This window comes from Protopterus annectens, chromosome 10.part0, assembly GCF_019279795.1.
Source record: "Protopterus annectens isolate FY-2018-M chromosome 10.part0, PAN1.0, whole genome shotgun sequence".
NCBI lineage: Eukaryota > Metazoa > Chordata > Ceratodontiformes > Protopteridae > Protopterus > Protopterus annectens.
The window spans coordinates 1,636,993,203-1,637,065,291 of record NC_056744.1 but is presented as its reverse complement, the minus strand read 5'-3'; positions in this window follow the sequence as shown (position 1 = coordinate 1,637,065,291).

Genomic DNA, 72,089 nt, shown 5'->3' with positions numbered 1-72,089 from the left:
ATAGCCGACAATGCACCAACAAAGCAATGGCAGTGACAGCAATAACAGCCAACAAAGCACCAATAAAACAACACCAGTAACAGTAATAACAACAACAATGAACCAATGAAACACTGGCAGTGACAGGACTAACAGCCAGCAAAGCAGTAACAAAGCAATGCCCATGACAGTAAAAGCAGTAGACATAGCACCAACAAAACAATGCCAATGACAGTAATAACAGCTAACAAAGAAGCAACAAAGTGATACCAGTGACAGTAATAACAGTGAACAAATCACCAACAAAACAGTGCCAGTGACAGTTATACCAACCAACAAAGTACCAACAAGGCAATGCCAGTGACAGTAATAGCCAACAATACACCAAGAAAGCACTGCGGTGGCAGTAATAGCCAACACAGCATCAATAAAGTGATGTCAGTGACAGAAGTAACAGCCAACAAAGCACCAACAAATCAATTACAGTGACAGTAATATCAGTCAAAAATGCACCAACAAAACACTGCCAATGACAGGAATAACAGCCAACAAAGTACCAACAAAACAATGCCAGTGACAGTAATAAAAGCAAATAATGCACCAACAAATATCTGCCAATGACAGAAATAACAGCCAACAAAGCACCAACAAAGCAATGCCAGTGACAAAAATAAAAGCCAACAATGCACCAACAAAGCACTGCCAATGACAGGAATAACAGCTAAAAAATCAAAATAAAACAACGCCAGTGACAGTAATAGCCAATAATGCACCAACAAAGCACTGCTGGTGACAGTAATAACAGCCAACAAAGCACCAATAAAGCAATGCCAGTGACAGCAATAACAGCCAACAAAGCAATTCCCATGACACTAATAACAGCCAACAAAGCACCAACAAAGCAATGTCAGTGACAGTAATATGAGCCAAAAATGTACCAACAAAACACTGCCAATGACAAGAATAACAGCCAACAATGTACCAATAAAGCAATACCCATGACATTAATAACAACATACAAAGCACCAGCAAAACATTGCCAATGACAGGAATAACAGCCAACAAAGCACCAACAAAGCAATGCCAGTGACAGTAATAAAAGCAAACAATGCACCAACAAAACACTGCCAATGTCAGGAATAACAGCCAACAAAGCACCAACAAAGCAATGCCAGTGAGAGTAATAGCCAACAATGTACTAAAAAAACAACACCAGTGACATTAATAACAGCCAACAAAGCACCAACAAAACAATGACAGTGACAGTAATAAAACCTAACAATACACCAACAAAGCACTGCCAATGACAGGAATAACAGCTAAGAAATCAAAACAAAACAATGCCAGAGACAGTAATAACACCCAACAATGCACCAACAAAGCACTGCAGGTGACAGTAATAACAGCCAACAATGCCCCAATAAAGTGATGTCAGGGACAGGAATACCAGACAACAAAGCACCAGCAAAGCAATGCCAATGACGACAATAACAGCAAACAATGCTGCAACAATACAATGCCAGTGACCTTAATAACAGCAAACAAAGCAGCAACAAAACAAAGCCACTGACAGTAATGACAGCAAACAATGTAGCAACAAAACACTGCCAGTGACAGGAATAATAGCCAAATAAGCACCCACAAAGCAATGCAAGTGACAGGAATAACAGCCAACAAACCAGCGACAAAACAACGCCAGTGACAGCAATATCAGCCAACAAAGCACTGTCAGTGACTGTAATAACAACCAACAAAGCACCAACAAAACACTGCCAATGACAGTAATAACAACCAATAATGCACCAACAAAACAACACCAGTGGCAGTAATAACAGCCAACAAAGCACCACCAAAACACTGCCAATGACAGTAATAACAATCAATAATGCACCAACAAAAATGCCAGTGACAGAAATAACAGCCAACAATGTGCTAATATTACAGCACCAGTGACAGTAATATCAGCCAACAATTCAATGCTAGTGACAGTAATAACAACCAGCAAAGCAATGGCAGTGACAGTAATAACAGGCAAAAAAGCACCAACAAAACAATGCCAGTGACTGTAATAGCCAAAAAAGCACCAACAAAACAACACTAGTGACAGTAACAACAGCTAACAAAGCAGCAACAAAGCACTGCCACTGACAGTAATAATCACCAACAAAGCATCTGTGAAAGTAATAACAGCCAACACAGCACCAAAAAGACAACAACAATTACAGTAATAGCCAACAATGAACTAACAAAGCAATGCCAGTGACAGCTATAATAGCCGACAATGCACCAACAAAGCAATGGCAGTGACAGCAATAACAGCCAACAAAGCACCAATAAAACAACACCAGTAACAGTAATAACAACAACGATGAACCAATGAAACACTGGCAGTGACAGGACTAACAGCCAGCAAAGCAGTAACAAAGCAATGCCCATGACAGTAAAAGCAGTAGACATAGCACCAACAAAACAATGCCAATGACAGTAATAACAGCTAACAAAGAAGCAACAAAGTGATACCAGTGACAGTAATAACAGTGAACAAATCACCAACAAAACAGTGCCAGTGACAGTTATACCAACCAACAAAGTACCAACAAGGCAATGCCAGTGACAGTAATAGCCAACAATACACCAAGAAAGCACTGCCGGTGGCAGTAATAGCCAACACAGCATCAATAAAGTGATGTCAGTGACAGAAGTAACAGCCAACAAAGCACCAACAAATCAATTACAGTGACAGTAATATCAGTCAAAAATGCACCAACAAAACACTGCCAATGACAGGAATAACAGCCAACAAAGTACCAACAAAACAATGCCAGTGACAGTAATAAAAGCAAATAATGCACCAACAAATATCTGCCAATGACAGAAATAACAGCCAACAAAGCACCAACAAAGCAATGCCAGTGACAAAAATAAAAGCCAACAATGCACCAACAAAGCACTGCCAATGACAGGAATAACAGCTAAAAAATCAAAATAAAACAACGCCAGTGACAGTAATAGCCAATAATGCACCAACAAAGCACTGCTGGTGACAGTAATAACAGCCAACAAAGCACCAATAAAGCAATGCCAGTGACAGCAATAACAGCCAACAAAGCAATTCCCATGACACTAATAACAGCCAACAAAGCACCAACAAAGCAATGTCAGTGACAGTAATATGAGCCAAAAATGTACCAACAAAACACTGCCAATGACAAGAATAACAGCCAACAATGTACCAATAAAGCAATACCCATGACATTAATAACAACATACAAAGCACCAGCAAAACACTGCCAATGACAGGAATAACAGCCAACAAAGCACCAACAAAGCAATGCCAGTGACAGTAATAAAAGCAAACAATGCACCAACAAAACACTGCCAATGTCAGGAATAACAGCCAACAAAGCACCAACAAAGCAATGCCAGTGACAGTAATAGCCAACAATGTACTAAAAAAACAACACCAGTGACATTAATAACAGCCAACAAAGCACCAACAAAACAATGACAGTGACAGTAATAAAACCTAACAATACCCCAACAAAGCACTGCCAATGACAGGAATAACAGCTAAGAAATCAAAACAAACCAATGCCACTGACAGTAATAATAGCCAACAATGTACCAACAAAGCACTGCCGGTGACAGGAATAACAGCCAACAAAGCACCAACAAAACAATGACAGTGACAGTAATAAAACCTAACAATACACCAACAAAGCACTGCCAATGACAGGAATAACAGCTAAGAAATCAAAACAAACCAATGCCACTGACAGTAATAATAGCCAACAATGTACCAACAAAGCACTGCCGGTGACAGGAATAACAGCCAACAAAGCACCAACAAAGCAATTCCAGTGACAGAAATAATAGACAACAAAGCATCAACAAAACAATGCCAGTAACAGTCATAGCCAAAAATGCAACAACAAAACAATGCCAAAGACAAAAATAACAGCCAACAAAGTACCAACAAGGCAATTCCCATGACAGTAATAACAGCAAACAAAGCACCAACAAAACAATGCCAGTGACAATAACAAAAGCAAACAATCCATCAGTAAAACAGTACCAATGACAGGAATAAGAGCCAACAAAGCACCACAACTGATGCAGAATAAGGTGAATTCCCAAGACTGGAAAAACTCCCTTATCAGCCTCAACAAAAAGTTGAGATCCCATATCAAATCCTCTAAAGCTAGCTATGAAAACAGAATTGCAGCAGACAGTAAAGACAACCACAAGGCCTTCTATAGTGAAGTAAGTAATCTCCACAGCAATACCCAGATTTGCTCTGAGCTACTGCACAATGGTACCTCCTACACCAAGCCAACAGATATTGCCAGTATATTGACTGACAGATTCATTGCCAACTTTACACCTCTCTCCCCCCGAAAGGACCAATTACAATACCAGTAGATTGCCAGGCACCCAATATTACTGCTGCACAGGTTAAAACAGCACTGTCCAAGGCCAAGAATACAGCTTCTATGGGACCAGATGATATCCGTGGTCATGTTCTACATGAGCTACAAAGTGAACTGGCACCTCACCTGTGTGCCCTATTCAATCACAGCCTCACTTCTGGTTTTGTCCCTACCAAGTGGTGTACTGCTACAGTTATCCCTCTCCACAAAGGAGTAGCAACTACAGATGCTAGGAACTATCGCCCCATTAGCCTGACAAGTCTGATATGCAAAGCTATGGAACGCATCATCATGGACCTAATAAACAAGGATATAGGGAATCTCCAAACTCTGGATCCCACACAGTTTGGTTTTGTGAAGGGTAGATCATTCCTGCTCAACTTGGTCAACTTCTTTGAGTCAGTCACCCGAGCTGTGGATGAAGGCAAGGTGGTTCATAGAGCCTACCTTGATCTGACCAAGGCTTTTGATACCATTCCCCACTCAGGAACCATAGAAAAACTCACTAAGCTTTGCATCAATCCCTATATCATTAGGTGGCATGTAAATTGGCTCACAGAGCCCACAGTGTGAAAGTAGCTGATTCCAAGTCAGACTGCCGATTAGTCGCAAGTGGAGTCCCACAGGATTTGGTCCTGGGTCCTCTCCTGTTTAGTATCTACTTCTCTGAATTTCAGGCCAACATGAAGGGACTCTGGCTGACAAAGTTCACAGACAATTGCAAGTTGGGAGCTATTATTAACTCCCCAAGTGATGTTGACATTCTACAGAATGGCCTTACTGAGACCAACGCCTGGTGTCAGAACCATGGCCTTAAGCTCAATGCCAAAAAATGTGTCATCATCCCATTTGGGGAAAAACCCAGTTCCCGTGAATTACAACACTGATGGTAGTCCACTGAACACAAAAGGTGTTATGAGATCTGAGAACACAGGTTGACAGCAACCTCTCTTTTGATCACCACATTGCCACTGTGGTCAGAAAGTCCTTCTATGTGGCACATCTCATTACTAAGGGTTTTGCATCCAGAAAGGAAGAGGTCATTGTCTCCCTCTACTCTTCCCTCATTAGGCCAGTCACAGAGTACAATGCCCCATTTGGCATGGACCTCACTAGACACCTGCAACAACTGGAGAGGCTGCAAAAGACCCCACAAAGAGGATCCTAGACCTTAAACATTTGTCCTATATGGACAGACTCAAAAAACACCAACTATTCTCTGTATCATATTGCCTAATTGTAGGCAATCTCTGCTTGACTTACAAAGCCATGTCTGACCCAGCTCTGTTAGAAATACTACATCTAAAGAAATCCCAATCACTCCACACCACACGCTCCAGAGACCTCAAACGCATTAGCACAATTAACAGAACATGCTTGAAGGACAGGTTCAGAACCCAGAGACTGCCCATGCTATGGAGCAGACTTCCCATACATGTCAAGCAGAGCACCTCACTGACCCTCTTCAAGAGAAATCTTGATGAGTGGATGGAAAACAGAAAATTCACCCCGGGGATAACTCCAGTGGCTCTACACAACAGAGGCACTGGGAACTAAGGTGGGATGGCACTATGCCAGGATAATCCTATGGCTAGGCTTGTATATCCCCAGGGCCAATAGCCTAGTATAAACCTATGAACTTATGAACAAAGCAATGCCAGTGACAGTAATAGGCAACAAAGTACTAACAAAACAACATCAGTAAGATTAATAACAGCCAACAAAACACCAACAAAACAATGCCAGTGACAGTAATATGAGCCAAAAATGCACCAACAAAACACTGCCAATGACAACAATAACAGCTAAGACATCAAAACAATGCCACTGGCAATAATAACAGCCAACAATGCACCAACAAAGCACTGGTGGTGAAAGTAAAAACAGCCAACAAAGCACCAATAAAGTAATGTCAGTGACAGGAATAATAGCCAACAAAGCACCAACAAGTCAATTCCAGTGACAGTAATAACAGCCAACAGTGCACCAAAAAAAACACTGCCAATGACAGGAATAACAGGAATAACAGATAAGAAATAAAAAAAAAACAATGCCAGTGACAGCAATAGCAGCCAGCAATGCACCAACAAAGCACTGACGGTGACAGTAATAACAGCCAACAAAGCACCATTAAAGCAATGTCAGTGACAGGAATAACAGTCAATAAAGCACCAACAAAGCAAAGCCAGTGACAATAATAACAGCCAACAAAGCACCAACAAAACAATGCCAGAGACAGTATTAACAGCCAACAAAGCACCAACAAACCAATTCCAGTGACAGTAATAACAGCCAACAGTGCACCAACAAAACACTGCCAATGACAGGAATAACAGGAATAACAGCTAAGAAATCAAAACAAAACAATGCCAGTGACATTAATAGCCAACAATACACCAACAAAGCACTGCTGATGACAGTAATAACAGCCAACAAAGCACCAATAAAACAATGTCAGTGACAGGAATAACAGCCAACAAAGCCCCAACAAAACAATGACAGTGACAGTAATAACAGCCGACAAAGCACCAACAAAACAACAATTACAGTAATACCAGCCAACAAAACACCAACAAAACAATGCCAGTGACAGTAATATGAGCCAAAAATGCACCAACAAAACACTGCCAATGACAAGAATAGCAGCTAAGACATCAAAACAATGCCACTGGCAGTAATAACAGCCAACAATACACCAACAAAGCAATGCCAGTGACAGCCATAACAGCCAACAAAGCACCAACAAAACAATGTCAGGGACAGTTATACCAGCCAACAAAGCAGCAACAAAGCAATGCCAGTGACAGCAATAACAGCCAACAAAGCACCAATAAAGTAATGTCAGTGACAGGAATAATAGCCAACAAAGCACCAAATAAGAAATCAAAACAAAACAATGCCAGTGACATTAATAGCCAACAATACACCAACAAAGCACTGCTGATGACAGTAATAACAGCCAACAAAGCACCAGTAAAGCAATGTCAGTGACAGGAATAACATCCAACAATGCACCAACAAAGCAATCTCCATGACAGCAATAACAGCCAACAAAAGTAACACCAGTGACAGTAATACCAGCCAACAATGCATCAACAAAACCCTGCCAGTAACAGGAATAAGAGCAAGCAAAGCACCAACAAAGCAATGTCCATGACAGTAATAACAGCTAACAAAGCACCAACAAAACAACACCAATGACAGTAATAACAGCAAACAATGCACCAACAAACTACTGACAATAACAAGAATAACAGCCAACAAAGCATAAAAAAACAACAACAGTAACAGTAATAGTCAACAAAGCACAGTAAAAACATCAAACAATGCACCAACAAAGCAATGCCAGTGATAGAAATAACAGCCAAAAAAGCACCAACAAAATATCACAGTGACAGCAATAACAGCCAGCAAACCACTAACAAAACAATACCAGTGACATTAATAACAGCCAACAAAGCAATGCCAGTGATAGTAATAACAGCCAACAAAGCACCAACAAAACAATGCCAGTGATTGTAACAACAGTCAAAAAATCACAAACAAAATGACAGTTACAGTAATAACAGCTAAGAAAGCAAAAGCAAAGCACTACCAGTGACAGTAATAGCCACAACACCAACAAAACAACACCAGTTACACTAATAACAGCTAACAAAACAACAACAAAACAATGACAGTGACAGTAATAACAGCCGACAAAGCACCAACAAAACAACAATTACAGTAATACCAGCCAACAAAACACCAACAAAACAATGCCAGTGACAGTAATATGAGCCAAAAATGCACCAACAAAACACTGCCAATGACAAGAATAGCAGCTAAGACATCAAAACAATGCCACTGGCAGTAATAACAGCCAACAATGCACCAACAAAGCACTGGTGGTGAAAGTAAAAACAGCCAGCAAAGCACCAATAAAGTAATGTCAGTGACAGGAATAATAGCCAACAAAGCACCAACAAGTCAATTCCAGTGACAGTAATAACAGCCAACAGTGCACCAAAAAAACACTGCCAATGACAGGAATAACAGGAATAACAGATAAGAAATCAAAACAAAACAATGCCAGTGACAGCAATAGCAGTCAACAATGCACCAACGAAGCACTGATGGTGACAGTAATAACAGCCAACAAAGCACCATTAAAGCAATGTCAGTGACAGGAATAACAGCCAATAAAGCACCAACAAAGCAAAGCCAGTGACAATAATAACAGCCAACAAAACACCAACAAAACAATGCCAGAGACAGTATTAACAGCCAGCAAAGCACCAACAAACCAATTCCAGTGACAGTAATAACAGCCAACAGTGCACCAACAAAACACTGCCAATGACAGGAATAACAGGAATAACAGCTAAGAAATCAAAACAAAACAATGCCAGTGACATTAATAGCCAACAATACACCAACAAAGCACTGCTGATGACAGTAATAACAGCCAACAAAGCACCAATAAAACAATGCCAGTGACAGTAATAATAGCCAACAAAGCACCAACAAAACAATGCCAGTGACAGTAATATCAGCCTAAAAATGCACACATAAAATGCTGCCAATGACAGAAAAACAGCCAACAAAGCACCAGTAAAGCAATGGCAGAGACAGTGTTAACAGCCAACAAAGCACCAGTAAAGCAATGTCAGTGACAGGAATAACATCCAACAATGCACCAACAAAGCAATCTCCATGACAGCAATAACAGCCAACAAAAGTAACACCAGTGACAGTAATACCAGCCAACAATGCATCAACAAAACCCTGCCAGTAACAGGAATAAGAGCAAGCAAAGCACCAACAAAGCAATGTCCATGACAGTAATAACAGCAAACAATGCACCAACAAACTACTGACAATAACAAGAATAACAGCCAACAAAGCATAAAAAAACAGTAACAGTAATAGTCAACAAAGCACAGTAAAAACAGCAAACAATGCACCAACAAAGCAATGCCAGTGATAGAAATAACAGCCAACAAAGCACCAACAAAACATCACAGTGACAGCAATAACAGCCAGCAAACCACTAACAAAACAATACCAGTGACATTAATAACAGCCAACAAAGCAATGCCAGTGATAGTAATAACAGCCAACAAAGCACCAACAAAACAATGCCAGTGACTGTAAGTCAAAAAATCACAAACAAAATGACAGTAACAGTAATAACAGCTAAGAAAGCAAAAGCAAAGCACTACCAGTGACAGTAATAGCCACCACAACACCAACAAAACAACACCAGTTACACTAACAGCTAACAAAACAGCAACAAAACAATGACAGTGACAGTAATAACAGCCGACAAAGCACCAACAAAACAATTACAGTAATACCAGCCAACAATGCACTAACAAAGCAATGCCAGTGACAGCCATAACAGCCAACAAAGCACCAACAAAACAATGCCAGGGACAGTTATACCAACCAACAAAGCAGCAACAAAGAAATGCCAGTGACAGTAATAACAGCCGACAAAGCACCAACAAACAACAATTACAGTAATAACAGCCAACAATGCACCAACAAAGCAATGCCAGTGACAGCAATAACAGCCAACAAAGCACCAACAAAACAATGCCAGGGACAGTTATACCAGCCAACAAAGCACCAAAAAAGCAATGCCAGTGACAGCAATAACAGCCAACAAAGCACCAACAAAACAACACCAATGACAGTAATAACAGCAAACAATGCACCAACAAACCACTGACAATAACAAGAACAGCCAACAAAGCATAAAAAAACAACAACAGTAACAGTAATAACAGTCAACAAAGCATAGTAAAAACAGCAAACAACGCACCAACAAAGCAATGGCAGTGATAGAAATAACAGCCAACAAAGCACCAACAAAACATCACAGTGACAGCAATAACAGCCAGCAAACCACTAACAAAACAATACCAGTGACATTAATAACAGCCAACAAAGCAATGCCAGTGATAGTAATAACAGCCAACAAAGCACCAACAAAACAATGCCAGTGACTGTAACAGTCAAAAAATCACAAACAAAATGACAGTAACAGTAATAACAGCTAAGAAAGCAAAAGCAAAGCACTACCAGTGACAGTAATAGCCACCACAACACCAACAAAACAACACCAGTTACACTAATAACAGCTAACAAAACAGCAACAAAACAATGACAGCGACAGTAATAACAGCTGTCAAAGCACCAACAAAACAACAATTACAGTAATACCAGCCAACAATGCACCAACAAAGCAATGCCAGTGACAGCCATAACAGCCAACAAAGCGCCAACAAAACAATGTCAGGGACAGTTATACCAGCCAACAAAGCAGCAACAAAGCAATGCCAGTGACAGTAATAACAGCCAACAAAGCACCAACAAACAACAATTACAGTAATAACAGCCAACAATGCACCAACAAAGCAATGCCAGTGACAGCAATAACAGCCAACAAAGCACCAACAAAACAATGCCAGGGACAGTTATACCAGCCAACAAAGCACCAAAAAAGCAATGCCAGTAACAGCAATAACAGCCAACAAAGCACCAACAAAGCAATGCCAGTGACAGCAATAACAGCCAACAAAGCACCAACAAAATAATGCCAGGGACAGTTATACCAGCCAACAAAGCAATGCCAGTGACAGGAATAACAGCCAACAATGCACCAACAAAGCAATGCCAGAGACCGTAACAAAAGCCAACAAAGCACTAACAAAACATCAGTGACAGTAATAGTAGCCAACAAAGCACCAACAAAGCACTGTCAATGACATGAATAACAGCTAAGAAAGAAAAACAAAGCAATGCCAGAGACAGAAATAACACCCAACAATGCACCAACAAAGCACTGCAGGTAACAGTAATAACAGCTAACAAAGCACCAATAAAGTGATATCAGGGACAGGAATAACAGACAACAAACACCAGCAAAGCAATGCCAGTTATGATAAAAACAGCTGACAAAGCAGCAACAACACAATGCCAGTGACAATAATAATTGCAAACAAAGCACCAACAAAACAACGAGACTGACAGTAATGACAGCAAGCAATGTAGCAACAAAACACTGCCAGTGACAGGAATAACAGCCAAATAAGCACACACAAAGCAATGCAAGTGACAGTAATAACAACCAACAAAGCACCAACAAAACACTGCCAGTGACAGTAATAACAACCAATAATGCACCAACAAAACAACACCAGTAACAGTAATAACAGCCAACAAAGCACCACCAAAACACTGCCAATGACAGTAATAACAACCAATAATGCACCAACTAAAAAAATGCCAGAGACAGAAATAACAGCCAACAAAGTACTAATAAAACAGCACCAGTGACAGTAATAACAGGCAAAAAAGCACCAACAAAACAATGCCAGTGACTGTAATAAAAGCCAAAAAGCACCAACAAAATAATGCCAGTTACAGTAACAACAGTTAATAAAGCAGCAACAAAGCACTGCCAGTGACAGTAATAACCACCAACAAAGCACCAACAAAACATCTGTGACAGTAATAGTCAACAAAGCACCAAGACAACAATTACAGTAATAACAGCCAACAATGAATTAACAAAGTAATGGCAGTGACAGCAATAACAGCCAACAAAACACCAATAAAACAACACCAGTGACAGTAATAACAGCAACAATACACCAACGAAACACTGGCAATGACAGGACTAACAACCAGCAAAGCACTAACAAAGCAATGCCCATGACAGTAATAGCAGTAAGCAAAGCACCAACAAAACAATGCCAATGACAGTAATAACAGCTAACAAATAAGCAACAAAGTGATACCAGTGACAGTAATAACAGTGAACAAATCACCAACAAAACAATGCAAGTGACAGTTATACTAACCAACAAAGTACCAACAAGGCAATGCCAGTGACAGTAATAGCCAACAATGCCCCAACAAAGCACTGCCGGTGGCAGTAATAACAGCCAACAAAGCATCAATAAAGTGATGTCAGTGACAGGAATAATAGCCAACAAAGCACCAACAAAGCAATGCCAGTGACAATAATATCCAACAAAGCACTAAAAAAATTGTCAATAACAGTAATATCAACCATTAATTCACCAACAAAACACTGCCAATGACAAGAATAACAGCCAACAAAGCACCAGAAAAGCAATGCCAGTAACAGTAATAGCCAACAAAGCAATGCCACTGACAATAACAGTGAACAAAGCATGAACAATACAATGCCAGTGACAGTAATGCAAGCCAACAAAGCACCAACAAAACAATGTCAGTGACAGTAATAGCCAACAATTCACCCACAAAACACTGTCAAAGCACCGCCAAAGCTATGCCAGAAACAGTAATAACAGCCAACAAACCACCAACAAAACAATGTTAGCGACAACAACATCCAACAAAGCACCAAGAAAGCACTGCCAGTGACAGTAAAAATAACCAACAAAGCACTGCCAGTGACAGTAATAAAAGCCAACAACGAACCAACAAAACAACAGTTGTAATAACAGCCAACAAAGCACCAACAAAACGCTGCCAATGACAGTAATAACAGTCAACAATGCACCAACAAAACAATGCCAGTGACAGTAATAGCATACAAAGCAATGCCAGTGACAGTATTAACAGCCAACAAAGCATTAACAAAGCAATGGCAGTGACAGTAATAGCCAAAAAAGCATCAACAAAACAACGCCAGTGAATGTAATAACAGACAATAAAGCACCAACAAAACAACACCACTAACAGCAATAACAGCTAACAAAGCAGCAACAAAGCACAGCTAGTAACAGTAATAACATCCAGCAAAGCACCAACAAAACAATGCATGTTACAGTAATAACAGCTAACAAAGCAGCAAAAATCCAATGCCAGTGACAGTAATGACAAAGCACCAACAAAACAACATCAGTGACAGTAATAACAGCCAACAAAGAATTAAAAAAACACTGATAGTAGTAACAGTCATCAATGCACCAACAAACCACTACCGGTGACAGTAATAACAGACAACAAAGCACCAATAAAGCAATGTCAGTGAAAGGAATACCAGCCAACAAAGCACCAACAAAGCAGTTCTAGTGATAATAATAACAGCCAACATACACCAACAAAGCAATTCCAGTGACAGTAATATCAGCCAACAAAGCACTAACAAAGCAATGCCAGTGACAGTAATAGGCAACAAAGTACTAAGAAAACAACATCAGTGACATTAATAACAGCAAACAAAGCATGAACAAAACAATGACAGTGACAGTAATAACAGTCAACAAAGCACCAATAAAGCAATGTCAGTGAAAGGAATACCAGCCAACAAAGCACCAGCAAAGCAGTTCTAGTGACAATAATAACAGCCAACAAAACACCAACAAAGCAATTCCGGTGACAGCAATAACAGCCAGCAAAGTAGCAACAAAGCAATTCCAGTGACAGTAATAACAGCCAACAAAGCAATGCCAGTGACAGTAATAAAAGCCAACAAAGCCAACAAATTACCAACAAAACAACACCAGTCACAGTAATAACAGCCAAAGAAGCACCAAAGAACATTGTCAATGACAGTAATAACAGTCAGCAATGCACCAACAAAGCAATGCCAGTGACAGCAATAACAGTGAACAAAGCACTAACAAAACAAAACCAGTGACAGTAATAACAGCACATAAAGCAATGGTGGTGACAGTAATAGCCACAAAAGCACCAACAAAACAATGCCACTGACTGTAATAACAGCCAAATACGCATCAACAAAACAACACCAGTAACATTAATAACATCTAACAAAGCAGCAACAACGCACTGCCAGTGACAGTAATAAGAGCCACCAAAGCACCAAGAAAACAACATCAGTGACAATAATAACCAACAAAGAACAAAAAAACAGTAACACTGCCAGTAATAACAGCCATCAATGCAACGACAAAGCTATGCCAGTAACAGCAATAACAGCCAACAAAGCACCAGCAAAACAATGCCAGTGACAGAAATAACAACCAACAATGTATCAACAAAACACTGCCAATGATAGGACTAACAACCAGCACAACACCAACAAAGCAATGCCCATGACAGAAATAACAACCAACAAAGAACCAACAAAGCAATGCCAGTGAGAGTTATACCAGCCAACAAAGCAACAACAAAGCAATGCCAGTGACAGCCATAACAGCCAACAATGCATCAACAAAGCTATGCCAGTAACAGCAATAACGGTCAACAAAGCACCAGCAAAACAATGCCAGTGACAGAAATAACAACCAACAATGTATCAACAAAACACTGCCAATGATAGGACTAACAACCAGCACAGCACCAACAAAGCAATGCCCATGACAGAAATAACAACCAACAAAGAACCAACAAAGCAACACCAGTGAAAGTTATACCAGCCAACAAAGCAACAACAAAGCAATGTCAGTGACAGTAATAACAGCCAACTATGCACCAACAAAGCAATGCCAATGACAGCAATAACAGCCAACACAACACCAACAAAACAACCCCAGTGACAGTAATAACAGCCAACAAAGCACCAACAAAACACTGCCAGTGACAAGAATAGCCAACAAACTACCAACAAAGCAATACCCATGACAGTAATAACAGCCAACAAAGCACCAACAAAACAATGTCAGTGACAGTAATAACAGCATATAAAGCAATGCCAGTGACAGTATTAACAGCCAACAAAGCACCAACAAAGCAATGGCGGTGACAGTAATAACAGCCAAAAAAGCATCAACAAAACAATGCCAGTGACTGTAATAGACAAAAAAGCACCAACAAAACAACACCACTAACAGCAATAACAGCTAACAAAGCAGCAACAAAGCACATCTAGTGACAGTAATAACAGCCAGCAAAGCACCAACAAAACAATGCATGTTACAGTGATAACAGCTAACAAAGCAGCAAAAATCCAATGCCAGTGACAGTAATAACATCCAACAAAGCACCAACAAAACAACATCAGTGACAGTAATAACAGCCAACAAAGAATTAAAAAAACAACAACACTGACAGTAGTAACAGTCATCAATGCACCAACAAACCACTACCGGTGACAGTAATAACAGCCAACAAAGCACCAATAAAGCAATATCAGTGAAAGGAATACCAGCCAACAAAGCACCAACAAAGCAGTTCTAGTGACAATAACAACAGCCAACAAAAGACCAACAAAGCAATTCCAGTGACAGTAATAACAGCCAACAAAGTAGCAACAAAGCAATTCCAGTGACAGTAATAACAGCCAACAAAGTAATGCCAGTGACAGTAATAACAGCCAACAAAGCCAACAAATTACCAACAAAACACCAGTCACAGTAATAACAGCCAAAGAAGCACCAAAGAACATTGTCAATGACAGTAATAACAGTCAGCAATGCACCAACAAAGCAACGCCAGTGACAGCAATAACAGTGAACAAAGCACTAACAAAACAAAACCAGTGGCAGTAATAACAGCACATAAAGCAATGGTGGTGACAGTAATAGCCAAAAAAGCACCAACAAAACAATGCCACTGACTGTACTAGCCAAATAAGCATCAACAAAACAACACCAGTAACATTAATAACATCTAACAAAGCAGCAACAAGGCACTGCCATAGACAGTAATAAGAGCCACCAAAGCACCAACAAAACAACATCAGTGACAGTAATAACCAACAAAGAACTAAAAAAGCAACACTGCCAGTAATAACAGCCATCAATGCAACAACAAAGCAATGCCAGTGACAGCCATAACAGCCAGCAATGCATCAACAAAGTTATGCCAGTAACAGCAATAATAGCCAACAAAGCACCAGCAAAACAATGACAGTGACAGAAATAACAAGCAACAATGTACCAACAAAACACTGCCAATGACAGGACTAACAACCAGCAAAACACCAACAAAGCAATGCCCATGACAGAAATAACAGCCAACAAAGAACCAACAAAGCAACGCCAGTGAGAGTTATACCAGCCAACAAAGTAAGAACAAAGCAGTACCAGTGACAGTAATAACAGCCAACTATGCACCAACAAAGCAATGCCAATGACAGCAATAACAGCCAACACAACACCAACAAAACACCCCCCAGTGACAGTAATAACAGCCAACAAAGCACCAACAAAACACTGCCAGTGACAAGAATAACAGCCAACAAAGTACCAGCAAAGCAATGCCCATGACAGTAATAACAGCCAACAAACTACCAACAAAGCAATAGCCATGACAGTAATAACAGCCAACAAAGCACCAACAAAACAATGTCAGTGACAGTAATAGCCAACAAACCACAAACAAAACAACACCAGTGACTATAATAACAGCCAACAATGCACCAACAAATCACTGCCAATAACAAGAATAACACCCAACAAAGCGCCAACAAAACAACACCAGTGACAGTAAAAACAGCCAACAAAGCACTAACAAAACAATGTCAGTGAGAGTAATAACAGCAAACAATGCACCAACAAAGTACTGTCAATTACAGGAATACCAGCCAACAAAGCACCAACAAAACAATGCCAGTGACAGTAATAACAGCCAACAACGCAGCAAGAAAGCACTGCCGATGACAGTAATACCAGCCAACAAAGCACCAACAAAACATTGCCAATGACAGGAATAACAGCTAACAAAGCAGCAACAAAGCAATGTCAGTGACAATAATAGCCAACAAAGCACCAGAAAAGCAATGCCAGTGACAATAATAACAGGCAAAAAAACACCAATAATACAATGCAAGTGACAGTAATACCAGCCAACAAAGCACCAACAAAACATTACCAGTGACAGTAACAGCCAACATTGCAACCACAAATCACTCCCAATGACTGGAAATAGCCAACAAATCACCAACAAAGCTATACCAATGACATTCATAACAGCCAACAAACCACCAAGCCAGTGACAGCAATATCAGCCAACAATGCACCAATAAAACACTGCCAATGATAGGAATAAAAGCAAACAAAGCACCAACAAAGCACTGCCTGTGACAGTAATAATAACCAACAAAGTAAAAACAAAACAATGCCAGTGAGAGTAATAAAAGCTAACAAAGCACCAACAAAACAACACCAGTAACAGTAATAACAGCTAACAAAGCAGCAACAAAGCACTGCCACTGACAGTAATAAAACTCACCAAAGCATCAACAAAACAATGCATGTAACAGTAATAACAGCTAACAAAGCAGGAAGAAACCAATGCCAGTGACAGTAATAACAGTCAATAAAGCACCAACAAAGCTATGCCAGTGACAGCCATAACAGCCAATAATGACTAAACAAAGCAATGCCAGTAACAGCATTAACAACCAACAAAGCACCAGCAAAACAATGCCAGTGACAGCACTAACAGCCAGCAAAGCACCAACAAAGCAATACATGTGACAGTAATAACAGTCAAGAAAGAACCAACAAAGCAATGCCAATGAGAGTTATACCAGCCAACAAAGCAACAACAAAACAACCACAGTGACAGTAATAACAGACAACAAAGCACCAACAAAACGCTGCCAATGACAAGAATAACAGCCAACAAAGTATGACCAAAGTAATACCCATGACAGAAATAACAGCCAGCAAACTACCAACAAAGCAATGCCTGTGACAGTAATAACTGCCAACAAAGCACAAACAAAACACCAGTGACAGTAATAGCCAACAATGCACCAACAAAACATTGCCAATGACAGGAATAATGGGCAACAAAGCACCAAAAATGCAATGCCAGTGACAGTCATAGCAGCCAGCAAAGCACTAAAAAACACCACCAGTGACAGTAAAACCAACCAACAAAGCACAAACAAAACAATGACAGTGACAGTAATAACAGCAAACAATGCACCAACAAAGCACTGCCAATGACAGGAATATGAGCCAATAAAGCACCAACAAAACAATGCTAGTGACAGTAATACCCAACAATGCACCAAGAAAGTACTGCCAGTGACAGTAATAACAACCAACAAACCACAAATAAAGCAATGTCAGTGACAGGAATGACAGCCAACAAAACATCGACAAAGCAGCACCAGTGACAGTAATAACAGCAAACAATGCACTAACAAAACACTGCCAATGACAGGAATAATGGCCAACAAAGCAACAAAAATGCAATGCCAGTGACTGTTATAACAGCCAACAAAGCACTAAAAAAAACAATATCAGTGACAGTAAAAGCAGCCAACAAAGCATGAACAAAACAATGACAGTGACAGTCATAACAGTCAACAAAGCACCAATAAAGCAATGTCAGTGACAGGAATACCAGCCAACAAAGCACCAACAAAGCAATTCCAGTGACAGTAATAACAGCCAACAAAGCACCAACAAAGCAATTCCAGTGATAGGAATAACAGCCAACAAAACCCCAACAAAGTAACAGTAATAGGTAACAAAGTACTAACAAAACACCACCAGTGACATTATTAACAGCCAACAAAGCACGAACAAAATAATGACAGTGACCGTACCAATAAAGCAATTTCAGTGACAGGAATAACAGCCAACAATGTGCCAACAATGCAATGCCAGTGACAGTAATAAAAGCCAACAAATCACCAAAAAAAAACAACACCAGTCACAGTAATAGCCAAAGAAGCACCAACAAAACACAGCCAATGACAGTAATAACAGTCACCAATGAACGAACAAAGCAATGCCAGTGACAGCAATAACAGTGAACAAAGTACTAAGAAAATAACACCAGTGACAGTAATAACAGAACATAAAGCAATGGTGATGACAGTAATAGCCAAAAAAGCACCAACAAAACAATGCCACCGACTGTAATAGCCAAAAAAGTACCAACAAAACGATGCATGTTACAGTAATAACAGCTAACAAACAGCAACAAACCAATGCCAGTGACAGTAATAACAGCCAACAAAGCATCAGCAAAACAACATCAGTGACAGTAATAACAACCAACAAAGAGCTAAAAAAGCAACACTGACAGTAATAGCCATCAATGCAAAAAAACTGTGCCAGTGACAGCCATAACAGCCAACAATGCATCAACAAAGCTATGCCAGTGACAGCAATAACAGCCAACAAAGTACCAGCAAAACAATGCCAATGACAGGACTAACAACCAGCAAAGCACCAACAAAGCAATGCCCATGACAGAAATAACAGCCAACAAAGAACCAACAAAGCAATACCAGTGAGAGTTATACCAGCCAACAAGGCAACAACAAAGCAATGACAGTGACAGTAATAACAGCCAACTATGCACCAACAAAGCAATGCCAATAACAGCAATAACAGCCAACACAACACCAACAAAACAACTCCAGTGACAGTAATAACAGACAACAAAGCACCAACAAAACACTGCCAGTGACAAGAATAACAGCCAAGTACCAGCAAAGCAATGCCCATGACAGTAATAACAGCCAAAAAACTACCAACAAAGCAATACCCGTGACAGTAATAACAGACAACAAAGCACCAACAAAGCAATGCCAGTGACATTAATAACAGCCAACAAAGCACCAACAAAACAACACCAGTGACAGTAATGTCAGCCAACAATGCACCAACCTAATACTGCCAATGACAGGAATAACAGGCAACAAAGCACCAGCATAGCATTGCCAGTGACAGTAATAACAGTCAACAAAGCACCAACAAAACAATGGCACTAACAGTAATGGCAGCCAACAATGCACCAACATAGCAATGCCAGTGACAGCAATAACAGCCAACAATGCACCAACAAAGCAATGGCCGTGACAGCAATAACAGCCAAAAAAAAATGCCAGTGACAGTAATAACAGCCAACAATGCACCAACAAAACACTGCCAGTGACAGGAATAACAGCCAGCAAAGCACCAACAAAGCAATGTCCATGACAGTAATAATAGTCAACAAAACACCAACAAATCAACACCAATGACAGTAATAACAGCCAACAAAGCACCAACAAAACACTGCCAATAACAGGAATAACAGCCAACAAAGCACCAACAAAGCAATGCCGGTGACAGTAATAGCCAGCAAAACACCAACAAAACAATGCCAGTGGCAGTAATAACAGTCAACAAAGCACCAGCAAAGCATTGCAAATGATAGGAATAACAGCCAATAAAGCACCAACAAAACAACGCCAGTGACAGTAATAACTGCCAACAATGCAAAAAATGCCCCACCAGGGTTCCTGGACTCTGCACAGTTTTATTTAACACAAATTGTTAAGCGCTTTCATTAATCCAAGTTGACTTCATCAGAACAATTACTCTTAAGATGATATGGTGTAATTTCCCACTTGCGGCAAAAGGGGAAGAATGTACAATATGAAAGGTATTATAGAAAGATCCTTCTACAGTTCATATCAAGCCTCATCTACATGCATCTGAGCAAGCCCCAAGGTGGCAGCAGGTGCTGCTTTTATCCATCTCACAGGATCAGCAAATTAGTCCTCTTGCCCAGTTAAATAGCTCAGTCAATATGAGCTATTCACACTCCATTCTTGTCTCTTGTCTATTTGCACCATTGCACCACTTTTTGGGTTAACTACCAACAATGCCCCAACAAAGCACTGCCAATGTCAAGAATAACAGCCAACAAAGCACCAACAAAGCAATGCCAATGACAGCAATAACAGCCAACAAAGCACTAACAAAACAACACCAGTGACAGTAATAACAGCCAACAATGCACCAACAAAACACTACCAATAACAAAAATAACAGCCAACAAAGCATTAACAAAACAATGCCAGTGACAGTAATAGCAGCCAACAATGCACCATTAAAGTGCTGCCAATGCCAGGAATAACAGCCAACAAAGCACCAACAAAGCAATGCCAGTGACAGTAATGACAGCTGTCTAAACACTAACAAAACAATGCCAGTGACAGTAATTACAGCCAAAAAAGAGCCAACAAAGCAATGTCAGTGACAGTAATAACAGCCAACAATTCACCAACAAAGCACTGCCAATGACATGAATAACAGCCACCAAAGCAGCAACAAAACAATGCCAGTGACAGTAATAACAGCCAAAAAAGCACTAACAAAATTCCAGTGACAGTAATAACAGCCAGCAAAGCACCAACAAAACAAAGCCAGTGACAGTAATAGCCAACAATTCACCAGCAAAACACTGAAAATGACAGGAATAACAGCCAACAAAGCACCAACAAAACAATGCCAATGACATTAATAAACAATGCACCAACAAAGCAATGCCAGTGACAGCTATAACAACAAATAAAGCACCAATAAAGCAACATTAGTGACAGCAATAACTGCCAACAAAGCACTATCAAACCAACACCAATGACAATAACATCATCCAAAAAAGCACCTACAAAAATGTCAATTACATTAATAACAGCTAACAAAGCAGCAACAAATTGATGCCAGTGAAAGTAATAGCCAACAAAGCACCAACAAAACAACATCAGTGACAGGAATAACAGCCAAAAAGCACCAAAAAACAATGTCAGTGACAGTAATGACAGCCAACAAAGCACAAACAAAACAACATTAGTGACAGGAATAACAGCCAACAATACACCAATAAAGCAATGGCAATGACAGTAATAACAGCCAACAAAGCACCAACAAAACAATGCCAGTGGCAGTAAAAACAGCCAGCAAAGCACCAATAAAGCAATGTCAGTGACAGGAATAACAGCCAACAAAGCACCAACAAAGCAATGTCAGTGACAGGAATAACAGCCAACAAAACATCGACAAAGCAACACCAGTGACAGTAATAACAGCAAACAATGCACTAACAAAACACTGTCAATGACAGGAATAATGGCCAACAAAGCACCAAAAATGCAATGCCAGTGACAGTTATAACAGCCAACAAAGCACTAAAAAAACAATATCAGTGACAGTAAAAGCAGCCAACAAAGCATGAACAAAACAATGACAGTGACAGTAATAACAGTCAACAAAGCACCAATAAAGCAATGTCAGTGACAGGAATACCAGCCAACAAAGCACCAACAAAGCAATTCCAGTGACAGTAATAACAGCCAACAAAGCACTAACAAAGCAATTCCAGTGATAGGAATAACAGCCAACAAAACCCCAACAAAGTAACAGTAATAGGTAACAAAGTGCTAACAAAACACCACCAGTGACATTATTAACAGCCAACAAAGCACGAACAAAATAATTATAGTGACCGTACCAATAAAGCAATGTCAGTGACAGGAATAACAGCCAACAAATCACCAAAAAAACAACACCAGTCACAGTAATAGCCAAAGAAGCACCAACAAAACACAGCCAATGACAGTAATAGCCACCAATGAACGAACAAAGCAATGCCAGTGACAGCAATAACAGTGAACAAAGTACTAAGAAAATAACACCAGTGACAGTAATAACAGCACATAAAGCAATGGTGATGACAGTAATAGCCAACAAAGCACCAACAAAACAATGCCACTGACTGTAATAACAGCCAAAAAAGTACCAACAAAACAATGCATGTTACAGTAATAACAGCTAACAAAGCAGCAACAAACCAATGCCAGTGACAGTAATAACAGCCAACAAAGCATCAGCAAAACAACATCAGTGACAGTAATAACAACCAACAAAGAGCTAAAAAAAGCAACACTGACAGTAATAACAGCCATCAATGCAACAAAAAACTGTGCCAGTGACAGCCATAACAGCCAACAATGCATCAACAAAGCTATGACAGTAACAGCAATAGCAGCCAACAAAGTACCAGCAAAACAATGCCAATGACAGGACTAACAACCAGCAAAGCACCAACAAAGCAATGCCCATGACAGAAATAACAGCCAACAAAGAACCAACAAAGCAATACCAGTGAGAGTTATACCAGCCAACAAGGCAACAACAAAGCAATGCCAGTGACAGTAATAACAGCCAACTATGCACCAACAAAGCAATGCCAATAACAGCAATAACAGCCAACACAACACCAACAAAACAACTCCAGTGACAGTAATAACAGACAACAAAGCACCAACAAAACACTGCCAGTGACAAGAATAACAGCCAAGTACCAGCAAAGCAATGCCCATGACAGTAATAACAGCCAACAAACTACCAACAAAGCAATACCTGTGACAGTAATAACAGACAACAAAGCACTAACAAAGCAATGCCAGTGACATTAATAACAGCCAACAAAGCACCAACAAAACAACACCAGTGACAGTAATGTCAGCCAACAATGCACCAACAAAATACTGCCAATGACAGGAATAACAGGCAACAAAGCACCAGCATAGCATTGCCAGTGACAGTAATAACAGCCAACAAAGCACCAACAAAACAATGGCACTAACAGTAATAACAGCCAACAATGCACCAACAAAGCAATGGCCGTGACAGCAATAACAGCCAAAAAAACAATGCCAGTGACAGTGATAACAGCCAACAATGCACCAACAAAACACTGCCAGTGACAGGAATAACAGCCAGCAAAGCACCAACAAAGCAATGTCCATGACAGTAACAATAGTTAACAAAACACCAACAAATCAACACCAATGACAGTAATAACAGCCAACAAAGCACCAACAAATCAACACCAATGACAGTAATAACAGCCAACAAAGCACCAACAAAACACTGCCAATAACAGGAATAACAGCCAACAAAGCACCAACAAAGCAATGCCGGTGACAGTAATAGCCAGCAAAACACCAAAAAAACAATGCCAGTGGCAGTAATAGTCAACAAAGCACCAGCAAAGCATTGCAAATGATAGGAATAACAGCCAACAAAGCACCAACAAAACAACGCCAGTGACAGTAATAACTGCCAACAATGCAAAAAATGCCCCACCAGGGTTCCTGGACTCTGCACAGTTTTATTTAACACAAATTGTTAAGCGCTTTCATTAATCCAAGTTGACTTCATAAGAACAATTACTCTTAAGATGATATGGTGTAATTTCCCACTTGCGGCAAAAGGGGAAGACTGTACAATATGAAAGGTATTATAGAAAGATCCTTCTACAGTTCATGTCAAGCCTCATCTACATGCATCTGAGCAAGCCCCAAGGTGGCAGCAGGTGCTGCTTTTATCCATCTCACAGGATCAGCAAATTAGTCCTCTTGCCCAGTTGAATAGCTCAGTCAATATGAGCTATTCACACTCCGTTCTTGTCTCTATTTGCACCATTGCACCACTTTTTGGGTTAACTACCAACAATGCCCCAACAAAGCACTGCCAATGTCAAGAATAACAGCCAACAAAGCACCAACAAAGCAATGCCAATGACAGCAATAACAGCCAACAAAGCAGTAACAAAACAACACCAGTGAGAGTAATAACAGCCAACAATGCACCAACAAAACACTACCAATAACAAAAATAACAGCCAACAAAGCATTAACAAAACAATGCCAGTAACAGTAATAGCAGCCAACAATGCACCATCAAAGTGCTGCCAATGCCAGGAATAACAGCCAACAAAGCACCAACAAAGCAATGCCAGTGACAGTAATGACAGCCGTCTAAACACTAACAAAACAATGCCAGTGACAGTAATTACAGCCAAAAAAGCGCCAACAAAGCAATGTCAGTGACAATAATAACAGCCAACAAAGCACCAACAAAACTTCAGTGACAGTAATAACAGCCAACAATTCACCAACAAAGCACTGCCAATGACATGAATAACAGCCACCAAAGCACCAACATAGTGCCAGTGACAGCAATAACAGTCCACAATGCACCAGCAAAGCACTGCCAGTGACAGTGATAGCCAAAAAATCACCAAAAAATCAATGCCAGTGACAGGAATAACAGCCACCAAAGCACCAACAAAGCAATGCCAGTGACAGCAGTAACATCTAACAAAGCATTAACAAAACAGCACCAGTGACAGGAATAACAGCCAACAAAGCACCAACAAAGCAATGCCAGTGACAGTAATAACAGCCAAAAAAGCACCAACAAAACACTGCCAATGACATGAATAACAGCTAACAAAGCACTAACAAAGCAATGCCAGTGACAGTAATAACAGCCAACAAAACAATGCCAGTGACATTAAAAACAGTCAAGAAAATACCAACAAAACAATGCCAGTGACAGTAATAAGTTAGAAAAGTAATGTCCAGTCTTGAAATGAGTCAAGTCAGGGAACTGGAGAATATAAATGTAAATTTAAAACCAGCACAAGAACCCACAGCTGCAAAAGTGTAGAACACAAATGCAACTTCATAGTGGTACATTGAATTTATATATTGTCCATGCCAGGTATTGCACAGGATTGTCTCTAAACCTTTGCCTTTGAACCTCAGGTTATTTGTCATAACAAAGATATAATTCATCTGGGATTGTCATTATAATAATTTTAAGACTGATGGATTAGGTCAGTATTCATTCACTGTGTATTTAATCAATATTTATTTACTTATTCTTTCTTTCTCTGACACTCATTCTGAGTCACTTGGGAGTAACAGCCTGTCCTGCCACTCCATGGGAGCACACACACATGCATACGCACACGTGCACATGCACACACACACGCACACACACACGTATGCACACACGCACACACACACAGACACAGATACACACACACACACGCACACACACACACACACACATTCAGGCAGACACACAAGATACACAGACACACACACCATAACTTTCAACTGTCCAGATTTTTGCAGAATGTCCAGATTTTTTTACTCATATTTTTGGTCCATTTCTCATAAAATTGTAGTTTTCTGGCAAATCACTGGCCAATCATTGAGGACTGAAGTCATAAAATAATGTCAGACATTTGATTTTCAGACTTCATCTCTGAAAGAAAATTCATCCTAATGCAAATCCTGTTATTCTGTCAAGTTTTTAAGATTGTAAGAGCAATATTTAAAAATTGTCCCTATTTTTGGGCCTTTTTCCCCCAATTATGTGTAGCTTTGTCCAGGTTTTTTATTCTAAGAGGTTGAGAAGTATGAACACACACTAACACACACACACAAAAACACACACACACACACGCACACATGCACACACACACACACACACACACACACACACACACACACACACACACACATTCAGACAGATGCACACACACAAACACACACACATACATTCAGACAAATATATGATACGCACACAAGCACACAATCACATGCACACAGACACACAAACACACACATTCAGATAGATACACAGACAGAGAAATACTGATATGCATACACACACACACACACACACACACACACACACACAGATTCAGATAGATATGCAGACACAGACACACAAAAACACACACTCACACACACCTGTGAGCATGAGTTCAGAGAAGTTAAGACAAAAGGCAATAATAATGTGACACAGAATGAACCAAAGGTTTGCCTACTGGTATCTTGCTGACATAGTATCAGATGCATTTTGTGTTTAAAAAGCTACAAATCACTTAAAATGTTTGTACATGGCACGTGTCTACTTAATGTTTGAAAAGTGCTCAGTTTGATTTTTGCATGACTGATAAAGATGACTTTCATTTCAAAATACTTATTTCCCTCTTTATTTAAGCAACTACAAGACACGTTCAATAGTTTATGTGAATTTATATTCAACATGCAACAACTGCTTTTCTTTTCTTTATATTTTCCTTACCTTTGAGAAATTCACTCTTAACTTTCATCAACATTTCAAAATTAAACTTTCCTTTTTTAATGTAACTGTGCATTGTTAACTCACTTATACTTTAATAAAAATTGCTTAATGCCTATCTCTTCTTGATAAATTTTAAAAGCATTTTTAAAAAAGTTGTCTTGTTCTACATGATCACTTTTAGCCACCTTGTTTGTTAGTACTTTTTCAAGCAACTGCCAAGTCAGCCATTTTAGTTTGTTTGTGTCTTTTGGCTTTTCCCGGTTAGGGGTCGCCACAGCGGAACCGCTAATGATTGGCAGTAGAGTTTTACGTTCTGGCTTGCCGGACCTAACATACAACCTTCAACGAAGGAACGCCTGTTCATGCATGTCGCCACATAGAAGATGCTCTTACTGAGAATCGAAGGGCAACGTCTAACTGTGAGGCGACAACGCTACCGCAGCACCACCACTGCAGTAAGTCAGCCATTTTAGTATCTCTTAGTATTATATTATATACTCATCATATACTCATCATATATTTTATAATTTTATTAAACATCTTAGGCATATACACAACAATATCAGTTGATTCATTGTATAACACACCGGAACATCTGGTAGGCTAGTCTTTTATTTCCTTTTATTTTATTTTATTATATTAGTATATTCATTATGAGCTATTAATATTTGGCTTCACTCTGATCTAATAACATAACAGATTAAATTAATGTTTCAATTTTATTTTTATTGGTATTGTTTTTCATGTTATAAGGAAGGACACAGCTTCGGTTTATATGTATTAGTTAGCACTTTCATTCAAATATATTGTAATTCAATAATGTCTCTTTAAAAGTTTTGGCGCAATTTTTTTAATTCACAAGTAACAGTTACTATATATACACAGTGTATTCATTAACACATTGTTCTGATGAAGACTGATTTCTTCAGTTGAAAGCGCTTAACCAGTAGTTTGTGTTGTCCTATGTTATATGTGGATTAAACTTTTACTACTCGCATGAGCAGCGTTCTTTCTATCTTCCAGAGTATCCTGTTGTGAGTTACATTGTCGTGGCATACAGTATATATTTGAGGTTTCAGTGGTAAGGATATGGCCGGTTGTGAGGAAGGAACGCCAGCTTCATTGTCGAGTGGTGATTTGGTCCAAATTCGAGTGGATGTTACAGCGTTGCAGACGAAGGTTCACAAATTATTTACCATGTTTACGCAGTTTTTGTCGGAATGTAAAAAACCTGCTAGTTCAACGGGAAGTATCCACAGTGTGATGGGAGTTCACCCTACACATGCTCAATCTAGCGTGGCTAGCCCCACTTCAGCAGAGATTTGTCCGAAGGGTATCGATGGTAATATTGAACCAGCGTGTACAAAGATTCATAGAACCAATACTCAACATACCAGAGTGTTGGTCCACACACCTGATTTGGATATTCCGTTTTTATTAAAGGAAAATACTGTCATTGACCAGCACAACGACACTTGCATTGATATGCCTAATCTATGCGCAGAGGATCCAAACAATGTTTTTCATTCACCCACGAGTCATCATGGACAAACCACTAATAAGAGACTTGGCTTACTTTCTCCCAACGAGGATTTAACTTTTGATTTTAGTTTTTTTATGGAACTGTAAAGAAAGGGATTATAACCACGTTAAAACGGGAGCAAGACCCAAGGAAAAGCAAGCTACTAAACAGTATTACAATGTCAAACGTAAAGACAAAAGACAAAACAAAGGTACTGTTACACATATATCTAGTCCTATTAAGGACAATAAACGAATGTTTTCACGCAAAACAAATTATGAAAGTAATTTAAATGTCAGTGTGGATGACCATATACACAATGAACTAATTGATCAATTTTTATGTGATGATTTTAATTTTGATGGTGGGTCTAATAGGGACCGGAATGTGAATATTAACATTACAGATTTTAAACAAAACAGTTTGAGAGAAATGATTTTTAATTTTGGTAAGAAATTGTTACAGTACAAAAACACTAAAATAGACATTGCTTACTTATCTAAATGTCTCAACACCAAAGTAGTCCCAAGGGTATCAGATTTTTTAAGTTACCTTTGGGTATTGATTATAATAAAGAAATGAAAAAATAATTTAATGAACTATTTGATAGTTTTGGTTTGTTGTATCTTAGGACATTAATCAAATACAACGATGAAAAGATGATTAATTTAAGTAATGAGGTAGAATATATGAATGAAATTATTATTAAGCACCATGATTTTGATAAATGGAAAGAATTATATTTTAAACAGTTTGATATTACACAAGAGAAAGTTACAAACATTTTTGAAAGAAAAAATAGAAAGTTAGTTAGAGATATAGAGGCTTATGAGTATAATAGAGCCTACATATGGCCAATGGATAGGAGAGATTACTTATATAGTGGAAAAGTACATTATAGAGATCAAAGTAGGAGTAATAATAAAGAAGAAAATTTTCGGGGAGGGAGATTTTTTCCTGCACCGAAACGCAACAACCCCTACAACAAATGGAATTAATTAATTCCATAGATACAGATTTACTTTCCACTAGGAAGTCAAGTTCTGTTTATATATTTCATCTTAATTATGAACAAACAAGTGAATCCAGTTCACATAAATGTCATAATGTAGTTGATTTTTCTACAGATGGAACTGATATCAATAGAAATCTGGATATTCAGGTTATATCAGAAGACAATAGTATCACTCACGGTCATGATCAAGTTGAAAACACACAACAGATAATGACCACCTACAACGGACTAAATGTATTTAATTATACTGATATAGTCATAGAACAAGATTTTTTTCATTTGATGAGTAAGGGAATGAAGTTCATTCCTACTGTAGGTATGAATTTAGTAGAAACTATCAAAGAGATAAAGATGTATTGCAGGAGACTTAATCTAGCCATACAATTCGATTCTACACAGGATATAGAAAATATTATTTCACCTATTAAGTTGAAGAAGAAAAGTACTTATGTACCTGTTAGTAATCAAGTAGTTAGTAATTATGAAAAGATGTTGAATAAGGACATTTACTGGTTGAATCATGATATACATAGAAATGAAAGTGGACATTATAGTCAAAAGGATAATTTAACACAGAAAGAAAGAAGGTGTTTAAACAATATCATACAGAATAAAGAAATCCGCATTATGAAACCCGATAAAGGGGGCGGAATAGTTATTAGCTATACATTGGACTATAATAACAAAATTCATAACTTACTATATGATTCAGGAAATTATGAAGTTATTTCCTTAAACGAAATTAACATAGGATACAAAAGAATTGATCTTATTTTGGAAGAATATTTGATAGATAATAGAATTACCAGTGAAATCTATACTTTTCTTAGAATAGATTATCCTGTATTGGCCAAAATAGTAGGTATACCTAAAATACATAAGTCCCTAGAAGATCCACCTTATAGACCAATAATTTCAGGTTCCAAGTCCAAAACATTTAATATTGGTGTACTCATTGACACATGGACAAAACACATATATAAAGCTGTACCCCATATTATGAAAGACTCTTGGAGTTTTTTGAATAACCTTACTACAGATAAATGGAACCAAGATTATTTTTTTATCACTATAGATGTAGTCGATCTCTACACCTGTATACCCAAAGAGACTGGATTAGAATTCTTTTCCAACAGTCTCAAAAAATATTCAGGGTATAGTTGGGATAAAATATGTGTAATTACAGAAATGATGTCTCTTGTTCTAGATTACAACTACATTACTTTTCAAGGGGAGTTTTTTAGGCAGAAAATCGGGGTGGCCATGGGAGCCTCCTGTGCACCGATTTTCGCAAATATGGTCATGTTGGAATGGGAAAATGAATGTTTATTTAAGAGTACATATTACAATCATGTAGTATTATATGCCAGATATTTGGATGATTTGTTTATTATATGGAAGGGCACTGAAGATATGATAGATGAATTCATTACATTTCTTAACAATACTACGGATTTCTTAAAATTCATCTATAGTTACAACAAGAAAGGAATATCATATCTTGATATGTTTTATAAGAAATACAGAGACAGGGTATACATCACAAATTTATAGAAAACCAACATTTTCAAATGACTACATACAATACGATAGTAACCATCCACAGTTTATGTTTAAAAATGTAGTCAAAGGACAATGTATACGGATTGCTAGAATGTCATCCACTAAGGAAGTGATGGAACAAGACATCACTATGTTATATAGCATGTTCAAAACTAGAGGCTATCCAGAAAAGTTACTCAAGAATATTACTCAATTTGTCATTTCAGAATGGGGACATAGATATAAACCCTTGTTAGGAATTCAGGAGCCTGTAAGAACTACAATAAGAGATGAAACTAACAATTTTAATAGAGTATGTGTCTTAACATACTCTCCTTTTGTACATTATATTAAAGAAATACTGTTTAGACATTGGGATATCATCACTGCAAACAATCTAGGAAGCGTCCTAGGTATAAAACCAGCTATATAAAGTGGCACCTAATTTAAAAAGAATGTTAGAACATACAGATAAACAAAATGATAAATTTAAAAGAAGTAAGAAGACAACTGTTAAATGTGGACGTTGCAATCAATGCTCTTACATCAATACCACGGAAAAATTTCGATTAAGTGACATAAATCATACTGATATCAGAAGCTTAGGTGGAAATTGTAACAGCAAACAAATAGTATATATAGCAAAATGTAAAGTTTGCACCGCTTTCTATATAGGCAAGACAGAAAGGATGCTAAAGAAGCGGATTTATGAACACCTTTACAAAATACGCAGGAAAGATAAAAATAACGCCCTATATAGACACATTTTAGACAAAGGAGAGCAACATGTTTTTTTATTTAGTATTATAGATCAAGTTAATGAAACTATATACACAGGGAACTGGAAAGCATGACTTGCACTTAAGGAAAGCATATGGCAAATAAGAACAGATGCCACTAGATATCCAGGCCTAAACGAGTATATTAGCATCAAACCCTTCCTCGAAGTAGGTTAAGAGGTTCTCTTCATGTCACACTATTATATTTTTATACATTTGATATAATTCTTTATATATATATATATATATATATATATATATATATATATATATATATATATAAAATTCTTTTCATATATTTATACATTATTTATATATAGATTTTAACATTACAGTAACATTTTATATATTTATATATTTATACATTTATATAATTATTTATATTTCATGGCTTTTTATATTCATCAAATAGCTGTATTATGTATTTTATATATATATATATATATATATATATTTTTTTTTTTTTTAAGACTATTATGTGTTTAGGGCAAGTATATATTAGGGTTTTTGCTAGTTATTTCCATCATTATTATATTATATACTCATCATATACTCATCATATATTTTATTATTTTATTTAACATCTTAGGCATATACACAACAATATCAGTTGATTCATTGTATAACACACCGGAACATCTGGTAGGCTAGTCTTTTATTTCCTTTTATTTTATTTTATTATATTAGTATATTCATTACAAGCTATTAATATTTGGCTTCACTCTGATCTAATAACATAACAGATTAAATTAATGTTTCAATTTTATTTTTATTGTTATGGTTTTTCATGTTATAAGGAAGGACATCGCTTCGGTTTATATGTATTAGTTAGCACTTTCAATCAAATATATTGTAATTCAATAATGTCTCTCTAAAAGTTTTGGCGCAATTTTTTGAATTCACAAGTAACAGTTACTATATATACACAGTGTATTCATTAACACATTGTTCTGATGAAGACTGATTTCTTCAGTTGAAAGCGCTTAACTAGTAGTTTGTGTTGTCCTATGTTATATGTGGATTAAACTTTTACTACTCGCACGAGCAGCGTTCATTCTATCTTCCAGAGTATCCTGTTGTGAGTTACATTGTCGTGGCATACAGCGTATCTTTGAGCCATTTTAGTTTGTTTACTAATTATCAAATTAGCTTTTTTTAAAGCCATTTCCATTTAAAGTTGTTTGGCTAATACTTACTTCTAAACTGCTATTCCAGACCACCGCAGTAAGTCAGCCATTTTAGTATGTTTACTAATTATCAAATTTGCTTTTTTTAAAGCCATTTCCATTTAAAGTTGTTTGGCTAATACTTACTTCTAAACTGCTATTCCAGACTCTCTTTTTCTACCTTCTAGTATAATTTCTGCTCCTTCTCAGTTGTGGATGGCCTTACATACATCATCTACCCTTATTATTACCCGCTGTATATTTTCTCTTAATGTATATTTATCGTGAATCATTAATAAATGAACAGACACCAAAGCCACAGTTCAGTGCATCTTGTGGTCACAGCAGCAATTGTTTGATTAGCAAGCCCAGTTAATACACTCCTACAGATTCTGCACTTTTATGATATTGCACATATGGAATACGAACCAACTGCATCATTTAGGTTTCTTTATGCAGAAAGAAAATACAGGTCTCCCTTTTCATTAGATTATTCTTTCCAGACAAGGTGAAATTCCTTTTAGAAAGTCTTTCCCAAAGAGTATAACTACAATGAAAACAAAAAGCACACCTTTCTTGGTTATTGCATATGCCTATTAAAAGTCTGAGGATTTTGAGTATAGTCCTCAGAACAGTGAAACTTTAAGTGCAGCTACAGGGGATATATAATTCCAAATTTCAGTAATTCACATTTTCTTTGATATATATATATATATATATATATATATAAATATATACAGATAGATAGATATAGACATATATAGACACACACATGTAGTGAGGGATGTCAGGTTAAAAACAGCAGTGAGTGCAGGGGAATTAAATTATCTTGTTAAAATATGCTTTAAAAATATAACAGCAACTTTAAGAAATTACTGCTAGTTATCAAAATCACAGTTTAGATACTGTATTGGGATTTCTAGTATAGGGTCTCTCTCACCTGATATGGTGGTGGCTATCACAGTAACCCGTTAAAAGTGCAGTCTTGCTTGAGATTTCACTTCTCAAAACAGACCATGACATGTCAATTTCCAGAGTTAAAAATCTTTTGTGTTTTATTTTTTCTTTTTTTGTAAATACTTCTTCAAAGAAATCCTTGCTGCTTCTCAGTGCCACAACTTCAGTCAACACCTAACTTCACTTGATAAATACAAAAGCTCAAACGTGAGGTCATACCTTTATTTTACCAGAAACAGATTCTGTAACAGTGGGAACAGAAGCTTTTAGGCTTGATGAACTGTTCATGTAGAGCTATTAAGATGCTAATGCAGGATATAATTCTTTATTATCCAAAGGAATGCAGGCATGGAGTACCAGATATGTAATTCCTCTCCTACTTAATAAAAGAGGTATCGCACTTGTTAAAAGAGGTATTTTAAAAAATATGGGTGGGGGGACTGAGCCAAAATACCCCATTTGGCACAATCCAAGCTTTTACAAAAAAGAAAGGCTGTACAGTAACGGTAACGGTAAAGAAAACATTAAGATTATGCAGACAGAGTCATTTAGCTAGAAAAAAAATAATAATTATCCTGCTACAATTACGTAGTACGCTTGTGAAAAAGATAATAGTAGATGTCTTGATCAGTCAATACCATATAGAAAATTATGCTGTATCTTTTTTCATGGGGACTCAATAATTAAGATAATAGAATTTGAGTTCAATCCAAGATGGCTGCCACATAGCAGCTTGTGTTAAAAATCTCCCTAGAGAAAAGTACATTGTGACAGGAAAATTTCAAAATTTCACTGAGAAATCTATACTAGGATAAAAATAATTCTAAATTCCTTCTACCTTTACTAAGAGCTGTCAATGAATAACAAATTAACATGAGTTTGATGAAGTTCCTCAGTATTAGTTGGCTGACAAATAAAACACAGAACATAAAAATGATGAAGAAGGAATACTATAAGGACTTTTGAAATAGCTGAAAAAGAATGGCAGATAACATGATAAAGTTTCTTAGTTCTTGGATATTAAAAACATTAAACCTACAAGAACGACTGTGACTTCAAATACAATGAGCTCAAAAAGATTAGATGGGAAATCTACTAAAGCCAATGCACCTCTGACATCAGTAGTTGTTGAGCTCATTTCAAATCTGGATGAATAACTAGTGCTGAAATCAGCCTGGTCATGTGATGTAAGATTTAATAATGATGATGCTTCAAAAGAAAAGAAAAAAAAGAAGAGCATGGCGGCCCTTTGCCAAAGTACTTAAGCAAAGTAACATTAAAATACAACCTTCTACCCACCTTAATATGTGCCAACTCTAAATATGCCCCTACTCCAATTCTACAGCTTACTTTAAAAAAAAATTCCATAATGCTGTCACTAAACAAGACGGGATCTCTCTCACACACACACACACACACACACACACACACACACACACACACACACACACACACACACACACACACACACACACACACACATATTCAGGCAGATACACAAGATACACAGACACACACACCATAGCTTTCAACTGTCCAGATTTTTGCAGAATGTCCAGATTTTTTTATTCATATTTCTGGTCCATTTCTCACAAAACTGTAGTTTTCTGGTAAATCACTGGCCAATCATTGAGGACTGAAGTCAGAAAATAATGTCAGACATTTTATTTTCAGACTTCATCTCTGAAAGAAAATTCATCCTAATGCAAATCCTATTATTCTGTCAAGTTTTTAAGATTGTAAGAGCAATATTTAAAAATGTCCCTATTTTTGGGCCTTTGTCCCCCAATTATGTGTAGCTTTGTCCAGGTTTTTTTTATTCTAAGAGGTTGAGAAGTATGAACACACACACACACACACACACACACACACACACACACACACACACACACACACACACACAAGCACCACCTTATAGATATGCCATTAAATCTGTCCTTTTATCTAACCTTTCTCATAATCCCAACCTGCAAAGTTCACACACACACACACACACACACACACACACACACACACACACACACAAAACCCACTTTCTTTTTATGATACAGCATACATTCAACAAAATGAACATTTGATACACTGAATATTTGAAGAAATGACCCTGAAGTTCTTTCTGCTGTTCCTATGAATGGGTGACAGAATAAATAAAATGCATATCTATATCTCTGCCTGTCTGTCTATATATGACCAAAATTAAGTAATATTAATTCTGACTGTTCTGTGAATTTTATAAGATGTTATATTAGGGATAATTTACAGTTATCAGCTTAACAATGTCATATGCAATGATAAAGCCTTCTGTAAATCTATTTAATAGCTATTTCTCCCTACAATATTTTACATGTGCAGTGTTCCAAGGATCTATACTTGGAGAGATTGCTGCTCTTTTCAATACACATGTATAACCTTCTATGTGACTTGCCACATCGACATTTACTCTGTATGCTGATGGTATTGTCTTTTTTACATATCGCTATTTCCTACAAAAGGATGTCTCATCAATTTGCAATGGGCTATCCCACAACAAACTCACTATTAACATAACAAAATCCTCAGTCACATTTTTCAGATCTGCAAAAAGACTGGTCAGCATAACTACTGTTGTTGTTTCTAGTCGTTTTGGCAATAATCCTTTACATCAACCAGCAAAAATATCTTAATGACATACTAGATGATTCTTGCTTTTCAAAATTATATCCAGTCCACCATAACCAAAGTTCTAGGGCTACTTAAAGGACAACTCCACCTCATAACTAAAACAATCTATTGTGTCACTCTGTCTTTGTTTTCTGTGATATTTTAACACCTCAAAATCACTTTGACCATTTCTTGTAATATTTTAGTATGTTTTCTGCAAAATGTCTGCCAATGGGTCTTGACATATCAATATCATCTTTTTTCTCTTCAAGCCTGTTTCTTTCCCATAATCCATTTCAAGTCTGCTTTATATGAGGCATGCTAGACATAAGGAAGTGGTGGTGCATTTCCAGCCCATTGACATATAACGAGATTAGTGTCAGTCACTGCCATCTTATATACCCTCTGTAACAGGATTGCTTATTTATTTATGTATTTATTTATTTATTCATTTATTTATTTTTCTTGAATGGCCCTCACTTGTGTGTGTCTCAGGGCTTGTTTTACAGTGTACTAAGGAGTTATACAACTGCAACCAAAAAAGGAGAAAATTGGAGAAAGACCTACTAAGATTTGAATTTAATCATTTTTCATTAGTGAACTCCTCTTTTAAAGAAACAATAAGAAAGAGGAGTAGTGATTTTATGGAAAAATAATTCTGTTATGCCAAAAATTATTAACTGTTTTAGTGGCACAAAATCAATGATTCTATAGGAACTAATTGCTTATCAGAATATAATTTATAGAAGTAACATATATTTATTTGAATATGTGACTTAGGACTAAATCTGCTAAAGCATATTTACATATCTTACCACATATCTTGAAGGCTGAAATAAACAGGAGCGGAGATTTTAAGTAAATATTGAATAAATTAGATACAAGTATGACTAGAGATCAAATTATTTCAGCTTCAACAAAAGCATTAGAAACCAGGTTCACTTATTGAACCAAAATTTGCCTGAATGAATGCTTTGCACACACCTCATATTTTTTGGGGACTCAAACTCATATTGATAACATTTATGTTTCAAATGACTTGAATCTTGAGTTTCTTATCCCTGATCTGATCACAATGCTCGTACATTTAGATTAACAACTAACAATTAAAAATAGTTACATTTAATAAAACTTTTTGGCATATGATTAACTTAAGGGACTTTAAAGAGTGTTAAATTAAAAAGCTGAAAATGTGTTAATAAATAATAATGAAGACGTAAATAAAGGTACTGCAAGTGCAATGGGCACATTGAAATCAGATCTGTGTGGAGGGTTATATCTTGGTGCATTAGTAAAATAAAGCAATGCGTTAATGATTTAAGTGCAACAGAGCCTAAATACTGTCAAATCAAATGTACAAAAATGGGATCATTTAGAGATAATTACTTCCTTAAACAAACAATAACAAATTTAAACTCACAAAGTGGCAGAAGTTTTAGTAAAAGTAAGATTGCATTCTTATTCCATTACTTTTAAAGAGGTACATAAACTGGAAATTATAAGTAAATTAAAAGCTGAAGAAAATCAGAGTGTTTTCAGAATCCAGAATCTAGAGAATAATAATATATGTCTGGTAGTAAAGATACATTAGTAGCAGTCAAGATAATATTAATGAATGAAAACTAAGTATTAGATGAAGAACTTTTAAGGCTCTTGATTAAAACTATAAAACTACTTAACTGTTGAAAATAACAGAACTTTGATAAAACCAATATCTGCTTCAGAAATGAGTTATTAAATAGAAATTATAGGAGAATAAAACTTCTGAAGCAGATCAAACAGTACCTAAAGTGTATAAATTATTCCCACTGAATGTTATTAAACTTCATAAAAAAAAAGATTGTTAGTGTTCAGCCAAAATGTATCAGTCCTTCTTTATAGAAATATACACTGACCATCCATAAATATTAAATGAGATAAAAAGCAGATTTATGGTGTTTATAGTCCCATGTTTTTGTTTAATGTTAATTACAAAACAGTTTTATGAAACAGAATACAATTTATAATGTAATTTCAAATGGTTCCTCTTCAAAATCTCAAAATGCTGAAATCTCGAATTTCAGCATCTTGAGACTGTAAAGTCGAATGCTTAAAATCCCGAAACCCCAAAACCACGAAACACAAAATCGCGAACATAAACACACCATACACCACACAACACATACACCATCCTACCCACGCTACAACAAATTAACAAACAAAACACACACAAACACAAAAATACAAATCAAGAAACCTACACTACATATAAGCTTGGAGGGGTAAGCCCCCTTGCACCCCCTCACACCCCCCTACTTGTATATACTAACTCTGAGATCGCACAAACAGAAAAAGACAGTAAACTCACACCCATTCTATAGTCCACACACACACACACACACACACACACACACACACACACACACACACATACACATCACACATACACAAACACCACCACCACCACCACCACATCCAACACTTAAACACTCATACTTTTGCCTGCCTACCCTAACCCACACGTGCAACTTATAAACACACTCACATACACTCAAACACCTACCCAAAACCCTTACAAAACACTCACTTACCTTAAATTCCACATAAATCCATACAATACACTACATGTCACGTAACGTAAAGCCATAACCGTGAATTCGACTTAGTCAGATTTGCGAATATGCACTTTTGCTATTTTAAAGATTTTACTTTATTGTCTCGAGAAACTGAAATTCGACCTTTCAGTATTTTGAGATTATAAAGTGAATCCCATTTCAAATACATTAAGATAAATAAATGGTACCAAAATCAGGGACTGAAACTAAATGAGAAAAAAATGTATGATTGTATCCTTTGTGGAGTCATCTAGCCTGGAAAACTACCACATTGACAAAATGACTCAAAGAGTTTACCCACTTTTATAGGATTAGGGAACGTATGTAGACAGTCACCTAATTTTTGACCAACATGTGTCCATTGTTGTAAGAAAGTCATTTTTTATTGCACAGTTTATAAACAAAGGGATTGTGTCTAAATCTAGGGATGGCATTGCCCACTTTACTCAGCCCTCATTGGACCAGTCATTAAATACAATGTCCCTTTTGACAAGTATCTGTCCGGACACATGCAACATCTGGAACACCCACAGAGTACCTTACTAAAAGGATAAATGGCCTAAACAACATGTCCTACATGGGCTGACTCAAACACCTGTCACTATACTTAGTATCCTACAGATTGCTAAGAGGTGACCTGTGAGTGGCATCCTCCGACCCAATACTGATGAATTTATTACACACTTCCAAGTCAGAAATACTCAGTCTAGGGACCTAAACCTTTTCTGCAACATCAATAAAATGGTTTGGATGGACAGATACACCTTGCAAAAGATACCTCTGCTCTGGAACATACTCCTCATCCACATAAAACAAATTTCATTCCAGCCCATATTCAAGAGAAACTTAGTTCGAGGGATGGGACTGCCCCATGTACTATGAATGGAAACGAACAGCTACAAAATGCTTGATCCCATGCATGGATTCTCTCAAATTGCCTATGGTATAATTCCCATTACTCTCATTAGGGGTAATATATAAATATCAACCATGGGATGGGTAAGGACAACTTCTAACCAAATGGGATAGGTTAATTCAAGCACAAAAAGAGGAATTTGCTAGGCTAACAATGGCCCACAAGGGGAACTAGCCTAACCTACCTGTGAGCCTATGAATCCATAGAATGGGGTTGTAATGGGTTTGAAACTGAAAGATAAACACTGGATAACATTAAGACTATATTAACATCAATCAAATGTATAGAATATAACAAAAGGAAAAAGAAATTATTAGTCTGGCTATAGAGAAAGCCTTCGATTCCTTTAGTTTGAAGTAGTAAAGATGTATTTCCACATTATATAATACAATTTTCAAAATGTTATGTAATAACCTATATTTTATATACATATAAGGGTTTATCACAAATTATAAATATAACAAAAGGAACTAGATAGAGATGCCTTCTCTGTCCTTTTTTAATTGCCTTAGCAATGCAACCTTTCAAAAATTTTAATAAGCCAGAATTAACTTACAGAATGTTTAAAAACTATGATGCTAATTGCAGAAGAATATTCTTAAGTTCAAAAAATATTAAATCTTATAAAAGTCACTTAAATGCCTGCTTAAAATATTTGTCTCTAATCTGGAATTTAGAGTAAATAAAACAAACTCATTTTTATTTCATCAGAATAAGGACTCTCATTAGCAAACAAATACAAATAGAATCTGTAACACTAATAATGGTTAAGAATAATTTCATTAATTTGGGGAGTATTGCACAATTTAATAAATTTAGGGGACTTACTTAAATTTAAATTGGAGCACCATGCTATTTTGTTGTGAAGATAGATTCAGCTTGATTAAAGTGACATTAATCCAAAAGTTTTACATATAATTAAAATTAATTTCTATATCTGTGTGTGTGTGTGTGTGTGTGTGTGTGTGTGTGTGTGTGTGTGGCTGCATACATACGTAGTAATTTACAGATATACATACCTGTAATATACAATATATTTAGTCATTCTCCAATTACCTGATTAACACTGTGCAGGGCTGGGCCAAGCAGTAGTGTATGTCATCATTCAGTGGGTACAAACCATAGAAGCTTATCGTAAATGAGGTATCAACCCATTGTAAGGACAAACAATACACACACACACACACACACACACACACACACACACACACACACACACACACACACACACATGCGCACGCATACTAATGCACACGTGCGCACACATATATGTATCTATGTGGATATATATATATGTGTGTGTGTGTGTGTGTGTGTAGAGATATATATATATATATATATATATATATATATATATATATATATATATATATATATAGATAGATAGATATAGGTCTGTTGGCAAAACATTGAATAGGTGAATGTTGAGCCATAATTATTGAATATCAGAATGTTAAATACATAGAAATAAAAGAGAACTCCATTATCTAAGGTCACAGAACAGCAGAGATTAGGAATTTGCACTTTCCTTACTGTAATGCAATCTGGGAGTTGGTATATCTAATTAGCAGGGTGTTGGGGTGCAGGGGTCACATAATATACATATATACTTTCTTTTTAAGAATTTTCATTCACTCAGCATCACATAAATTGCTCAGTTCCTGCCTTCTTTTAAAACTCATCCCACCTTTTCCTCCAGAGCATTATTCTCCATGTTTTGTTCTCAAAAATTCAATTTATTTCTATGAAATTTGCTCTTTTCCTTTCATAAAGTTCACAACTCCAGTTATTTTATTTCTCTTATTATATTCAAAACATATATTACTTTTAGTTTAGACTTTGATTTCTTTTATCTAGTAATCATTTTTTTTTTTGGTTACCAACAGCATTAAATGTATAAATGGTTTAGCTTGCTTTTCTGCTGCAGACATTGTCCTGAAGCATTTTCAATCAAAATGGGTTGCAAGAATATTTTTTTCTCATTCACTGGTAATGATCTTGAAGCACATGCTACTAGTTTGCCTTTTTGTAACAGAATGGCACCTAGATCATTTAATTAAATATGTATCAGCCAACCTTGAAATGCATTTCTTTACCAAGATGGTAGCATGGATGGGCTGGCTCTGGGTTTCTAGTAATGTGATATTTGATTTGCTGGAATGCGGTATTATAAACGCTGTCACTTGCATACTCTCGTCTGCATTAACATATTTTTCAGTTTTGCACTATCATTTCCTGACCGTAGTGTAAATCTGCCTAGAAAAATGGTCATATCAATGATAGTATGTGATGTTGCTTTCTATTTGAGTGTTTTCATTTCTTTAATAACTCTGACTTTCTCAGACTCAGATGTTATTCTTTTTGCCATGAGAACTTAAACAAAAAATAATAGTCTTCAGTTATATTAATTAAACCTTTCTTGTGATTCAGATCTCTGCCTTTCTCTTGACGTGTAAATAGTACTGTACAAATATTTACATGATGTCATCTTTTCTTTGATCAGACAGGACTATATCACTGGCAGTATCTAGAATAGCTTCATGGCCTTTAAAAGTCTCACCTATTTTCCTCTAAAACTCGTATTGTTATCAAACCAAATGGCACTATAAAATTAATATCTCTGAAATGTATTAAATTTGATAGGTTTGCCTTTATTCTTCATATGGCTTGATAATATAGAAGCCAAAACTGGCATTTTGCAAACAGAATGACATTTCACATACCAGCAGAAATGTGACATCATAAATTTAGGAAAAGCATAATATTGTCTAATAGCTTTGTGTAAGTCATAGCTGTGATCCAGATATATTTGGGTTTCCACAACCAGAAAAGCATTTATCTGCCCTGTTGGCTCAGAGACCCTTGCATTTAAGCTTGCATGTTTCATGCTAACTATGGCTTTAAGCAATTACACATTGAGAATGGAATATTGTCTAGGTGACTCAACAAGAGACAGAACTTTTGAATCAATGTCTACTGTATTCACTAGGAGATAGTTCAGTGCCTTGAAACACATCACTGGCTTCTTTGTATGTACCGATTTCTGTGTTTGCTTCTGCCTTACATGACATGACATGATAAACTTGATTCAGTTCAGAAATCAACATGCCTTGAGACCAAGAATACACAATTCACTTTTGCTCACTATATGAAGATCAAGAATGTTTTTATTTCTCTAAACATGTTGCAACAACACTTTCTATTTAGTATTTTACCAATGTCGTCTATTCTATCAGAGGCCTTGTACTTTTCTTCAGTGGCATCTTTGGAAAGAACGAATTATTAAACAATAACTGAGATTGTTTTAACATTTGCCCACATGTTTAGGTTAGACTAGATGTGATGTTTTTATGGATCAATGTTCAATGATGCAAAGACATGATCCGGTGACTTATGTGCTGTTTTGCTACTGAATAAGCAAACAGCCCTTTTATTGCCTTGTAGCTGTGTGTTGCTCAGTATGAGTCAGCTTTTCATTTTGTCTGATAGATCTGCACGCTTGTTCATCTTAACAGTATAAGATATTTACCAACAACCTAATTACTTTTTTTATTTATTTTATTTATTACATGTGGTGGGCTGGTCAATTGATCCTTTTCAACTGCAACCCAAGCCATAGGAGCAAAAATTATAGAATACCTAATGTTTAGTAAATATATAGAGGTCACAATCAAGAGTTAAAAAAGGCCTTCAGAATATCTGTGTGCAAACAGTAAGGATACTTGGAATGCACATTTACAAAATGAGAGGTGAACAGTTATATCATTACTGAGGCAAAAAGCTGGGATAAAAAGAAAAGAGATATATTATGCTACTTGAGCAGACATACTTGCCAAGGAGTTCTGTTTTGTATTGATGGAATCAATTTATCTATGATTATTGAAGAAGGAACTGCTTTGTTTGTATAACGCACCTTGCAGTATTAGCATGACAATTAAGTGTTCAAAATGAAAACAGATGCAACATATACTACTTAAAATAATCAAAAAGTATTTTACAGAGGGGACAAGCCAATTTACATCCTCACACCCCCCTACTTATGTAGTAACTCTGAGATCACATTCATCAGAAAAAAGAGCAAAATGCACTTTACAGTAAGTTTCTCTGTTTCATTCATTTTGTTTGTCTTTGTGATGATTATCCCAGTCCCTTAACTGGGCATAATACACTCCGGGGATTACTACCTGAGCAAAAATCAGAAGCAGCATAGCTTGATGAACGGTCTGAAAAGAGGCTAAGGGGAAGCACATCGTATCAGCTAGAGTAGAGAGGATAAGGGGTACAAATGTACTTAAGCTTGGATAATATCTGAATTCATGAGGAGAAGAGTTCCATATGGAGAGGCCAATCTGTGAAAGGCTTTTTTTAGTTGTAGTAAAAGTAAAAGGAGGGAATAGTGGAGTAAAAGATTCTCATTAGGAGTATTTTCTCAGATGGCCCTTCTACTGCCTAAGCATCTCCTTAGGTGCCACTCTTCACGTCTCTACAACCTACGAGGACAGCTGGTTACTTGGGGTACAGATTTGGTGATATATTATTATGTCCATTTTTGTATTTTCAGTTTAATACATATGATACTTGTCTGATGGTCTTACTAATGTCTTCCTAGAGCTAGCAAATGAATGTTAAGACAACTAAACTGTTAGGAACACAAGACGAAGTTTATACTTTGCTTTCAATGATGGTCATTAGATACGTGTCCAGGACAGGCCTGCCTCCTCAATGGACAGCAGGTACTGAATAGTACTGGCATGACCATATTCTGAAATGTATTTTACTTCACCATTTGGTCCGTGTTTCAATTGTCTGCAGGTGTCCCACTGTATTCTAATTATAAGCTACGGAAGGCTTGCACCATTCATTTTGCTAGACAGCTGCACACACGATTGATCATTTCCATTCTGTGATAATTTTTCCCCTCAAGCATCCCATTCCATTTTCTTACCTCAGTTATGGAAAAGATTTCACTGTTTATTCTTGCTAGCACTTCTGTCATCTCTACAGTGCTCTTTCCAGTTAGACCCCTGAGATATTGTAATGTTTTCCAGAATGAACTCTTTATCAACTTTCTCCCTTGCAATGTATAGTTTGAACTTTTACTGTCTCTCACTAAAACCTACTTATGTCCTGCACTATCTCCCAGCCTCTGCCTTATTTCCACCCTGTGTTGCATGTCTGTGTTTTTCCTCTCTATCACTCAGCATTTCTACTCAGTATGCATTCATTCATGCCACAATCATCATGTCGATTTTAATTTTTACTGAATATTCACTGTAACCCCCTCACAATATCCCACATAGATTTTTACCCCCCTGCCATACACACAAACACCTAGCTCTACTACACACAGCAGAAATGTCCCCAGGTTGTGAAATGTGTTCCACTCAGATATAAGCTCAAAGGGGCTATTATATTATGTGATTATATATATATATATATATATATATATATATATATATATATATATATATATATATTCTCACTAAGGGAAAATGGCTAGGCTTAAAATTCTCCGCAAGGGTAGCTAGCCTCGAATGAACCTATGGACTGATTGCTCCTACAATCCTGTAGTTGATATAAGCTTTTATTATAAGTAGGATTTTCATCACTAAGGCTCCTTCCCATCATAAGCCCTGTCTTATACCTCAGTCATTCATTCAGTGATTAACAACACTTGTCCTAAAATTACTCCACAATTAAAAATAAATAAATATAAAAACAAAGTCTGGATAAAGTAACAGTAAGTGAGAGGCAAGCTCTTCTTTCTACAAAACTGTTTTCAAACCCTGTAGAATTATTCAGATCAGATTAATTGCTAGAGTGACAGTATTTCTTAACTGAACACTGCCAATACTGACTTGCAGTCCAGCAGTTTTAATTAAAGTAACTCGCTATCCCTAAAATCAACTGCTAAGATTAACTTATGGTCTAGCGGTTTGAAATAAAGTAACTCCTTCTTTCTAAAATCAAAATGCGATGCACTTGTCAGTTAAGATGTGCAGCAGGCGTAACTGTCAGTCTGGGCTAGAGATGGATGTGGCAGATGAGCATGGAATGATGAAGACTGCGATAACTGATTCTGACACATGAATCAATAATAGAAAGGATTTTTATTGATTGGCTTGGGCAGGAGGTAGACTGATTACTTTAGCCCATGTGCAGATGTAATCAGGCCAAGTGTCTGATAATGATGAGAGGTGTGCAAGAAAGGTTTGGACCCTAATGGGGGTTGCATAAATGTTGTAGTCTGTGTGGAGTATAAGTGATGGCACCACTATTTCTCAAACAATTCTCAATTCAGGATGACAAAGCAGAATTTAGAGCCCAAATCTGGGCATTTGTGAGGAATGCATCCAGTACTTTTTATTTTTTAATTTGATACAAATTAGTTTGCTGGCTTGAGACTGAACCTAGTGGGAATGTGATCACATTAACCAGACATGTGCTGTCGACATAAGAGTATGGACAGTGTTTTGTACTGATCAACATTTACAATTCATGCGGCATATAGTGGGAACAACACCACTTCTAAGTAGCAGACATCAGGAACATGAGATTGAAGTCATGAGGAGAGTATACCTGGCACAAAGGTTTAAGTCCATGGTCACACTAACTATTATAAGTGCTGCAGGAAATTATGAACCATAAACAGCCCCGTCCTCTGGACACCTTGGCTAGTAAAGCTAGAGAACACAAAGTATCTTTGCACAAGTATGGAAGTTGGTGGTATAAAGTCTGACAGAACTTGGCAATCTTGTGTATCCTTTATAATCAGACCAGTGAATGGTACATCTGTTAAGAACAGTGCGCCCATATTGAAACATAACATGAGGAAACCCTGTTTCCCATATGTAGAGTACCAGATATTGGTTGTTATTGGATTTTTATGTACTGGTCCTGGTTTTGGTCCGAGTTTTACTTTGGCATCAACATTTTGTTCATTTTGAAGTAGTTACTAAAAATTCATTTGAAACATTTAATTTAAATATTAAAACATTATGTAATCAGATTCTTCTGAAGAACATAAATGGAGAATGACTTATTACAAGAATATTCAGTACATTTAACCTCACCAAAGAATAACAAGCCGAAAAGAGTAATATGAGATTAAAATGAACTTACCATGAATATTTCATATGTTTTTCATTTGAATAGAGAGTTCATATATGCAACTTTGCTATAACATAGAACTGAAGACTGAATTAAGTAAGATGCATGATTCATTTGTGGCATTAAAATGAAAGTGTAAGTTACTGTCAGGGGTCCAAGTTAACTTTGGACAAAAAGCAGTGAACATCTGTAGAGAAACAGAAATGAGTAGAATACACGTGAAACAGATAACTGAGGACTTTGATATGTACAAAATAAAAGCAATGTTAGAAGTTAATACAAACTTCTTCTTCTTTCGGCTTTTCCCAGTTAGGGGTCACCACAGCAGATCACCTGTCCACTTATGATTGGCAGTAGAGTTTTTATGGTGTCGAGTTGCCAGCCCGGCGCCCAGCCTTCCACGGAAGGCACACTCATGCCTAGGGCCAATTTAGAGTGTCCAATCTACCTACAGCATGTCTTTGGGATGTGGGAGGAAACCGGAGCACCTGGAGGAAACCCATGTGACCACAGGGAAGACATGCAGAGTCCACACAGAAGGCACCCCAGCCAAGGATCGAACCGGAGAACCTTTTGCTGTGAGGCGACAATGCTAATCGCTTCACCACTTTGGCCGCCATTTCTGTATTTTATTTAATTTAAACTTGTCTTTATGGCTATAGTAATTTTGATAAGATGAGTAGCACAACTGTTTTCTGTTGCATGTATTAATGATTTTGGGATTTCATTAGATTTTTATTGGCTTTCCCTATAGATATATATATATATAGGATTACTGTCATAAATGCTACATTCACAAGTGTGAACAGTGATGTTACCAATGCATATCCTTGACTCAAGCATATTAAATAGGTCTAATCGACACAACAACATCGACATTTTGTTGATATTAATATCAAAAGCTGCCATTGCCAACCATGCTTCATGTCCCTGCCTTGTTTATGATCTTATGAACTGACGTACAACTGTACGTCAACATTCTGACTGTTGCTCCTACCATGTTTGAGGAGATGCCTATCATTCAACTGACTTTCTGCCTTTTGATGGTATATATATATATATATATATATATATATATATATATATATATATATATGTGTGTGTCTTTTTTGTATTTGTTAATTAATGCTCAATTTAATATCACAGAAGTTATTAGCAGTATCCTGAGCAAACGTATTTGAGTCATTGAAGATACTGCCTTGATCTATTTTATTAAGTAGCTCATTTATCACACCACAGATTCTTTATTGATATAGATATATGCTTGTAGTGAGGTGCAATAGTTTTCCAGACTTAGGAGGTAAGACATTTCTCACTCATAAGGAAAAAAGAAACTGTAGCGAAACTCCATTGACACTTTAAAATAATGAAGCACTTATAACTTGTTTAGAAATCAATACTTTTTTTTTGAAAAATGAAAGAAAATAAATAGATGTGCAGTGCACCTTCAGCCAGCAAGTTCGTTGCTCACGAAGTACCAGTTTTTGTGTGGTTTTATACGAAGTACCAGTTTTCATGTGGTTTATATATATATATATATATATATATATATATATATATCATAATTCTTTAAAGTGCATGGATCTTTAGCTGCCTCATGTACTACTAGTTACAGGACATATTCTCTTTTGTACATAAAGTTAGGGACATATTATTGGCACAGACTGCAGGCAAAAACAAATCTGTTTTTAGTTCTGCCTCTGTCTTTTGCAGACCAGTACTGGCAGGTTTAACTGCCTAGTGCAATATCCAGAACTGAACAAGGTTTGTCTTTTTCATGATATCAGAGAGTAATCACTGTGCTCCATGCACTAAAATAACATTTTGGCTTTAGTAGCAATGAATATGCATTCACTTCTGTCTGATATTACTACTTTATAAGTTGGTTCATCTTACTATAATGTAGTTATATTTTTAATTGATTAAGTTGTACAAGTGTTGAATAAAAACAAGAACTAAAATTATAAAATAAGTCACTATGTTAGGGTAGAAGTAAGATATGTATGGAGTTTGACAATGAATGTAAATATACTAAGGAAAGTTATGGCTGTTCAAAAATCCAGAATATATGTTTCCATTCTGTTGTACAAGCAGGCATGTCAAAACTGTAAGCAACTAAAGAAGTGAAAGCTATACTGGTGCAATAAGAAACTTGTAGCATTAACTAATAAGAACATTTTTGTACAAGAAACCCCCCTACTTTTCAAAACAAATAGGGTTTAAGTAAAGTAACGAAGTGTTTAAAAGCATTATCAACTCTGAAAAAGCAAGGTATGAAGTACAGCTTGCATTTCAAGGCATAAATAAAAAATCTTATTAAACGTATGTCAACTCATCAGTGTGAATTTGCCAAATCATCGGTCCTTTCTTAGTTAGGAATAACTTATTAAGTAACCCAAATGAAGCTGCAGACATTTTGAATGAGTACTTTACAAATATTATTAAAACATCTACCTCCCCTAATGGTACTGTGCATTATTGTCCTAAGTTAAGAATTCTGTATGCTTATATATGCATTAGACTAGAGACATTAAAAATATATAACATCATGAGTATTAAATCTGTTTAGCTGACCTAAATGTTAGCTCAGCCATCCTTATAAAAACTCTTATGAATGAACTGAGAAAGATTTTGTGCAAGGTATTACATCCCTAAGACTGGAGTAACTCAAATGTTACTCCTTTTCATAAGGGGGGGGCATACTACTACTACATTAGGAACCATCAGCCAGTAAATATGACTTCATTACTTGGTATATGTCTAGAAGGACGTCTACTGAATTCTATACTGAGAATGGGACATCTACCCAGAGTACATATATCACAAAACATGGCTCTATGAAAAACTAAAAAGATGAACACTAATTTAATTGAACGTTAACCTGGTTATGATGGCCAATGATATGGATTTGACTGTTGAGGCAGTATATATTAATTTGGCAAAATCATTTGATGCTCTGTGTGAAGATATGTGAAGGCTGCCAGCCTAGCTAGATAGAATTTTGTAAATAATTCTATGATATTATAAATATGAATATAATTCACAGGCTTGTCCTCTTAAAATGTAAAGAAAACTGTGTTAAAAGTTGAACATCAAAAATGTAACCAAAGTGCACTCTGCTGGACGAAAGCTAATAAGTCAAGCATTGTATGGCTGATCTCAAGGCTCAGAAACAATGTCTGGACTAAGGAATTCCTTCTATTGTTTTGAGACCAGAGTTATTTGCTAGATTTTACATATATAATGTATTTTATTGCTGTAGTTTCCTGGCCAGGTGCAATATCAAAGAAATGTTAAAACTCAGTTTCTGTTAGCCTGGGAACCAGAGAAGAATGGTGTAATCTAAAATGAGTCAGCAGTGATGTATTATTTCTAAGACTTTCCCAGAGAAAGAGAATCAGAGAGCATTTTGCATTTGTCTTTAGAACTGACCACTCACCAGCACTTGCTTTTCTCTGTCTGTATGTAAGTAGGATCTTAGACTTTAGTGTTTCTCCTAGGAATAGATAGAAAATAGTAAGTTTAGTCTAGCTGTTTTCTCTGTTTATGTCAGACTATTCTACAGTATTATTTTAAGCATTTTCCTGTGATCTCTGAACTCTTGACTAGCACTGTGTTGAATTGTGGAGATTTGTGTTGTGTTTTTATTATTTATTATTAAATATTTTTTAACCTTTCAACTGTGGCTGTTTGGTATAGAGATAATGTAAGCTCTAGCGTACATTGCATGTATATAGTGATACTGTACAAAGCCACTCCAAATAAACCTTTAAAGTTCTGGTCACACTTACTAACTGGATAATAATATTGTACAGTACAAATGGACCCTTTGGGAAGGACCTTACAGTAGCTGATAAGTAGGGGTCCTGGTGGCAGTGATTTCTATGTTGTAGTCTGGAGAGAAGGAGGCATAGCTGGAGAACCTGTGCCAGCCTTCCCCAGAAGTGTCTGTGTATTTGTATACAACTCATATCTCCAAGTGTGTATGTGTCAGCTACTCAGGCAGGGACATGAAGCACTGGTTGGACAGAAAGAGTGCTAGGAGGACTTGGCTTGGGACCATGGCTAAAGACCCCACTCTATAGCTGTGCCAGTGGGGTGTCTTATTGGGGAACTGGAGAGAAAGGGAGAAACCAGCCCCAGACTGACTACGATCTCTGTGTGCTCTTAAGGGAAATTATACTTTACTGTGTGTGTATATTTGTTATCCTTCCCAATGTGGATGTCCCTCACTGGTGTTAGTGGTGAGGGTTGAGGCTCCCTGATTACTGGGCCAGTGCACGGGCATCACACTTTGCCTTGCATTGTCATTTCTCAAACCCTTTGTTATAATGACATAAATCCTTGTGTTGTAAAGTGGATCAGTAACTGGTTAACAAAATAATCCAGCAAGCAACTGTCCTTGGAGAATATTCTAGAAAGAAATATGTTTATTATGGAGTGTCTCAGGTTCTGTTATGGGCTCAGTATTGCTTAATGTAGCTTTTTCATCATTTCCACAGTATTTTTGGACACTGTTTTACTGAAGATCATAGCAGACCAGATCCAAATAAAGTAAAAGTTGTGACAGAGTTATCTGATCCAACTAATGCAAGGGAACCATGAGAAATGCTTGGCATGGTAAAATATTTGGGTGGATTCATGCCAGAGCTATCAGTCGTGCTTTAGCTACCATAAATGCTAAATAAAGGTGTAGCATGGACATTGGGTAATGCCCAACAACAGCCTTTCAAAAGACTCAATCCTACGTTAGTTTCTGCACCAGCTCTAGCCTATTATATTGTCAATAAACACACTGCACTAAGTCCAGATGCCAGTATTGAAGCAATGTCATTGTATTACCTTTACCTTTGTCTTCCAGAACAGTAATGATGCTAAAGCGAAATATTCCCACTTCAGAAAATAATGCTTAGTGGGACTACAGACAAGTGAGTGCTTTTTTCATTATCTATTAGGCCATGACAGTTCAATCGTTAAGCAGATCATAAACTGTTAGTATTGCTGATAAACTCATACAGCTCGGACAAAATTCCTCCAAGATATCAATGGCTGTTGATGAGGCACAGACAATTCCATGGAAAACCTGGACATGCTACAGGGAAATAAGTGATAGTGGCAGATGCCCTAATCATAAATATGATGACCGAGACTATCCGCAGATTGATAAAGGAGTATTAGCACAAAAGACTGAAATTTAAATTGTTGTTCCATGATACAGTTAAGGTATTCTGAAATGGGAAGGTGGTGATGGTTGATAATCCTGATGTAAAGAAAAATAAAAGAGCTTTGTGATGAAGTTACAGATGGAGCAAAAAGAAAATACATTGTTAAATTGAGATAAATTGACACAATGGGAGAAAAAAAAGTTGTGAAGAAGGAATGGTTGCATTTGACTGATAAAAACCGTGTTTATAGGAGCTGCTCCTGGAGCAAAATGATTGGATAGAGTGCAGAGCTTAGCATGAGTTGAGTCAACATATAGGTACATACTAAACAGGACTATTTAATAATGAGGAGTATTGTTAACATTTCAGCTTGGAGCGAGCAATCTAACTGCAATTTTTACACGTGTGTGTGTGTGTGTGTGTGTGTGTGTGTGTGTGTGTTTTGAAATAAATGCACTGGTAAACTTCTTTTTTGATTAACTTCTTGTTCCAGTTTGTGCAAGATAAGATGTTTCCATATAGCGGCATTTAACCAGGTGTAAGCTGGTTGCACAGTTAATTTGATGTTAAATAAAGATGAAATGAAGAGAGACCCTTGCAATGTGTCCAAAATAAAATGTTATTTTTTCTTATTTATCTTTATTTTGAATACAAGCTACAGCAGCACATTGTGAAAACACTTTATGCTTGCCATTACACAGAAGCAAAAACAATGAACCAATAATGAAAACCAAGCAGTACACAAAAAGTTATTTAGAAAAGTATAAATTAAACAGATTTATTTTTCTGATTAGGTTGGTTAATTTAGTTAATTACAGAACAAATGGTGGTATATTCCTAGAAATATTTTTTTGTCTTGTATGCTTTTATTTCAATACAACTTAGACTGGCACTTTGTGAAATGCAACTAGGTGAGTTTATAGTACCATATGGAAAATAAAATATTCAGTCTATGATGAAGATTGTGTACTAAAAGAAGATATTATTTTGAAATATTATTCAGAAAGGAGCCTTTATTCTTATGAAAAGAATTGTAACTTTTTTTCAAGGGAGGGATACAAATTGTTAGATTGGTGTAGTTTATTTATTTATTTGTTCTTTTGACCGGAAAGTCCCACTAAGCCAATAGTCTCGTTTCAGGAAGACTCAGTTATTATAATTAATTATTATTAATGTTTTAAGCCAGTAACATGTTGAAAGTGTTATTAATGATAATGAAGGGCCACATTACAAATGCCTGATAATATGATATAATATTCTGGGCAGACTGAATGTTGGTAAAACAATTTAAATAAGGGGGGCTTATATAATGAATAGAAGTCAAGTAAGTGTTTAAGGTTTATTTTTATTTTAAATAACTCCTTCTGGGGTATTACAGATTTGTGAATTAATTTTGCATGTTTGCTACAGACAATTTATGATGTAGATAATGTCCAATGAGTAGGCACAATGGGATGAAAGTGAAAGCTGGATAATAATAATTAGTTATATTGTGAGATATGAGGGAGGCATGGAAGGGAAAATATTGAACAAAGAAGAATTTGAAAGGATAGATTGACCAGATGGAACCATATAGTAATGGTGGTGATTATATGTGTCTAGATTACCTTGTCAAAAGGTATTTTCATTGAATGTCTTTTCGTTGACAGAAAGAGAAAACTCCCAAAAATCTGAAGAATGGCCACTTCAGCAAATTTTTCCCAGGGAATAAAAATGCTTGTCTGTTATCAGGAATATGCCCTTTTCTCCACTGTAGTGCAATCTTGGAGTTGGTATATTTAGTTAGGGACTTAGTAGGGTCTGACAGTTTGTTTGTTTTTTGGTTGGTCAAGAGATTGTTTTTCCGCTGGGAAAAAAATTGCTGAAGTGGCTGTTCAGAGTTTTGGGAATTCACTGTTTATGTATCGATGAAAATCATTTAATGAAAACACCTTTTGACAAGGTAATATAGACCCCTCCCGATTATATTGTAGTTGGGTTGTTTGGACATTCTGATAACATATAAATTTGTGGAAGAAGAAAGGTGAATACTGATGGTTAACCATCTGTTAAAAAAATGAAAAAGTATGACAGATTTTAAGTTGTGCTTATCATGGTTCGTTGACTGGAAAAGGGCACTAAGCATTTTATGGAAAATTATGGATACAGGACACCATTGATTCCTTTGCTCATGTTAGGATGCTGATGGGAGATGGAGGGGGGTAAGACTGGTCCAGCAGAGGCATGCAACAGGCTGGAAAATAAAGTACATAGACTATGAGAAATGATCTGTGTGTGTATGGGTGGATGAAGACCAAGTGTACTTTATATGTGGAAATTGGAATGGCACCAGTGGGTAAGTTATGAGATGGAGAATGCACAGTCAGTGGTGCGACAGAATGGTGTACAAAGAAAATGCGTCCTGGAACAGCACAGAAGGGAGTTCACTATATACTGCTCTAGGGTAATGTAAGAGCTACGTTTACATGTTTAGCGGATTGAGGGTATCTTAGGAGCAGGAATAAAGCATTGCAATTGACAATGTGATTGGTTATAATAAGTACGTGTCTATTAAAAACAATGGAGATTTCAAAGAAGTGGTGAATGGCTGCATATAAAAGAGACAGTAAAGGAACACTGAGAGACATTAATAAGATATAAGATGAATGCATAAGAGTTACCAGTATGAAGTTATCCAATTGTATTTTTATCTAATAAGGATACAGAGATGTTATGCATAAGTTTATCGTTCACTATATTATGGCATAAAAACTCACCAGAAACAAGCTGGAATACCTCTGAACAGATATTGCTGATTTGTTCTGAGAATGTACCGCTCAGGAGATAATTTGAGAAAAGCTGTTATAAAGTATATCTGACATAAACAGTTAAATGTATAATGACTGAAGATAATGCAGGGAAGCAATGTAAATACATAATATGTTTTTCTTTATGACAGCAACAAAAACTCTTTGTTATTAATACAAAAAAAGAAAGAAAAAATACTTCACAACCTATCCTGTACCCCCCATTCCTCATACATCCACTCCTCCTGCTTCTTCTTGTTTCTCTAGAAATGTGCTTACCTCAGACCTAAACTACAGTAACTTTAATCTTAAATTTTACTTCATATCATACCTGTCAACTGTCTGGATTTTTGCAGAATGCCAAGATAGTTTCTTCAAAATTTTAGTCTGTTCCTCATAAAATGTTTAGTTTTCTGGCAAATCACTGGAATGTAATTAGTAAATAATGTCAGACATTTGAATTTCAGATGCCATATACTTTAGAAATACATTTTAATGCATACTTTGTTATTCTAACAACTTTATAAGTCTCTAAAGAAGCAGCAAATACTCCAACTCCACAAGAACAAAACAAAGTAAGGCAACAGAAGCAAGGAGTAATCCTTTATTCTTCCAACGGTAAGCGCTTTCGTCTCCAATTCTTTACAACGAGACTTCTTCAGACAATAACTTTGTAAAAATGACAAACTTATATACCATCAGTAGCATGATCACATGTGTTCTGTATGAATATAGAGGAAGAGTTAGGCTGGCTGGAGTATTCTTGGCAAGTTAAATTAAATGCCTATTTTCCCCCTGGCCTTAATAATAGGGAAGAATTTGTGATATATTTAAAAAAAAGGGGGTTTAAAAATTAGCACATAGGGTATTTAATTGCTAGGCTAGATTGTGTTTATAGATTTATGTATTAACATATATATTTTTTTTATTTTACATTTGTTAACCGGGGGTGTCTGACTGAGCCAAAAAGGCCCTTTTTCAGCAGAGGCCCGGGGAGAAAAGCTCCACAAAAAAAATTACAGACACATTTAGTTATTTAGACATGATCAATATACACACAAATTACAAGAGACATGTTTTTACAGTGGTATGTGGCACAAAAATAAAAAATAAAATAAAATAAAAATTAACATATATGTATTTATATTTGTATTTATATGTATTAATGTCTTTTTAAAAATGTTTTAACAAAGTATTTACTAATTAGTCATGTGAAAAATGTGAACATGTGATTATGCTGCTGATGGTATATAAGTTTGTCATTTTTACAAAGTTATTGCCTGAAGAAGTCTCGTTGTAAAGAATTGGAGACGAAAGCGCTTACCGTTGGAAGAATAAAGGATTACTCATTGCTTCTGTTGCCTAACTTTATAAGTCTATAAGAACAATATTTAAACTCTGTCCCTATTTTGGGACTTTTGTACCCCCATTATGTCATGCTTTGCCTAAATTTCTTGGGCTAAGAGGTTTAGAGATACACTTCATACCATCTCTGCTTATTCTGTGAATTGTGTTGTCACCAAACACCCCCATTTCTAATCATTCTAGTAATCAATTTCCAGGTTTTCTGCTCCATCCCACTCATGAGTTTACTGATACATTGTTTATATTGTAGCTGGGAAAGAGAAAATAGCTTGCAAACTGAAACTGCAAAGTGGATGATATGGCTGCAGTAGGAAAAGAATCAGACATTTGGCAATAGTGTGAGGCAAGTTTATTTTGTTTGCTTGTTTTTTTTTAATTCTGGCATGTAACTAGATATGGGAAGTAAATGCCTTCCCAAACTATGTGCTTGTTTGAAACAGAGTTGAAACACATTACTGTGATGCTTATTTTATTTATGTATTTTAAATTACATTATAGTTGAACATAAAAAAAAAAATATATATATATATATATATAAACAGCAAAGTGGCTATACCTGCTGGGTATTGGGTCTGTCTGTGAATAACCTTGATTGGCACTGTTGGAATTAGTTATTCTGACTTTATAGACTGATGCAATTTGTGGATGAAAGATATAATACTATGGGTACTGTTTGCGTGAAATACCTTTCTATATCCATTATTTAATTTATCATAATAAGATTTCTGACGTTTATACAGTTAACAAAATGGTTATAAGGCCTGTGTGGAGACAGGTTGTCTGTTGACGAACGTAACTGACCTTTTTGTCAATTGCTCAGTTGAAAATAGTAATTAATCTGGCTTTGCAAGGCTAGTGTATATTTCTATGAATTAAATTGGAATACCTTACTGTAGCTGCTGTTCTTTTGTATTAAATAAAATATATCACTGTAGCCATTATTATTAATTTAACCACAACCAAACATCTCAGCTTTACATAATTTCAAAGGGGCTATAATTAATAAGTGTAGAGGCTGTCTGTAGATAAAAATAACTGATCCTTCTGCCATGATCAAGTTAAATAAATATTGATATGTCTTCACAGAAGTAAAGAGTATTTGTGTGAAAGAAGTTGGAATGCTTTACTATGGCCATTTTCTATGACAATCCAACATCTAGGCTGTGCAAGTCAATAAAGTGGCTGTAATTGATGGGTATACAGGCTGTTTGTGAATAATAGTGACTTAGCTGTTGCTGATTTATTCCTGTTAAACACCTATTGATTTTGCTTGATAGAAAGAGTTTTGAATAATGTACTATATTTGCTGAAATCAGTGTAAAAGTATCAATGCTATGGCTTAGGCTTATGATTATATGTGTTTATGGGGGATATTGCAGAGTATTTAAGAGTAACAAGTTGACAATAACTTAGTTTACTTTTCACCATAGCTAGATATTCAGCATTGTACTTAATACATTATCTTTTTTTGGCTTTGGCTGGATAGTATGAATGCAACTAATCATTGGCAAATTGGTGTAGTGAGTAGTTTTGACATCTCACATAGCTTGTTTTTATGGATGAGATCTTGCATGTGGCTCATTCTGTGTGAAGTTTGCATGTCCTCCATGTCTCTGTGTTTTTTGTTCAGATGTTCTGGTTTCCTGCAACATCATTAAGTCATACTGAGCTGTTTTTCTTCCAATTTGCCTGTAGGTATTGTGTGTGTGTGTGTGTGTGTGTGTGTGTGTGTGTGTGTGTGTGTGTGTGTGTGTGTGTGTGTGTGTGTGTGTGTGTGTGTATGTCAGTATGTTAGTGCAGTTATGAACAATCAGTGTATCTTGTGATAGACCTAGTTTGCCAGGGCAGTGTGTGTGTGTGTGTGTGTGTGTGTGTGTGTGTGCGCGTGTGTGTGTGTGTGTGTCTATGTCTATGTGTTTATATATATATATATATATATATATATATATATATATATATATATATGTGTGTGTGTGTGTGTGTGTGTGCATGTGTGCCTGTGTCTCTGTGTGTATGCGTGTGAAAATAATGTCACCAGTTTTTATCTGTGGACACATACAACCCTGGCAGATACATAAATAAATCTTCTGAAGAGATGAAAAAATAGCAGTTAGCATGCTGTTATATTTGAAAAATATGGCACAAAATCCATCACAGAACATCTTGACCTTGAAAGTTTTTGAAGGCCTGTTGTCCCCACATCCTAGGATGCATAAATAGATTTCAAACTCTAGCTTAGTAGAGCTTTTGCCCTAGGTGCCACCTAGTCTAAAACTGTCCCTGTTCAGATGTATGCAGAGAAGATAACTAGAGCTTCTTTGGGGAGCATGGGGATAGTGGACATCATTTCTTTACTGCCCCTCACAATTAAACCTCAGGACTGTGCACAAAGGGTCACCTAAGCTTGTCTAAGTGTAATGCACTAAGTAGGCACAACAAATTGCACTACATTACTGTGATCATTATTTTTCACTGTCCACACAGCAACAAGCTGAAATATGTTACTGTGCTCTGTTTGCTCTTTTACCTTCATCTTAGTCTGGCATCTGACAACAGAAAGATACATAGAAGATGTCCATCTTTAGGATTATGGGGAAGGAGGCAGCCACTTAAAATATATGATTGTGGCCATTTGTTCTTTCACCTTCAGCTTAATCTAGCAATATGACTATCCTGTCTTTTGCAGGGACAACTGTCTTCTCAGGTTATTGACAAATGCTATTTTGTCAGCTTTGAACATTGAGCTTCAGATGCAACCTATTTTTCATTGAAAGAAGAAAAATCTGTAAGACATAATTTCGTTCATGGTCATGTTTTTGTTCAGGTAATTATTAGATCAAAACATTGAAGGAAACCTCTAAAATGTACATCGAAGCACCTTAAACCTCATCACTCTAGCTCTCAACATAACATAGCTGAATAATAAGATAAAGTATAAGAAAACAAGGGGAAGTAATCTGCATAATCTGCATGGTGTGCAGAGGCCAGAATGGAGGAGGAAGAGAATCACTTGAGGAAAAAAGGTGGGTGGGAATGCCATGGAGTTCTTTGCCTACTGCTCCATTTCATCTGTGTTGTCCTGTCCCATATGTGTATAATTTAGGTGTCTAAAATACAGTAACTGGACAATGCAGTTAGAAGCTTACTTAACTACATCCTCCCAGAAAGTATCACCTTTGCATATGTCACTCCAAACCTTACTACCTAAGGTGCACAATGGCAATTCTAGGCAGTGAAGGGGGTCTATAAATTGGAGCTGACTTGTTTAGAATGCAAGACAGCTCACACTCATTTTGTGTACTTTGCAAATGTCCACGGATACCAAACTAAAATACATTTCTTTATTCATACTAGGCAACTCTCAAATGATTGCAAAGCATTCCATCTGCCACTTCACAAACCCTCTGAATGATGTCCACTTCATTCCACAATTACTTTCCTCATAACAAAAAAGGTTACCTTCCTCATCTCCTTTATTCTGCAGAGGATTAAAGATTAGGTCTCCTGTCAAAACCAACTTGTAATGTGTTCGAGAAATGGATTTCAAGAAATCCAATTCAAGAGTTAAGTAAGATAATTCTTTGTAGAACATAAATCACTAGCTCCTCTGAAGTATGAGTTTCCCAGTGAGACAGAATAAAAGTGTAGCAGTAGGAAGCAATTTACAGCTTTGAAAGATGTAACATTCCTGTTGTTGTCACCAGATATTGGAGAGAAGGGAAGCATATTTCTGATTAACAGGAGAAGTAATATTAAAACTTACCTACATTACCCCTGTAAATGAATATATTCATACTACCAGTATATGGGGTAATGTAGGTAAGAAGCAAGTAATGACACAAAAGATTAAGTAAGCTTTTTTAACAGAACACTTGACTATGTATGTTGACCATGCACTATAAAGCACAATTAGATTTCTTAAGCCTTCCATGATATCATACCTCATCAGGCTGTCTTCTTAGGACTCCGGTACGATAGGATCCCTGTTGTCCACCTTGCTATGTGTTATTATCCATGATAGAAAGATGACTAATTCCAGAGTTTAATTATTATCTTCTCACAACCAATGAAATTATGTCACCACCTGGGAAACTTTGTGACATTTGTCATTCCTGTTGAAAGATGTCTGTATTAGCTTTCAGTTTCATTGTTACTGACTTCAGTGTGGTAGTACCTGTTTGGCAAATATGAAGAATAAAGTAGTTATTATGATTTTTAAAAAGTATTTTTAAAGCAGAGATAATTTCCATACAATGTGCTGTAATGTATAATGTCACAGCCTCTGTTAAATAAATACCTTTACTTCAGGAGAAAACACTTGCACTTTGAAACATTCCTCAATGCCGCCTACATTTTCTGTAATATAATATGTACTTTTCACGTCTAATGGCTTCTGTTGTTTGCAGACTTTATCTTTTCACACTGTACTTTATTTACTACTGCTTTTGCTATCTGTGTATATTCATAGCTTGTGATATCATACAGAAGTAATGTTTGGGAAACAACTATAGCAATACTGTTTCTATCTGATAATGTGACAGAGCAGCAGAACAAAATTAAAAATAAGTTAAAAAGGCAAGACGGTGTCATATTATAATAAAATGAAGAACCTCAGCATGCAGTGATTACATATCCATTATTTTGCATATTATTCCTTTTACAACAATTCTGATTTCTTATTCTAAACTATATTCAGAAAAACATAAATGAAGATGATTTTATTGTTTGTTTAAGCCACAGTCGTGTAGAGCAATATTCTGTTTGGTTCTTTATTTTTAACAGGTTTTTACATAACAGATGTAAAGTCCTTCTGATATTTTTGGTTTGAGGATTATGCACAATAAATCTGAGGAAACATTTTAGGCATAAATCCTTTCCTTTCAGACAAAACCATAACACTATCAGCATCGTGACATTCTGTCATTCTTAATGTGTAACCATAGCACCCAGATGCAAACAACATTTCTAAAGGGGACAATTCTACATTACATTCACATTGTCTAATGAAGCTAATCTAAAATATACTTTTCATTTCAGAAAAAAAGAGACAAAAATGTGCAGGAAATAGTAATTTGATATACATAAATGCTGTATGCACGGTGAAAGCGTATTTGTATTGATATAAGCATCATAACAGGAAGTTGATATTCATAAAGTAAGTGCAACAGAGCATTATGTAGTAGCCCAGAGTTATACCATAAAAATGCAAATGTAGCAGGGAGGGATATGTGATGATGCACAAGGCAACTGCATACAAACCATGATTTAAAAAACAACCAGAAGTAACAGATGTACACTGGAGCATGTCTCATACACTTGGTGATCACATGTCCAACCACCTTTGACCTCATGCTTCTTTGTGCTGTATACCTTCCTTCCCCACAAATGTCAAAACAGAACATACCCTGAGCATGAGCATGACTCTGTTAGATGGGGTCTTTTCTTTCCACTGAGGAAAGCCCCACAGCTATAATGTTATGAAACTGTTCCATGCCCAGGGGGTGGAGCAGATACACAAAGGCATCATACTGAGGCTGGTGGGATTTTCTTTGTTTAGCCCTACCACCCTAATATGTTGAGAAATGTCATTGTGAGGAAGTGTGTAATGGGTGACACTGTTGTGAGGAATTGTGCATTGGGTGACCCTGTTTACTAACATGAAAGCTGGAATGCTTTGTTATCATAACCAGATTTGGAGATATTCCTTGTACCCTTCTGATATGTTTCAGATAAAGTAAACATTCAGTTTCTCCACTGGATATGATGTATGGCACTGGTACAACATTGCCCATATACAAAACTGCCTGCAGAATTACACTTAACATTTCTTCATTTCTAAGGGACTTTGTTACTCTCACAACATGAGAGCACTCACTGTACAGCCCCACGGTCTGCTTTGGCGCCATATGCGGTCATCTCTATTTTTGTTGAGTACGGCTGTTTAATGTGGTATGTACAATTCATGATGGTGTACATGACAATAGTTTACCCACAATACAACATAAGATCACTCCGTGGTTCTAACATTATTATAGCTTAAGTGTAGTACTTTCATTTTCCTGCAACTGAACTCAAGTTTTGTTTATTCAGGTTTTTTTGTTTTATTTTTGTATTTGTTACTCATGGTAGAGCATTGATTTTAGTCGACCATTTTCAGAATCAGCCCAAGACTATAAACACAGTATACATGGTGTAAAAACAAATTATGCCATTAATAACACTTACAGCTAGATTAGATAAAAATAAACAGTCACAGAGAAGAAGGTTATTGTGGTGTACAAATGAGGTAAAACAATTTTAATTAGCATTTACAGCAAAACAGAATAGTTTATGAGACAAAAATGTATTTTACATAGATATATGCCATATGCAGGTTGTGGAAATAATTGAACGCCTTGTTAATGTTCTTCCCATTTCATCCCATGTTCTGCTGTGCAGTACCTCTGTTTCCTTACCTACGTCATATGGCAGTATCCATGACTGACTCCCGCAGTATACTACTGTTCACTTTCCTTTTTTCCTGATTTTGTCTCTCTCACCACAACCAGATTTATTTATTTATTTATTTTACATTTGTTGACCGGGCTAGTCTGGCTGGATACATGTCCATTTTCAGCAGAGGCCCGAGGAGAAAAGCTCCACTATATACTAGTAACTTACAATAAACAAAAAATATACAAAACATATAAGCAAATAAAGGAACATTATCATGTAGTATAGTAACAATGCAGAGGCAGTTTAACAAGAACTGAACAATAGTGAGGAATCATTATCCCATAATATTTGCAAGAGTAGGACTGCTAAAAAATGAAGAAGAGAGAAAATAGTAACACATAAAGAGTCTATAAATATGTAACCAGTCACCAACAAGGATAAATAAAAACTCCAGCAAGCACACTACACTGGACTGGATACTAGTCAGTAAGAGCCCCCAGTCATATATAACAGGCTGCTTATCAGATAGCCTCAGTGATCACTCCCCAACATTCCTACTCAAAAAATACCTATACCAAGTTAAACCTGTCGTCTACCATCAAACATGTAAAAAACTAAACTTTAACCCACTCACATTCATCTCATCCCTCAAAGAATGTAACTGGCATCCCCTAAAGTACCTCAGTCTTAATGACGCAGTTGAATTTTTTAATAATACCTTCCTGAGCATCCTTAATTACCATGCCCCCATAAGACTTTCCAGAATGAAAGTACAACCCTCCCCATGGCTACAGAAAACCACTAAGTCAGAAATGAAAAACAGGGATAAAGCCTGGGAGCACTGGCGCAAAACCAAAACCTCCTCAACTAGATAGAAATTCCTAGAACTATGCAATAGAGTTAAAAAGCTAATAAAACAGGACAAATTCCAATACTAGTCTGCCATAGACTCCTCCCAACACAGCCCCAAACAATTCTGGTCCTCCATAAACTCCATCCTCCACCCAGGTAAAGTCAGTACCCCTCCTCCTAGCATCCCTCACTCCTCCAAAAATATTGCTACCTCATTCAACACACACTTCACACAAACCATACTATCACTATCTAAACAACACAACCCTCCTCCCCTCCAACCCACACCTTCCACTAGTAATCTCCCCACTGCCTTCTCTTTTTCTCCTGTACCTACCTCCAACATAAAAAACTCTTAACTAAACTTAAGCCCACAAAATTAGCAGCAGACAACCTCCCAAGTGAATACTTGCAAATCACAGCTGATGCTCTGGCCTACCCAGTATCCATCTTGATTAACCGATCTCTGTCAGAAAGTTACGTTCCCACACTGTGGAAAGTATCACATATAATGTCCCTCCACAAAGGCGGCCCCTCCACAGAACTAACCAATTACTGCCCCGTAGCTATTCTCTCTCCCCTCTCCAAAATACTAGAGAGATGCATACATTCTCAGGTCTCAGACTACCTCCTTATTAACAACCTCCTTTCCAATACTCAGCATGGTTTCCGACCAAACCATAGCACCACCACTGCCTTACTCTCCTTTACTAACACTATCCTCCAGCATAAAAACAATGGCTATCTCTCCTCTGCTACTTTCCTAGACCTATCTAAAGCATTTGACATGTTCCCACACAAACAACTCATCTCTGTCCTCAATAACCTATGCTTCTCTCAATCAGTCACCAACTGGTTTCAGAGTTACCTGTCTGACCGCCAACAATCCACTGTATGGCAGAATGACATATCTCCCCAACTACCTGTCTCCATAGGGGTTTCCCAAGGATCCATCCTTGGACCCCTACTCTTCTCTGTTTTCACCAATAATCTAGCCTCTGCCACCAAACATGGCACACTCATACAATAGAAATTCCAACCACGATAGATCACTAGTAACCAAAAAATTCAGTAACCTTGAATCCTGGAATCTTCAATAAAACGTCTTTATTCAAAAACTGGACCAAAACAAGAGAAAAATTCCTCACGTAGGCACTAAGCGCTTTCACCCTTTCGTCCTAGGGCATCATCAGAGTACAAAAATAGGCTGATCATCATCCCTTAAATACAGAACTCCTAACTGTTAATTATACAATTGTCTAGTTAAAACATTTGTCTCCTTAACTAAAGAATTAATCAGAGAGAGAGAGAAGTTAAAGCAGCAAAACCTAGCCAGAACTTAAAGCAGTACAGCAATTAACATATTAAAATATTAAAATGTTGAAATATAAAACGTCCAATGTATACAATACAAACCTTATAAACACAAAGAAAAATAATACATAATAATGAATAGTAACAATAATGATAAATAATATAAATCAAAGGACTGTTAAATGACAGTTAAATGAATCATAATGTTAAAACCTACTGTTCCAACCAAGGAATTGTGTATATCTCACCCTAATAATTAAAACTAATACGTATGAAATCTAAAAAGTTGTATAACCTTATAACAATAAATACCTAAAAATTGTTGAATAAATATTAATAAATAATAAATATTATTAAATATTTAAAATATATATATATAATCTTAACATTAAAAATATGATGATTGAATAAATAATTGTAAATAATAAATGTGAATAATAATTAGTAATAATAACCACAAAAAATATTGATACAAAATACATAAATATATTGACAATGTAAAAAATATATATATAATAGTATGTAAATTAGTATAGTTGTGCTCACATAATATGATTAAAACTAACCAACTCTTTGACTGTTTAAACAATAACTAAACTTGTATAAATAATGTGTATTGTTGAACCAATTGTTCTATACACTGAATGCTATATAAATTGTGATTTCAGCTTAAGTATGCTGGCAATAGATATTTGATCGTTAATGCCAGGCCACTTACTGGCATTTAATCTAAGTTGCCAAAGACATTCTTTTGCTTCTAATAAAGTTTTAATATCACCACCTTTTTGTGCGTTATTGTAAGGTATTCTGTCAATCAAGAAAAACAAGAATTTTTTAAAATTAACACAACTAATACTATGATTATATAAGGCACTAGTCTGTCTTTGATTCCTAATGTCACTCAAATGTTCGATAATTCTTGTTTTTAATTTTCTATTAGTTTTCCCTATGTAATATGCTTGACATCCTGTACAGGAAACTGCATATACTACCATAACCGAATCACAGTCACAAACTCCAGGACATCTAATAGTCTTCTCATAATTAGAAATTAAAAGATATGGTCCATTGTTAATGAATCTACATATGTGGCATGCACCATATTTGTTCATCTTAGATTTCCTAAACATGTCATTATTTACACATTTTTCAAACAGGCTTTTTAAGTTTTTACCCCTACTAAAAGTAACCTTAGGTTTGTTTCCTAAAATATTCACAAGTTCTGTGTTAGATTCTGTGATAATACTCCATGAATCATGTAACACTTTAACAATTTGTTGAGATTTTTCATTAAAAGGAATAACAAAAGTGTCATGTCCGACAACCTTAGAATTTGAAAAATCCTTTGGTGTTAGTCCATGCCTTATTATAGGTTTATACAGTGTCAATCTGTTCCTTATAATGCCTTGGCTAATATCAAAAACAAACTCTGCAGGGTAAGCTCTAGCTAAAAACATGTTTTGTAGTTTAACAAGCTCCTATTTAAAGACTTAATCATTACTCACAATTCTAGACAACCTCACCATCTGTCCTTTGACTAAGTTTCTCTTCTGATGGACACGGTGACAACTGTCAAAATGTAAAAATGAATTGGAGTAAGTCTTCTTCCTATAAATGTTAGATTCAAATTTATTGTCTTGTATAGATATTGTAATATCTAAAAATTCAATTGTGTTATTTGAAATGTGACTTGTAAATTTTAGAAAATCTGTTGTTTATCCTATGTAAGTAATAAAATCATTAAACTGGGCTTCAGTACCTCTCCAAAAAATCAAGATATCATCCAAGTAACGTAGGTATAATAAAACCTTACTCCAATAGTTGCTAGTAAAAACATATTCTGATTCCCAAGCGGCCAGGACTAGGTTGGCGTAAATGGGGGCACATCTTGCTCCCATAGCTACACCATTTCTTTGTCTGAAATAACTACCATTAAAGTATATAAAATTGTTTTCCAACACTAGTTCTAACATCTCTGATAACAACCGGTTCTCCGAACTCATACAATACGCAGATGACTCAACCATCATCTGCTCAGCCCAGTCCCTACCCAAACTGCAAAAAGTCACACAGGAAGCCTTTTCCTCTGTTGAAACTTGGTTATCCGATGCCCAATTAATACTCAACCCAAACAAAACTAAACTACTCATCTTCCAACCCACCAAACATACTCAAAACAACTCTCACTTTAACATCACAGCAAAAGACAACACCACTATATACCCAACTGAACACACCAAATTGCTAGGAGTGGAAATAGACAATAAACTAAAATTTGACATTCACATATCCATGACCATAAAAAAAGTCCACAAAAAAAATAGGAGCATTATACAGAAATAAGCAACTTCTCACCAAAGCAGCAAAGATTTCAATAGCAAATTCCCACCTTATGTCCACCCTACTTTATGCCTCTCCAATATATACCAACCTAAGGCAATGCAATCTAAACAAGCTAGAGACCGGCTACAACAAAATCGCCAAATTCGCCACAGGGACATCCTACCGTAGTCACCACTGTCTCTCACTTGCTGAACTGGGCTGGCTTGAACTCCCTCACCTCCTTCAATGCTATCAACTATCACTCGCCCACAAACTAGTAAACCATCCACTAAATTCCTATCCCTCCAGAATCTACTCCAACCCTATCGCACCACCAGACCACTAAGATCCAGCAACAAAAATCACTTGCAGATCACTAAAGCCAATAACTCTGCTGGTGAAACACTATTCTCTTGCGCCATAGCCAAATTATGGAACTCCCTCCCACCCACAATTACATCCGTACCATCATGCACCCACTTCAAAACTTTACTAAAAGTGCACCTAAAAACATGCTGGCTATGCCCTTACAACTCCCACTCTAATATCACCCACCCCATCCAACCACTACCTTTCTTTCCACCCCACTAACTACCTTGATTATAAGAAGCTCAGATGCTCATAAGCCTAGTACTTATTATACAGCAATAACTTCTTATTGTAACATTTGTTAATGTCTGTTATGTACTTCACAAATAAAGATTCTAGTTGTCTACTGATGTACTATGTTCTTCATCTGTAAATATGTTTGTAATTAATTGCTATGTTAAATTGTTAATCGCTATGTAATCCAATGTAACTACTGTCTGTTTATCTTAACTGTGGAGCTTTTCTTCCTGGGCCTCCGCTGAAAATGGACCTACTTCTAGTCGGACACTCCCGGTCACCAAATGTAAATAAATAAATAAAATAAATAAATGTATCCTACCTAGCATCATGCAGCAATCATGTTCCTCAGTCTTGGCCCTGTCAATATTGTGTCCAGTTTTCATATCAGCTGCCTGTATTGGAATGGGTCAAAGGTTTTGTCCCAGCATTCCATTCTCAAACTGACCTTTTTACCCAAGTATAAAATTGTATCAGGTTTGTCTGACAGCTCCTTTTGGCTATGAAGCAATGTTATATATTGGTCTGGAAACTGATGTCCTCTAGAAAAACATCCAGCTTCCCCAGGATTCAGTCCACCCTGCCACTGTGATAAGTTTAATAGGCTTGTATTTCCTTAGATTTTTACTTTCCTCCCTTAACACACCTGTTGCTGTCCACTCCTATGACTCTCTCAAGCTGGCTTGTCTACTATCTCCATTAGGGACCTTCCAGCATGTTTACTGCAAGGTCACAATTGAATGATGACCTAGTGTTTCAATTCATCTACATGCAAAATAAGTAAGAAGGTATGTTTTTCTTTTCTTTCTTTCTTGAAATGAGAGACATTCCAAAAAGTAAACATTTCTCAGCATTACACCAGATATCTTAGCACACCAAATGCAGCATACAGGAAGACTGACCTTGAGCAAATGTAATCTGGGGAGGTTCATATCACACAAACTGAAATCAGACTACATAAAGAAAATCTGTTTTATGGCTTCCCATATTCTTGAATCTGAGAGTACCAGATCACAAATATTAAAGTGTAATAAAGGTTAGTATCACTATTTTCATATGATGTCTATATTTTAATGCTTCAGGTGTTTAGGAACTAGGTGAGAAGTATCATGAAGATTTCTCTCAGACTGTTACTTTACAACCTGCATATGAAGTTTGTTATTTAGCATCATAGGATCATAGGAGACTAATAGGCTAATGATCCTATGGCCTTTACAAGCCTAGTTGGTTTTCAGTAGAAGAATGCTGCAGGAGGGTCTGGGAACGATTTTTCATTCCTGTGGTGTTTGCCTTCTCAACCTGAGTATGTGATGATGGAGTTCATACGTTTTAAATAGCAAGTTTTGGAAGGGTGTGGTAGGACACCCAACACAATCAAAAGCACTTTTTCATTTTTTTTTATTTTAATTTAATTTATTTAATTTGCAATTTACCTAGCTAGTGTCATTTATTTTGCTGCTTTTAAAGTTTTATTTTCAGTTTTGCAGGGCTGCACTGGTCCTACCATTATCCACTCACTGTACAAGAAAGTGTGTGTGTGTGTGTGTGTGTGTGTGTGTAAGTTCTGAGTTCGATCCCTTGCATTGCCTGTATCTAACATTGTGTTCTATGGAGCAGTTTGGAATACAGAGTGAACAAATGCAATAAATAAATAAATAAACAAATAAATAATGTCTATGTTGTTTTTTATACTTTTAACCCCTCCAACTGCCCTCCCCAGTGATAAGAAAACTTAGGCCAATGGTTTGCAAATGCTTTTGTATAATGCACACACACACACACACACACACACACACACACACACACACACTTCTAGTAAAATAGCCTTTATTATACCAAATATGACATTATGTATATTTTGACGGTTCCCTATCAGATTGCCAAAGTGTCAAAACTCCGAAGACCATATTGCCAAGACCATATCTCCAAAGTTTTGAAACTCTGAAAACTGTCTATTGGGATCACTGTATAGCGTGGAACCCAGGATTTGCCATTTTCCTCACTGTGGTGCGATCACAGAATTGGTATATTTAAGTAGCAAGGGGTGTGAGGGTCACAGCCCCCCCCCATGTAGGGAGTGCAAGGGGGGGCTTCCGCCCCTCCAAAAATGTACAGGTAAGTTGCTGTGTTTTATTTTCTTGTGTTATTTTTGTTTAAGAATTTCAAAACTTCAGACATATGGTCTCGGCCATATGGTCTTCGGAGTTTTGAAATTTCGGTGATCTGATAGGGATCCACTTTGACATATCAGTGCTCAGTGTACCTCACTGTAAACCACTATGAAATAGAAAACATGGAGCATCCAAAATCATTTTAATGGGTTACACCTCACTCATTGACTTCAAGCATAAAAATGTTAATGAATTAAAGGAAAGCTAAAAAATTCAAAGAAGGTACAATTTTAAAGCTTGGCTGCATGTTAAAGCATTTATATTTGAAATGCTAAAGGAAAAGCATTTCCAACAGACGTGTTACAGCATGACAAACCTCAGGTTTTGCATGAAGTATTAACAGTGTCCAGAGGGTTTTCCACTGTGGAACTTCAAAATGTGTGCATATGTATGTGTGTGTGTGTGTGCATATGTGTTTGTGTGTGTGTGTGTGTGTGTGTGTGTGTGTGTGTGTGTGTGTGTGTGTATGCGCATGTGTGTGTGCGTGTGTGCGCGTGTCTGTGCTTTGTTTTCTCTGTTTTCTTTTCAAGCCTGGATATAAATTAGTGACATGCCCATCTTTGTTTGTATTCACATTGGTAAAAATTACTTCACAGATACAGATTTCATTTGGCATTTTTTAAACCATTTAAATTGAAATCCTTAAATCCACATATCAGCAACATATGTAGCAAGTTACCAGTTGAGTATTAAATGTGTTAACATCCGATATGCTTTGTATCCTGGTATTCCTTTTTTTTTTTTCAGAAATTTTGGATTAAAGATATAAAACCAGTTTATAACACTCAAACTGTCACTAACTAATCTTGGCAGCTAATACAGATGCTGTTTATTTTGCTTTCCCTGTCTTCTTTCAAGATTACACTTCATACATGTGAAGAACTACCATAAGGGAGACAGCCAATGTATAATGGAAGCCATTTGTTTTTTTAATTCACACTCAAGTTACATTCCTGTTTACCCTGGCACTGGTGTGCAGACCGGCTTAGGAGCACCAATCACTTTGTTTAATTAAACATCTGTGATCTTTTACTGAACATTCCCAGAACCTGAAGAAAGCATTATATAGTGCCTGATTATAAGCACATTTAGGAGTTAACAATTAACAATTTAAAATAATTCACATATATTTATTTTTATTTTATTTGTTTATGTAGGTGGACTGGGTCATTTCTATTTTCGACCATAAATTTGTTACATAAATGATACTAGAATCAGAAATGACAATGCAGCGACAGTACCTGCTTATACTCGTAGAGCAGTATGTTTTCATTATATTATTAAAGTATACAAATGAACAGGTTAACGATAGTTTTCTACATTTGTTTTAAAGAAAGAAAACACTGTTAAGAAGTGCAGTTAGTCATTGCTTACACTGCTGCATAGGAAAAAAAATGAAGAAACTGTGCTATGTACGTAGCAGATTTATTTTACAAGCTTGGAATGCATATTACATATATATCCCAAAGTTACAGGATGCTGCTTCAACAAATTCAAAAGGCAGAAATTTAATTTTTCCACTGGAATATTAATTTTGAGAAAGTGAGAAATAAAATGTATATGCCCATTGAAGATGGCTATGCCCAGTCTATTCTTAATGTAATTTTTACTAGTACTGCTATAACTCAGGAGAGACACAGCCCTTGCTGGAATGTTGTGGAAAAAAAGCATTTTGATTCCCAATGAAAAAGCCACATTTACATAGTTCAGTTCACTGACTTTGGCTTTTCGCCGATAGCACTTCAACCAACCATACAACTACAACTGCATAGAAAGCTTTATATTACTGATATTCCTTTTATCTTGTATCTATTTTTCATTTCAGAAATCAGTCTTTTTTAGA